General features: G+C 40.6%; 1 protein-coding gene across 1 annotated transcript; it reads left to right on the top strand.

Moving 5' to 3' along the window:
* Nucleotides 1-39374: 39374 nt before the first annotated feature.
* Nucleotides 39375-67415, top strand: LOC124788171 (probable E3 ubiquitin-protein ligase HERC3). The gene is made up of 7 exons (XM_047255325.1): nucleotides 39375-39707; nucleotides 39813-39901; nucleotides 47352-47631; nucleotides 48058-48184; nucleotides 57678-57964; nucleotides 66576-66845; nucleotides 67010-67415. Exons 1-7 carry the CDS (start codon nucleotides 39542-39544, stop codon nucleotides 67216-67218), a joined length of 1428 nt encoding a protein of 475 aa, XP_047111281.1. The 5' UTR covers nucleotides 39375-39541; the 3' UTR covers nucleotides 67219-67415.
* The last annotated feature ends 4674 nt before the right edge of the window (nucleotides 67416-72089 follow it).

Genomic DNA, 72089 nt, shown 5'->3' with positions numbered 1-72089 from the left:
TTTTTTTTGCGATGTACAATCCGGAGGCAAAGTAGCAAGAGCATATTGCTTTTTTGTGACGCCGTGACTCTTCGCTATCGGTGGTTTTTTTTGTCAGAATAATGGTAAATAAATCATGTATTGTGACGCCGACGTGACGTTAGAGAAAAACGAAAAATTGTAGGAGTATGTATGCCAGTGCCTCGGATGGTGTAATAAAACTCAAGTGGGGCGACTTAGCGTAATTTATTACTAACAAATAGCCGCAATCTGATCCTTTCCCTATGTCGTCCTGCTCCAGGGTGTCCTTTAACCCTAGCATTACCAACGGGGGGGCCTCGTAGGCCCACTGACTCAGTTTTTCTATGTTGTATCCACACCCTTTGATATATGAACTTGAAAGCAAAGGTAACTGTTCGTTATTGAATGTACTATTGAGTCATTACAGAATTTCGGAATAAAAATGTAATTAAAATTCATTTACTTGATTTAATTCTCTGTGGGCCTCAGAAGCCCACCCGTTGGTAATAGCAAGGAAAGATTTACGAGGTTGAGTCTCTCGTTTCAAATTCTTACCATGAAACGAATTTTGGCATTGTTGCCTTCAGATATATTATTATGAAGCGGAGCATTGTTATTTTCAGTGTTTCTGCTGCTGTTGAACCAGCAACATGAGTAGACATCGTTTACGTGATAGTTCCATTGAAAGAGTGCTAGAAGAAGTTTTGAACGAATCAGATTTAGAGGAAAGTGAAGTGGATGATGATGTGGAAGAAATTAGAACTGATTCATCGTCTGAGAATGAAGATGAGGTTGAAGCCAATCCACCAGATGATAATGATACGGAATGTGATAAATTCATTGCAAAAAGTGGACGAGAGTATATTACGAAGCCATCTCGACAATATCGGCGTTCTGTACAAAATATAGTGCGAGAAAGAATGGGGCTAGGACAACAAGGAAGAATTGCGTCTCCGAAAGAGGCTATAGAGCTCTTTTTTACACCTCAAATTATGAATCTAATAAAACTACACTCAAATGAAGAGGCTTCTCGACTAGGTATTCAGCACACAGATGAAGATGAGTTATTTTGTTATATAGGACTCTTGCTAATCATGGGTTCAAATCATGACAATAAGATACCTGTCCAAGATTTATGGTCTTTGCTTCAGGGCCGACAAGTGTACTATGGATCAATGAGTCGGACCCGATTTTTCGAATTGACTAAAATATTGAGGTTTGATGATAAGAACACAAGAGAAATTCGTCGCCAGACTGACAAGTTTGCTCCAATGAGGGAAATTTTTGAAAGCTTCAATTCTTCACTTCCATTGTATTTCATTCCTGGTCTACATACAACAGTGGATGAGATGTTGTCTTTGTTCCGTGGTCGCTGTCCATTCAAGGTGTTTCTAAAAGAAAAACCTGGAAAATACGGCATTCTAATTCGAATGCTGTCTGATTCTGAGACTAGATATGTGATCAGCATGGACATCTATACAGGCAAGTCAGGAAATACACAGCATTCAAATGGACCGATGGAAATTGTAAAGAGACTAATAAAACCTATTGAAAAATCAGGCCGTAATGTTGCCACAGATCGGTACTATACTTCAGTGGAGCTTGCTGAGACTCTATGGAATGATTTTCGCCTCACACTTGTTGGCACCCTACAGTCTAACAGACGACACATACCTGAAGAGCTGAAGACTACAACTGGCCGCAGTTTACACTCTTCCATCTTTGCTTATACTGACCCTCAGACACAGAGGCCACCAGTTACTCTTGCATCAACGCTAGTCCGCGAGAAGCCAAAACGACTGCTGTTGATGCTTTCAACTTATCACTCAGAAGGGGTGTTGAATGAAGACTCAAAAAAGACTAACATAAATCTTTTTTATAATTCTACAAAGGGAGGCGTGGACACCATAGACCAGATGGCAAGACACTACAGCACAAAGAGAGGAACAAGAAGATGGCCTTTGTCCCTCTTCTACACACTCATTGACATAGCAGCAATAAATGCATATTCGCTCTTCCTCCTCAACTTTCCGAATTGGAAAAAGAATTTGCTAAACCGCAGAAGAGTTTTTATCACTAACTTAGGTCTCGAACTAATAAGATCTCAAGTAGATAAACGGGCACAAAATTTGTATGGACTTCAGAAGCCAGTAATAATGGCAATGGAAAGCATCACACAACGGAAGCTCAGCTGCTCTGTAGAACCATCATCCTCAACAGCAGAACCAGGAACACGTGGACGGTGCCACCTATGCTGCCAAGAAGCTGCATCTAAAAAGATCAAGTACAACAAGCTGGGAAAGTCAACTGTTACCTACTCTCAGTGCCACAAACACGTCTGTGGGAAACACTGCAGGAAGACAGTGTTGTGTGAAAAATGCGTTGCAGAATGAGACAGTAAATTTTGTTTGCTTCATGTAGTGTATCGAATTAAAAAAGTCGTTTTTATAAGAAAACACTATTTTGAAACATTATTCCAAAAAATATATAAACTGAATCTCGTGATTTGTTCATTTTATTCCTATTATAATAACATCTTTTATTATCCAGTATACAAAAACAATGTCTAAGCATTTTGAATTGTTATTAGAGGTATCAGAAGTAAATAAACTTGATTTATGATAAAATAAATTGTGGTATTCTTTATGGGCCTTTGAGGCCCCCCCGTTGGTATTACATGTAACAAAAAATACGTTGGTAATGCTAGGGTTAAGGTAGAGTGTAACAGCCAGTAATTAATGGCTGCTGCCACAGTAATGTCTGCCTCCACTGACATAACAGACCGCAAGTGATATGACTTTGGCGTAGCCGTCTTTGCTCGGCTATCTTACCGATGGAAAACACGGATAAATATGGAAAATATTGTTGGGAGTTCTTACGTATCTGCCAGTGCCTCGAATGACGTAATAGAAATCAAGTGACGTAATTTGTTATTGACAGATAGACACTACTCGACCTCTCTCTCTCTCTCTCTCTCCGCCTGTGCTGGACACACTACAACCTTCTTTAGCTACAGTGTGGCTACTGCCAGCACAGATTGTCGAACAGACTGTCTGCAATGGAGAGAACTAAATAAAAATGTTGCATTCGTATTACGGTCTTAATCCAGCGCACATATAATTATTTTTTCGGTCCACACCATTGTGTGTGTACTGACATTGTTGCTGAAGACAAGTAATGAAAATTAACCAATTTCATTGCCAGTACGTGCTGGCGGACCTCACCTGGCATAGACCATGTGATCAAAAGATCCGGACACCTGGCTGAAAATGACTCACAAGTTCGTGGCGCCCTCCATCGGTAATGCTGGAACTCAATATGGTGTTGGCCCGCCCTTAGTCTTGATGACAGCTTCCACTCTCGCAATCAGGTGCTGGAAGGCTTCTTGGGGAATGGCAGCCCATTCTTCACGGAATGCTGCACCGAGGGAAGGTATCGATGTCGGTCGGTGAGGCCTGGCACGAAGTCGGCGTTCCAAAACGTATCGAAAGTGTTCTATAGGATTCAGGTCAGGAAATGGAAATGTCGTGTGGCTAGGGCCTCCCGTCGGGTAGACCGTTCGCCTGGTGCAGGTCTTTCGATTTGACGCCACTTCGGCGACCTGCGCGTCGATAGGACTCTGTACAGGCCAGTCCATTACAGGGATGTTATTGCCGTGTAACCACTCCGACGCAGGCCGTTCATTATGAATAGGTGCTCGATGGTATTGAGAGATGCAATCGCCACCCCCGAAATGCTATTCAACATTCTGAAGCAAGAAGGTGCTTAAAACGTTAATGTAGGCCTGTGTTGTGATAGTGCCGCGCAAAACAGCAAGAGGTGCAGGCCCCCACCGTGAAAAACACGACCACACCATAACACCATCGCCTCCGAATTTTACTGCTGGCACTACACGCGCTGGCAGATGTTCACCGCGCATTCGCCATACCCACACCCTGCCATCGGATCGCCACATTGTGTACCGTGATTCGTCACTCCACACAACGTTTTTCCACTGTTCAGTTGTCCGATGTTTACGCTCCTTGCACCAAGCGAGTCATCGTTTGGCATTTACCGGCGTGATGTGTGGCTTATGAGCAGCCGTTCGAGCATGAAATACAAGTTTTCTCACCTTCCAACTAACTGTCATAGTACTTGCAGTGGATCCTAATACAACTTGGAATTCCTTTGTGATGGGCTGAATAGATGTCTGCCTATTACATATTATGACTCTCTTCAACTGTCGGCGGTCTCTGTCAGTCAACAGCCGAGGTCGGCCTGTAGGCATTTGTGCTGTACGTGTCCCTACGCATTACCACTTCACTATCACATCGGAAGCAGTGGACCTAGGGATGTTTACGAAGGTGCAAATCCCGCGTACATACGTATGACACAAGTGACACCCAATCACCTGACCACGTTCGAAGTACGTGAGTTCCACGGAGCGTCCCATTCTGCTCTCTCCTGATATCTAATGACAACTGAGGTTGCTGGCAGTAGGTGGCAAAATAATGCACATAATATGAAAAATGTATGTTTTTTGGGGTGTCCGGATACTTTTGATCACATAGTGTATGCTGGATCGGCTATATTGCCACTGTCCTATGTCCGAGCGAGGTGACGCAATGGTTAGTACACTGGATTCGCATTTGGGAGGACAACGGTTCAAAAACCCGCATCCGGCCATCCAGATTTAGGTTTTCCCTGATTTCCCTAAACAGCTCCAGACAGATGCCGAGATGGTTCCTTTCAAAGGGCATGGCCGATTACCTTCCTCATCCGTCGACGAGATGTTAAACCCAATCTTCCTTCTTTGCTTTCATTGCCCCATGTTCATAATGAAGTGTTGCTGCTGCTGGAAGCAACACTGGGACACAGTGTCCTTTTTAGCTAGAGTGTGTAGCAGTCATTCCCGCTGCTATTTCACGGATACTGTGTTGTCGAACAGACGATGTGCAGAGGAGAGCACCAAATAGTAATGTTGCACTTGCATTGCATTATTAATCCAGCGCACTCATAATTATGTTTTTGGCCTACGCAGCTTTGTATTGAAGGAGGAGAGGAGGAGATTAGTGTTTAACGTCCCGTCGACAACGAGGTCATTAGAGACGGAGCGCAAGCTCGGGTGAGGAAAGGATGGGGAAGGAAATCGGCCGTGCCCTTTCAAAGGAACCATCCCGGCATTTGCCTGAAGCGATTTAGGGAAATCACGGAAAACCTAAATCAGGATGGCCGGAGACGGGATTGAACCGTCGTCCTCCCGAATGCGAGTCCAGTGTGCTAACCACTGCGCCACCTCGCTCGGTGCTTTGTATTGAAGTTGCTCCTTACGACAGGTAGGGGATATTAATTAACTGTTTCAACTACCTACCCACACTGCTGCTGCCACATCACTGCGTGCTGGCGCAGAAGTTTTTGTTACTGGCTCAACTACATTGCCGACTGGGAGCTGAAAAACAGTTATTATAGGATTTTGCTATGGATAAATGCATGTAATAAATTTCAGTTGATGTAATTTGTTATAGACACAGCCTGATCCTTTCTCTATGTCATCCGGTTCCAGAGTATCTCTTTTTTTTTTAGCTAGAGAGTGTGTAGTAGTTATTGTTGCTAGTATTCCAGGCTGCTGCTATTGCCACCACAGAATTGTTGAACAGACAGAACCACACAATTGTTGTGGAGAACACCTGATAACAATAATAACAAATGGTCCAAATGGCTCTGAGCACTATGGGACTTAACTTCTGAGGTCATCAGTCCCCTAGAACTTAGAACTACTTAAACCTAACTAATCTAAGGACATCACACACACTCATGCCCGAGGCAGGATTCGAACCTACACACTCATGCCCGAGGCAGGATTCGAACCTGCGACCGTAGCGGTCGCACGCTTCCAGACTGTAGCGCCTAGGACCGCTCGGCCACCCCGGCCTCTAATAATAATAATAGTAATAATAATAATAATGCACACACTAACACTCAATTATACAGGGTGTTTCAAAAAGGACTTTACAACTGTGGAAATTCATATAAATTAATTAATAGTACCTACAGAGGTGATTGCAGTGTCAATTTGTAGGGAAATACATCGCTTAGTTCGCTAATGCCGAATCGCACCGTAAGCAGCGCTAGCGGCAGTTGCGTTACAGGTGGCTGCCTTCGCGGGACGGTTTTTTCTGTGAGAGAACCATCAATTGGTTAGAGTACCTGGATATGTTACAACAATTTTTGATACCACAGATCGATGAGGATGACCAATAATGAAATGTTTATTTCATGCAAGATTGTGCACCACCCCACTACTTGCCTGATATCCGGCATTTTCTCAGTGACCGCTTTCCAGGTCAATAGATTGGCCGTGGTGCGCCAATTGCGTGGCCCCCACGTTCCCCAGCCCTGACATCATCAAGGATTCATCAAGGATATCGTGTTTGTATCTCCTGTGCCAGCTTCACTACCTTAACTTAGAGCAAGAATTTACGCCACCACTGAGCAAGTTAGACCTGCAATGCTGCAGCGAGTTTGGGAAGAAATTGACTTCCGATGTATGTGTGCAGTATAGCCAGTGGAAGTCACATCGAACATTTTAAATCTAAGGTACTGTATTGTATTGCATATTAACCAGGGACCTAGAAACAACGGAGAGGCTCTGTACCCGCCGCAGCTGCAGTGGTCCACAACCCCACGATGACTACCGCAGTCCACTTCACCCCTCTGCCGCCCCACACCGAACCCAGCGTTATTGTGTGGTTCGGCCCCCGGCGGCCCCCCCCCCCCCCCCCCGGGAATGTCTCACACCAGACGAGTGTAGCCCCTATGTTTACGTGGTAGAGTAATTGTGGTGTACGCGTATGTGGAGAACTTGTTTGCGCAGCAATCGCCGACATAGTGTAACTGAGGCGGAATAAGGGAAACAGCCCGCATTCACTGAGGCAGATGGAAAACCGCCTAAAAACCATCCATAGACTGGCCAGTTCACCGGATCCCGACACAAATCCTCCGGGTGGATTCGTGCCGGGGACCAGGCGCTCCTTCCTGCCCGGAAAGCTGTGCGTTAGACTGCACGGCCAACCGGGCGGGCCAATCTAAGGTAAATAACCTTGATGTGTTTCCTTACAAAATAACACTAAACACAGCTCTATATCGCCTTTCAATAAATTTGAATGAATTTTTAAAGTTGTAAAGTCCTTTTTAAAACACCCTACACATGTATGTTTTTCGATCTACACTACAGCTTACAGGGATTACTGCTCACGACAGATACAATATATATTAACTTTTTCAACTATCTGGCCACATCACACCACTGTTGCATTACGATAGATAGGGAAAAGTATTAATTAAGCAGCTGCTGGAAGCAATAGTGCTGAAATAAACAGTTATAACAGCAATAATATCACTAATATGTTTGACAAATACTTACTAGTTACCTGCTGCTGCTCAAGCTGCCTCTTCTGTTGTATTGTGAATTTATGTGGCTACTGTTGTTGCTGCTGCCATGAGAAGTCTGACACTAGTGATGCTTGGGCATTTGACAGTATTTAGTGTAACTTCACACAGAGTCCCTAGGCTCAGAATACCAATGGCCAAAAGGTGCTGATACTCAAACGCTACTGGACGCTCCAAAACACTGGGCCAAGGGGGAAGGGAAAGGAGAGGGAGAGGGGGATGAGAGGGCTGACACAGAGAGCGCTATTAGGTAGGAGGTCAATTAGAAACCAATTAATTAAGCTGTTATCCTATGGGAAAAGGGGTCCAGACTGTAAATTAGATCAAATGTACCAGAACATGCATTGTCACCCTGCTAACCCTGCCATACTGAAGGCTCTGGCTTGTGTAGAGTAGGTTAGGATACTAAAGCAGCAACAATTTCTTTGCACTGTTGTAGTAGCAGTACTAATTTATTCCCTCAAGGATTATTTTACAATGATATACGATCTGCCCACATGTACATTTATACTCAGCAAGCCACCTTACAGTGCAAGAACTGAAGCCATGTGATCATGATGAGGGCCAAGCATTTGCTGATCGGGTGTTTGTGAAACAAAGAGTGGCCACAATTTTTTCAAGCAAACTGTGTTCACTGATGGGAGTAAGAGGACAAAGCATGCATCACCAACTCTACTTTGTTGCCAATTCATTCAAGATGGAATGGCGCTATTATCCCACCTGTATGGTTACCAAACTTATAATCCTCCTTAACCTATTGTTCTGTTCCATGTTATCCCCTTCCCCTTACCCATTGTTCAGTTCTCATCCCACTCTACTTGGTTACCAAATTTATAATGCTCCTTAACCTATTGTTCTGTTAAGTGGTTTTAAATGTCACCCCTCTTCATCTGGGAAATCCCCAGCCTTCCTCCATACTGGAGATCCTGCACCACTTCTGATCAGTTTCATTAATTAGTCAATTAATTTGATATGGATGGTGGTGCAGGCTTTCTAGGAGGGAGGAAGGCTGGAGGTGTCCTAGAGGGGGAGGGGGTGGTGCCATGGAAAACCACTTAACAGAACAACATGTTAAGGAGGATTATAAATTTGCTAACAAAGTAAGGTGTGGCGAGAAATGAACAATAGGTTAAGGGGAGTGGGAGGGGGTGACATGGAACAGAACAATATGTTAAGGGGGCAATTTGGCAACCATAAAGAGTGGAGTGATACTGCCACTCCATCTTGAATAAATATGGCAAGAATGCGGTGTGGGGAGATGCCCACTTTGCCCTACTGCTGATGAGGTGCACTTTCTGTTGAGTGGCATCGTGAACAAGCAAAACTGCAGGATTTTGGGACACAGAAAACCCTCGAGTAGTTGTGGAGAAGATATGGGCAGCTGGTTATAATTATACTCAGTTTAGTTTGTCCTTTAGTTACATAAGTTGAAATGTTTCATAGTCTTGCGTTTTATAAGGACCTGAAAGATCATAGTCTTCAGTCCACAGGCCCACAATTCAGTCCGCTGGAACTGAAATAAGATGTTGTAACTCGCGAATAACACATGGGAGTCAGGAACCATGTTGATAAATGAAAGTCTGCTGCCACTTAACTGCGCAGTATGTTCTTACGGAAGTTCATACACACAGGTAATAAGTATGAAAATCATTAAAACTTGTTGTATCACACTCAGCAGTTGCCACAGTTCAGAGATTAATTCATTGTTTCTAATTAGGTAAAGTAAACTGCTCTCCTTAAAAGTGGGGAACAATCTCAGACACTTCCCATGCGGTTTTTTATTATATAGTGGGCGACACACAGAAAAGATCATCTAAAACGGAACAAGGGCTTTCCAGTTAAATTGTTAATCCAGGTAAGTTCACTTTTACACAGTATCACAAGTGATATCTAATTCAATCAAAACAACAATCATGTCAGTCGTCATTAACGCCACCCGAGGCTTAAGCGGACATGGAATCACGGGACATGCTGAAATGGAGCATAACGCATTCCCATATGACTGACAATGATCGAAAACTCCTGTTGCAGATACCTTGGTCTTTATAATGTAATCTAGGTGTGGACTACGAAACGGAATGCCTGCTTTAGAACCCTTCCAGTGTCAGCAACAGTGCTCACCAAGCACCTTTTTTGCATACGAAATTATTTATATCGTTAGTAGATGAAGGCTCAATTTTTCTTTGACTACATCTCTGTTCTGTTTATGTTGTATAATCTTCTCAGCTCGACAACTCTAAAACTTAGACTTTCAGAATTTTTCAAACGGAACTGAGGGTAGATAGTGGCCTCTGAACTCTCCCTTTCTAAAATTCTGCACCTTTATCAAATTACAATGTCATCAGAAAATTTCGTATGGTATCATTATTACTTGCATCAAATGCAGTGCTGTCGTTTTAGCTTTGTATTCAATAGGACATTAGGGGTACAAATATAGATGTTTTCATTGGTCGTTGAGGATGGTGTACTTAACAACATTACATCAGTATTCACTTGATTTTCGGACTAGTTGGAAATAGTATGTTTTTAGGTTGGTTAGTTCCGCCAGGTACATGTGGCAAGAGCAAGTCATCAATGCTTATTTTCCTCTGAGCAACACATCAGACGCAAAAATGTGGACATGTGGATACAAAGTGGTAAGTCTATACTGACAGGTGTAGTCCACATGGTGGCGTAGTTACAACTATGCAGAAAACCTCACATAGTAAATTATGTGAAGTGTCTACAGGAAGACTGTTAAATAGAGAGAAAAAACAACTAACACATTGAAGTGGACCCATATTAAGGTACCAATGATCACAATATCTGCACTTATACCCCTAACTCAATGTATACTATGGTAAGTTAATTCAACACGTTTTTGTAATTTTTATCACAAAATTCGGTTTTTATTAAATAATACAGACTAAAGTAAGTAGCTTCATGAAAACTTCTACCACATGTTTTTATGATAAAATGAACATAATTCCAAAGGTATAACTCTCTAACTTCAATAGTACATATTTTTATAATTCAAAAAGAGTGGAATAATTCAAAAAGTAAAAGAGGTAGCTTCATGAAAACCTCTAAAGACAGTTTTTATAGCCAACTGAACCTGATTCTAAAAGAACAACGGTCTACATTTAAACTTAGATACTTTTTAAAATTTCATTAAAACTGGATTTTTGAAGAAACTAATTGTCAGATCATGCTGAGATAAACTCTTGTCATTGGTTTACTTTTACATAATATGCCCAACTTTTGTAATAACATTTAAACATTTAGTTCCACATAAGATTATTATGCAATCTCTTTGTTCCCTCTGGTCACTGTTTACTTCAGGCCCTGCAGTCTTTACTTTGGCTGAACGACAGATAAAAATCAATAACTCACTAGTCACTAGAGGTACCGACAAGTGCTTGCTTTCCCACAAAATCATTACATCCACAACGAGTGAGTGGGTTTTTATCTGGTATTAATATGTATGCAGTCGCACTTGACACACAGCGTTACCTAAGAGAGTTCTACCACACAGGCAGGCGCTCTCCACATCAGGCGCCACTCAATTCCGAACTGTCACCACAAAGATGGCGCTCATAACCGAGAACTCATTCATGTTTCTGCCACAATACCTTCCACAGGTCTGCTCTATTTGCCTACAGAGTTATGTCAGCCGCCACAGAGAGCACTGACACCAGGAACTATACTATGCCTCCATCAGAAAATCGCTGATAGACATCCTTTCGCCCCTTGCGAATAAATGATACACAACCAAACTCGACCAGGTGCCAGCAGTTCCCGTCACAGTTCAACCCCACTAACAGTTCTGCAGAGCATTTCGACGCTAATAATCAGCCGCTGCCGTTATAGACAGCTGCCGTTAATGAGTGATCATAGGAACAATGAAGACTCAGCATGTAAATGATATCCAACATTCAAAGCCTGAACATTAACTGTTAGTTACAACAGTCCAGACTGAATTTCTATAAATTAGGTATTCTCTTACACTGTATTAGGTCAGAGAAGCATGTAGGACTTGGACTTTAACTACAGCACCATGCAGCGTCCGTCGCTCAAAGCTGAGTACTTTATTGCATCAGCAGGTTGTCTGTGCCAATATGAGATACATCAGGTGTAAGCTCAAAGCTACTGATAAGATTATGGGAAGGGGGTGTCAGGTTTCAAGCTTGGGTGACATATATTGAAGGTTATCCCCACTCCCCAGAGCCCAGGGAACCCCCAGCAGTTGATCAAGGTCATCCAGTGGGATCCCATCTCCTCTTCACCCCGTTCCCTTCCTCCCCTCCCATCCCTCCTGGACCGATGGATTCAAGCACCCATCTCCATATTTATCATTTTTGTAACTGAGGCACTTAAGTAGGTGGAGTTCACTCTGGAGCTGGGCAATATAGCGAGATGATCTGGCTGTGTCTATTTGTTAGTAACAAATTATTGTAATTACATTAAGCAATATCACTTGAGGCCTATTTGTGAATAACAATTTAATACTTCGCCATTTTCGTCTTTCAAAATACCAGCAGATACCATACACAGGCAGATATGTAAACAGCATCATTCTTCCCCAGTTTCACACATTTCCGTATTTTCCTCAGTTTTGTGTATTTTTACATATTTTTTGGTAGTTTTCCCAGCATCTCATCCACTTGCACGAGTTTAATCACACTGCTTCGGACATTGTATCAATATTGAGTCGTGTCATGTCAACATCATGATGCTCTCAGTGAATTAAAATGCACCATGGGCCCGAGTTATTGATCAGTTCAAAGCCACCACTTCATTACTATTATGGTGTATTAAAAAGTAATGATTCCGAACTTTTTCCGTGAAAACACTTATAGCTTTTGAAGAAAAACAATCACACATTTCTCCCAGTGAGAGACTAGTTTGTTGATACCACCACTATAGAATGTTCGACTCTTTTGACAAAACTACAGCTTCATCTATACTTGCACCAATTCATCAAATTAAAACGAAGTCCTCAAAGGTGTTCTCTAAATTTTGGCAACAGATGAAAATCGGATGGGGCCAAGATGGGGACTGTATGGAGGGTGATCAATACAGCGAACTCAAGGCATCAGATCTCGCAGCACTCATGTGTGGTCTGGCATTTTCATGCTCAAGGAGAAGGTGCTTCACGTACGGAATATCTCTTCGAAACTAGATTACAGAATGCTGTTTCTCACACACCACCATAGTTTCGTTACACACCACCATGTCGCACACTGCACTGTGTGGAGCCCTCCAGCGGCAGACAGCTGCAAATTTATGGACATGAAGAATAAAGATGTAGAATGCTGATAACGTTTGCTTTAATTAAAAATATTAAGAGTTCTGAGATAAAAAATTCTGGCTGTAATTTTTCAGCACACCCTCGTAGAGTGTGTGTGTGTGTGTGTGTGTGTGTGTGTGTGTGTGTATATGTGTGTGTGTGTGTGTGACGTCATAGAGTATGTTCCAGAAACGAAGAATTTGATAGAAATGAAGACGTCATGACGTATTATACGAAATGGCTGTCAAGAGTAAAGTAATTTATGGTGTAAAACACTATGCGGATGCATTGTATGGCTAAATCGATGATGTCCCGGCATATTATACAAATTCCGGTAAATATTGGCGTAAGTTATGATCTAAGGCACTCTGACAATGAACTATATGGCTAAATTAATGGTGTCACGATATATTAGCAAAAACGGCGGGAAAATTTGTGTAGTATGGTGGAAGACTCAAACATGTTCATTACAAAGCAAAACATTGTTCCTAAATTTGTTTCTTGCGAGTTATTAGTGTTTTTGCAAGATGTTATTCTGTCCAAATGGTTCAAATGGCTCTGAGCACTATGGGACTCAACTGCTGAGGTCATTAGTCCCCTAGAACTTAGAACTAGTTAAACCTAACTAACCTAAGGACATCACAAACATCCATGCCCGAGGCAGGATTCGAACCTGCGACCGTAGCGGTCTTGCGGTTCCAGACTGCAGCGCCTCTAACGGCACGGCCACTTAGGCCGGCCTTATTCTGTCCACGCATCTAGGCGAATTGTGTGCATGAATCACTAAAATGAGCTTGGGTGGATGGAAACACCTAGCACAAATACCACACCTCGATGTATAAAGTGCTGCAAAGTCATCCCTACAATATTAGTGCGTTTTAAAACGAGTTCGTTCTCATATTGATATAAATAATGTCATGGCATATTCTGGTAAACATTAACAAAATGCGTGACGATAGTGTGTGACATCATTGCGAAACTCTGTACACACCACAGTTTTACTAATTCCCAAGACATTCAACCAAAGACATGCATAAATACAGCCTGACAAGGAAACGTTAGCAGAGACTCATGCGTCTGTGAAGAAGATCTATGGACGAAGCATGCAACTACTACGACTGTTGCACCTTAGCAAAAGATCTGGCACAGAACCCGAGAAAATTCTGGTTTTATGTAAAATCGCTAAACAAGTGTAAGGTTTCCATTCAGTCCCTTGTTGAACAGTCTGGTGTGGAGGTTGAAGTTGGCAGCCCTGCAGCCAGGTAACTAGCGCGAGTTTTGATGTTCTCACAAAGATAAGTGTTTTTAGGTTATAATAACAGTTTACTACTGATTACGTGGTAAATAGGTGTATTAGTGTGCCTTTTAAGCGTACCATTAAAGGTTTCATTTTTCTTTACGTAATATAGCAGAAAACGTGAAAAGATCGTACAGTCAAGTTATAGTCGTATTTTCTGTTTACATTTTGCCACAGCAAATCTATAGAATTTCGTTCACTTGTGCTTTGCTCTCTCCAGCAATTTAACTGTAGCGTACCTCTTCATTATTTAACTCACATTTCTGGAAAGTAGCGTAAAGTTTAAGTTGTTGTTTTAGAAACTTAGCACTGTTGTTTCTGTTTACATGCAGTTGTGTATAGGCCAAATTTGTGGAATCATATTTTCTTGTTTATTTGTAATTTAACTGACTTATTCTTAATAAACTATTACGTTTACCATGAGCGGAAAGTGCTTGACTTGCCATATAATTGTTAGGTCGGGTCTTTGGTGTGACGGGTGCTGTAGTTTTTTCCATGTGGGTGACTGTAGTGGCGTGGGAATAGGGAAGTAAATGAGACTCATCAGTGGTTTTGTAGGATATGTAGTAGAGATAGGAAGATACTAGAACAGGAGGGGAAAATTGCCGCCCTTCATGCTCAGTTAGACAAGGCCAGGGGAAATCTTGACAGGTTAAGGAGGGAGAAGGGTAAAGAGAGGTGGGAAGTGGCAACAGGCAACAGGAGGAACAGGCCTAGAACTCTGACAGCTTCTTGGTGAATGTGGAGAATAGATTTGACCTGTTGCTTCAGTTAGAAGCTAGTGAGCCTCAAGCAGTTGCAGATGTAAACAAAGCACAACAAACTTTTGAGCAGCAAATTGAAAAATAAGAATGTACGAAAATCAGTAAAGAGAAAGAAAGTGTTGTTGTTAGGTAGTTCCCATGGAAGAGGTGTTGGCCAACATTTACAGAGTAAACTAGGATAAGAATACCAAGTCACCAATTTTTTTTAAAACCAGTTCTGGTCTGGAGCAGGTGACAGAGGATTTAGGATCACTTTGCAATGATTTCACTCAGGAAGACACCATGGTTACAGTGGGTGGGCCAGATAATTGTATTGACAGTGATCCTGGATACAGTATAGCATGTGACCTGGCAAAGACTGCATCAGCATTGAAGTATACTAGTGTTGAGTTTGTATCTGTTATGGGGCGCCATGGCTGACCTCATTTGGAGTCTTCTCTCACGAGAGTTAATTTGGAGTTGGAACAACTAACTTATGCCGGGTGCAAGGTCACACATTGGTGTGGTTCATGTTGATTCTCTCAATAGATGGGATTATACTAGGCATGGCCTTCACCTCAACAGGAAAGTGAAGGGTAAACTGGCTGGTAAAATAGCAGGAAAGTTAAAGGGGGGGAGGCACTGTCATGAGTTATAAAATACCAGTGGTTACAGGGTTCAGAAAAGACTCTTTTTTAGGGTACAGAGGACAGAAAGAAACCAGGTTTTAAGAGAGGTTAGGATTGAAACAAACCTTCAGCTTGAGAAAGAAACCAAAAAACATAATTCCAGCTCATTACATCGGCATAAACAGCCATTGGTTAAGAGTTTTAAACAATCAGCAGAAATTTCAACTCTACCCAATTTTATCTCAGTCAGTGTGAAATGTCAGCTATCTTTATTGATCAAAATATTCGAGAACTGAGAAATAAAATTAATGAATTAATTATCTGCATAGATGAATTAGAGTCATCAAACCCAGCTGACGTAATCTGCCTGTCTGAACATAATTTGACCACTGGTATATTACAGAATTTAGGTTAGCATCTCACTTTTGTAGAGCAGAAATGGAGAAAGGAGGAGTTGCCACATTCATCAGGAACTGTCATAAATTGAAAAACATAGACATTCATACATTTTGCCTCGAACAGCATATGGAAGCATGTGCAACAGAAGTAAAATTTCACAAATAATCCTTCGTAATATTAAGTGTAAATCGATCATCTGCACATAACTTTAATCTGTTCATAAACCACCTTGAAGCTGTACTGGCCCATTTAACAACCAAAAACAAAGAAATAGTGGTTGCTGGTGGCTTCAGAGTAGATTTCCTTAAAGACTCTCCCAATAAGAACTTATTTGAGTTAGTAACACTATCATTCAATTTAATGCCCACTGTAAAGTTCCCCACCAGGGTAGCCAATTGCTCAGAAACGGCTGATAATATCTTTATAGAAAAGTCCAATGAACAAAATTATATTACGAAATTGTATTACAAAACCAATAGTCAATGGCCTCTCAGACCATGACATGCAGTTGATTCTGTTAAATGTTAATACTGCACAGGATATAAAATCTGTTAAATATGAGCTCAGGATGGTAATCAATAAGCGAGAAATTGATTATTTTAGGACACTCCTCAGAGACATTAACTGGACTGATGTTTACAGTGCTCATGGCATGAATGAAAAATATAAAACTTTTGCTAATAAAGCACTTACCTTATTTGAACACTCTTTTCCCCCAGAACTAACCAAGGTTAGAGCAAAATCTACAAAGAAGCTATGGATTGCTCAAGGAATAGAGGTATCTTGTAAAACAAAAAGAAAACTGTATCTGTCAAACCGAAACAGTTCTGATGTTGATGCTATAGCACATTACAAGAAATACTGAAAAATATTAAACACTGTAATACAGACATCAAAGCAAATATATTACAAGGAAAATATAGTCATATCAGATAACAAAATAAAGACAATATGGGATATAATGGAGGAGACTGGTAGAACCAGACATGAAGAGGGAGAAATAGCATTAAGAGTAAATTGTACATTGGTGACGGATGTGTATAGTGTTGCAGACCCTTTTAAGAAACATTTTATAGCTGTTACTGAAAAGATGGAGTTGTCATGTTCTGTAGATGTTGCTGTGCAATACCTCAGATCAGACATTTCAAGTAACTTCCATAATATGAATTTGACCGTGACTACATCAGAAGAAGTAATGTCCATCATATAATCTTTAAAATCAAAAATATCTAGTGGGTATCATGAAATATCAACAAAGTTAATCAAAGAATGTGATTCTGAGTTAAGTAACATGTTAAGCTATCTGTGTAACCAATCGTTTATCAGTGGAATGTTTCCTGAATGGTTGAAATATGCTGAAGTTAAGCCACTGTTTAAGAAGGGAGATAAAGAATTAGCATCAAATTTCCATCCAGTTTCACTTTTGCCGGCATTCTCAAAACTTCAGCTTTATAACTGTCTTCACAAATAACATACTGTCAAAGTTGCAGTTCGGATTTCTAAAGGGTTCTGATATTCAGAATGCTATCTGCACTTGCAGAGAAAATGTACTTAATTCATTAGACAATAATTGCAGGCAACTGGTATATTTTGTGATCTGTCAAGGGCATTTGACTGTGTAAATCACAATATCCTTTTAAGTAAATTAGAATATTATGGTGAAACAGGAAATGCTGCAAAATGGTTCAAATCTTATATCTATGGCAGGAAACAAAGGGTGTTATTAGGAAAGAGACATGTATTAAGCTATCAGGCATCATCCAACTGAGAACTAATTACATGTGGGCTCCCACAAGGTTCCATCTTAGGGCCCTTACTTTTTATTGCATATGTTAATGACCTTTCATCAGTAACATTACCAGATGCCAAGTTTGCTTTGTTTGCTGATGATACAAACATTGCAATAAATAGCAAATCAAGTGTATTCTTAGAAAGATCGGCTAATAAAATATTTGTGGCCATTAATCACTGGTTCCTAGCCAATTCTTTGTCACTAAACTTTGAAAAAAGAAAAACACTACATGCGGTTCAGAACTTGCAAGGGGTGTCCCACGAGTATATGCCTAACATACAATGACAAGCACATAGAAGAAATGGACAATGTTAAATTCTTAGGATTACAGCTTGATGATAAATTCAACTGGGAGGAGCACATCACAGAACTGCTGAAGCATCTTAATAGATCCCCATTTGCAATGCGAATTGTGTCAGACATAGGGGATATAAAAACGAAAAAGCTGGCATACTATGCTTACTTCCATTCCATAGTGTCATATGGGATTATTTTTTGGGGTAATTCATCAAGCCAAGCTAAGGTTTTCTGGGCAGAAAAACGTGCAATAAGAGTTATATGTGGTGCGAACTCATGAACATCCTGCAGAAGCCCGTTTAGGGAACTAGGAATACTAACTACAGCATGTGTGTGTGTGTGTGTGTGTGTGTGTGTGTGTGTGTGTGTGTGTGTGTGTGTGTGTGTGTGTGTGTGTGTTTGTGTGTGTGTGTGTGTGTGTGTGTGTGTGTGTGTGTGTGTGTGTGTGTACAATCTAACTTTTGCACCATTTCAGTGCAGTAATGTGATCATTGTAAATAAGTATTGTAGTAGTTCTGTTATATGTTTATTACCTTATAAATAAAAAAAAACATTTTTTTTTTTAAATTTTAAATTCAGTGCATTAATGTGATCTTAGTAAATGAGTGTTAGTAAAATAATTCTTTCACATAGTGTTCATTAAAAAAAATGACTATCATTCCACTTGAGACCTGTGAAAGGTACATTAGCTTATCTGTTTCAGTTGTAAATATTTGTCATGTGTTATTGTTTTTCTGACATGCTCTACATCCTGGAGGGCCTCCTCACAATGGATCAATTGGAATGAAAGTAAATCTAATCTGATCTGATTTCATTTTCAAGAAATCGTACAAACATGCAGTCATTTCACCATTGGTCATACTCCCCTATGGATGTAGTGGTAAGGATACCTGGCATAGAGAAACAACTGAAGGACTTGAAAGCAAATAAATCACCGGTTCAGGATGAAATCCCAGATCAATTCTACAGATAGGCCTTTAAAGCATTGGCCCCTTACCTACCTTGCAGTATTGGGACAAAGGCTTTCTACCCTACTCTCCATGTTGCCAGATGTAACCAAGATGGCGGCGATGATGTCATCCAAGATGGCGGCATGTGGACTTGGCAACAGTGCATGAAATCATCCAAGATGGGGACCATGACGTCATTCAAAATGGCGGCCTTTGGCGGAAGTTTTGAATTTTGGTGGGAAGATATGTCAATTGTTCTAGTCCACTAACCTAACCCCCTCCCCCAGAAAATGGAAGGAAGTTTAAATTCCATCAGGATAATGCAGCCTCTACTAACGTATGAAAATGGCGAGAAAGAAAGGGCAGTTGGGCTACCTCCACTGACCCAAGTCATCCAACTGCCATCTCTTCCTAGGGATTAGCGTGAACTTTGAGTATTGGTGGTAAAGAAAGCTCACTTGGGCTATCCCAACTAACCTAAGAGAATGGCGGGAAAGTAAGTGCCGTTGGGCAACCTCCACTAACATAAGTCACCCAACCGCCACCTTGTCCTAGGAAATGGCGGGTAGAAGATGCAGCCTGTGCTGGATATAAGTCTTTATTATTTTGTATACAGTCTTTATTTAAACAATTTGAGGCAGTACAGCCATCCAGTGTGTTCACCACGAGCTCTGGACTCCAATTGGCCTAGTACACAGTACTGCCACCAGAGTGCGCTGTCGTCCATTCTGCAACGTAATCCAAGATGGCGGTCTGGTGGTGGAGAGGAAGGGTCTCATAACAGTTTGTGGGAGTTGGATTTCTCTTGCTCATCATCCTCTGATGTTTATAAACATGTAGGTCTTGTAAGAAGTAATTATATGGAGCAAACATGTTGCATAACCTAATGTTCAGCACTGTACTCTGTTCATCGTAACCTAATGTTCGGTCCTTTGTCGCCACTTAACCTATTGTTCCGTTAAGTGGTTTTTCATATCACCCCCATTTCCTTAAGCAGAATGATTATAATATTGTATAATGAGAAAAGAAAACATTTAAAGCTAATGTGGTTTGCTGTATTTGTAATTACTTAGTATGTTTATTGTTACAACAGTGCTTATGGTTTAGATTTTCTGTAAGGTTTTTGTAATGAAGTTATATAGTTCTGTCTTTCACTGCAGTGATAAATGTTGAAGAGACATTTTGTGAATCAGTTCATGTGTGAGAGGTGCGGAAATCTACATTCACTTAATGAAGTTCAGTAACAACTTAAAGTGTAGGTTCAGTCTTTGTCGGTGAGATTAGTATCCCATTTTTCATTTAGATGTATGCTTTTATATGACTGCACACTCACCTTGCACTGCATGAGTTGTGTGCTGAGAAACATTAATGAGTATTGATGAAATGTCCTCTCGTATTGCACATCGCAAGTACTATAAAAAAAAGATTGCAGAGCAGACGAGCAGTAATTTGCACATAGGCAAGCCACAAATTTCATTATCATTGTAGTTCATAGTCAGAGTCAACGCAGTGATTTTCAGAGAGCATTTATGAGAATAATATCAACAGAAGTTTAGAAGTTTAATGTGAGTGAAATATTTTATGAAAGTTTGCACTTTGATTTCAGACAGTTTAACAGATAAAGTCAGATGTGTTGAATTCACTGATCATTTGTTGTGTAATTACTGTAATAATTGTGGTACAGCAATTGTTTTCTAAAATAACAAAGATTCGCAACAATTTAGTGCCAATGTTTAACACAGTCATTTTGTCACGGAGTCAGATGGCATGTGTAAATTTCAGTGAGAACAGATTTCTTTCTCGCTGTCGTACTGTCTGGTTGACTGGTTACTCTGGATTTCACATCGTGTAGTGTGGGCTTTCCATATTTCTGTCTCAAATAAGCTTCAGATGTTTTCAGTCAACATTTCTCAATTACTCCATCTTTGCATATCTTACCGTCAGACTTCACAACTACATGAGTGCTAAAACATTTTGAAGTGTGCTTTGAAGATCTCATTGGCTCTTGTGATTGCTGAATACGTTTAATTTCAACAAGATGGCCGGGACTGGCACATATTGAATGCAACAATAGACTTGTTGTGAGAGAGGTTCTGTGTATGGCTGATTTCTCTCATTGGTGATGTGAAATGGCCACCCAGATCTTATGATTTTACTGTGGAGTATTTGAAATATTGTGTGTGCATCAACAAATCACGATCTATTCCATCCTGAAGGCTGAGATCCAGTGTTTAATATCAGAACTAGAGATGTAAGTATGCCAAAAAGTTTTTGGAAAATTTAAATGAAAGAACTAGAGTGAGTTTGCAGAGTCATGGTTGACATTTGATTGATTTCATATTTCAAACATTATCACAGGTCATATACACTGCAGTAATAGGTAAATTACTTAATTTCATCAATAAATTTATGTCATTATATGCTCAAAGGAGCGATCAATATGGCACAATCCTTATTTGCGAGCTCACCATACACAGTCCTTGTAGCATCACACGAATGTCCTGTCGATTTTAAAATAATTAGACTAGTGAGTGAGTGTTGTTCATGTGTGTACATCTTGCAGACATTTGTTCAGGCTTATAGGCAATGTTAATAATTTATTCACTGATGAAAATTTTTCTCACCAGTCCATTGCATTTTGAAAGAAATAGAGATTTTCACAAATAAGTTATCATCAACTTATTTTTAGAAAAAACTGACGTACTATTAGATGTATTTAGAAAAACTAGATGGAAATATTATGATAGTGGAGATCTGAATCTTGATTTTGATGTAACAACATATAAACAAGTGTCACTGAACAGAAAAATCTGCTAAGATACTACAGTTATCACTCTGTTAATAAAGGCTGACTCGCATTTGATGGAACCGAACATCACGACAGTTCTAAACATTACACAGTGCATTTCTGTTACTGCATTCACACTGGCCGTCATTTGCACAGAATGTCGTGTCACATCCCCGTTAAGGTTTCTTGGGAAGAACGTTTTGAGGTTGGAGTGTGGGTAGGGGAACTGCGTCTTTGTCTGCTAACAACAGAAGTTAAACAATCTTAGCCCAGCTTAGTCATTTTATAGTAGTGTATTTGTGCTTTTCCTTCCTCTATATCTTTATTTTGTTATTTTGCTTTGTTTTCATAACAAATGTTAAATGTTCCATGAAGACATGGCTATTTCTCCATTGAGTGCTCTTGCATATGTGAGTCTATGTGTCTAAAAGCGAAAAATGGTTTAGATTTTACAATAACAGAACAGAGCTGATGCCTACACACCTAAACAAGGACATAAATTGATGAAGAAATTTTCATTAAATAAGTTTTTATAATTAAGTGAAAAGTAAACTCTATTGAAGGAGAAAAATACAGTTGTTTATGATATTATTTCAAAGTATCAAAAAACGTAACGGATAAGTTAACCAGTCTCTAAATAGTCCATTACAAATACCGTTTGATCTGTTTGTATGGTTATGTTTCCCTAGCAAACAAATTTCAATGTTTTGAAATACTGTTTCACTTCTCAGCAGTTTAACATACGAAATTCATCAAGAGCATCCGTCATTCAGTTTGATGGTACATTGTGTAATGTGTCAGTCCATTCAGTTCTATTGACCCTTACTGCGAATGGGCTTTGATAGACTCATAAAAAATCAAGCACGTCTTGACAGTACTTGTGTCACTTTTTAAGCAACAGAAGAATCATGTGATGTGCAGTGTTTCCATTATCTGATCATTAATCTATATCTTTAAATTATACTGTAGGCATATAACTATGCCTGTCCAGAGAGTTGTTATCATCTGAACTGCCACTGAGGATAAAAGTAAAATATTTCATATGTCCTTCACTGACAGATTCTGGTTTTGTGAGTATTATGGTAACATATGTCATAATTTAAAAAATTATTTGCCAGCTAAGATAATATTTAATATGTTTTTAACGCATTTTAACACAATTTAATGACAGAATTCCTGTAAGAAATGCAAAGTAAGTGCTAGTTTAGTCTGTGTTAAATGTGGGAATGAGCATAAAAAAGCCATTGCAGAACCCAAAAAAACACAATCTCAGTAATATTAAGAGTCCCATCAATAAACTTCATAGAACATAATAAATAATGTTGCTAAATATGCAACAAATAACAAAATTAATATCTCTCCTCAAAAAATCTAGTTTTTTATATTATATCAGTTGAAGAATTAGAAAGTGTCCATATCAAACTTGGTTCATCAGAATTACATTCAACAAATGCATGTATCTCATCAATAAATACAAGTGTGCTTATTTCCTCTGTGATCTTGCCTGGGTTTGTTCCAAGAATAGTAAAGCTGTTCAAATCATTAGACAGTGTAAGATATGTATGTAACATCTTGCAAGAAATTGAAGAAAATAATAGAGTTACTGTACATCATTTAATGTACTATATAAAAGAGTGTATAACTGATAGATATTTTTCTGATGAACCTTAAGTATCTCAAGTAGTTCCAGCATATAAAAAGATAGATATAGACTCTCCTTCAAGTTGAAAAACAATTTCTATAGTACCAGCTTTTCTAAAGAATTGGAATGTATAACTTACCAATTGTTATCTAGGAATAATTAGTACATCACAACATGATTTCAAGAAAAACTTGTCCTGTGTTGATGATATAGCCTCTGTACTCAAATACCTACCTCAAGTATTTGAGAGTAAGTACTCTGCTCAAGTCACTTTTGTGACATAAGGAAAGCCTTTGCCTGTGTAGAGCATACACTACTTCTAGAAAGAATAGACTACTATGACATTAGGGATAACAGCCTTAAACTATTAAAAACAGATCTATCGAATTTCAAGAAAGTTGTCTGTGTTGGCAAAGAAATGTCCAGTTCAGACCAAGTTGAGGTAGGTGTTTCACAGGGAACTATACTGGGCCTTTTCTTGTTCCCAATAACGATTTAACTATTTATTGGCTATTTCCTTTTAGTCCGTTACCTATAAGCAAGAATAGACCAAATGTTGTATATTAACTTTCATGAACAGCACATAATATTCTAACACTATTTCAAATATGTTAGTATAACTAAGCATTATGATATTTAAGTGGAGGATCTACATAAAATGTCTACATAAAAAGAAAATAATAATAATGAAAGTCTATGTACTACCATTTGGCCATCTGGTGCACAGATGTATGTTCTTCCACAAACCAGAAGGCATGTGCCACTAGTCTACTACAGTATGCAGCACTGGTGTATCAATAATTTTGGAGTTTGTAATTCTGGACTATGCTACTATAAACACTACATTACACAATACTACACTGCTGTACTTGACATCAGAACCAAGCTAGTTACCTCATTTGTCCAGATGGGTAGGCCCTGGTGGACTGAAGTACAATTCAGCATTCACAGGAGTTGTGCTACTGTGCATCCAGATCCTCCCCGAGTCTAATCTCCTCACTGCTTCCAGAAGGTTGTTACAGGTGTATGTTCTGCTGTGGTGCATCTCATTGTTGTGATGTATACTCTCTTCCTGGTTGTCTCTCAGTCATGTAGGCTTGCAGTTCATAAGCTGATATATTAGCTATCATTCCAATTCTGCTTGTGCCACAGTTCCACATTTCTTATTATGTTATAGGCTGTTGTTTGTTTTCTAGACAAAATAGTTACCTAATGTCACAAGAAATAGCCTACTACACTCCTGGAAATGGAAAAAAGAACACATTGACACCGGTGTGTCAGACCCACCATACTTCCTCCGGACACTGCGAGAGGGCTGTACAAGCAATGATCACACGCACGGCACAGCGGACACACCAGGAACCGCGGTGTTGGCCGTCGAATGGCGCTAGCTGCGCAGCATTTGTGCACCGCCGCCGTCAGTGTCAGCCAGTTTGCCGTGGCATACGGAGCTCCATCGCAGTCTTTAACACTGGTAGCATGCCGCGACAGTGTGGACGTGAACCGTATGTGCAGTTGACGGACTTTGAGCGAGGGCGTATAGTGGGCATGCGGGAGGCCGGGTGGACGTACCGCCGAATTGCTCAACACGTGGGGCGTGAGGTCTCCACAGTACATCGATGTTGTCGCCAGTGGTCGGCGGAAGGTGCACGTGCCCGTCGACCTGGGACCGGACCGCAGCGACGCACGGATGCACGCCAAGACCGTAGGATCCTACGCAGTGCCGTAGGGGACCGCACCGCCACTTCCCAGCAAATTATGGACACTGTTGCTCCTGGGGTATCGGCGAGGACCATTCGCAACCGTCTCCATGAAGCTGGGCTACGGTCCCGCACACCGTTAGGCCGTCTTCCGCTCACGCCCCAACATCGTGCAGCCCGCCTCCAGTGGTGTCGCGACAGGCGTGAATGGAGGGACGAATGGAGACGTGTCGTCTTCAGCGATGAGAGTCGCTTCTGCCTTGGTGCCAATGATGGTCGTATGCGTGTTTGGCGCCGTGCAGGTGAGCGCCACAATCAGGACTGCATACGACCGAGGCACACAGGGCCAACACCCGGCATCATGGTGTGGGGAGCGATCTCCTACACTGGCCGTACACCACTGGTGATCGTCGAGGGGACACTGAATAGTTCACGGTACATCCAAACCGTCATCGAACCCATCGTTCTACCATTCCTAGACCAGCAAGGGAACTTGCTGTTCCAACAGGACAAGGCACGTCCGCATGTATCCCGTGCCACCCAACGTGCTCTAGAAGGTGTAAGTCAACTACCCTGGCCAGCAAGATCTCCGGATCTGTCCCCCATTGAGCATGTTTGGGACTGGATGAAGCGTCGTCTCACGCGGTCTGCACGTCCAGCACGAACGCTGGTCCAACTGAGGCGCCAGGTGGAAATGGCATGGCAAGCCGTTCCACAGGACTACATCCAGCATCTCTACGATCGTCTCCATGGGAGAATAGCAGCCTGCATTGCTGCGAAAGGTGGATATACACTGTACTAGTGCCGACATTGTGCATGCTCTGTTGCCTGTGTCTACGTGCCTGTGGTTCTGTCAGTGTGATCATGTGATGTATCTGACCCCAGGAATGTGTCAATAAAGTTTCCCCTTCCTGGGACAATGAATTCACGGTGTTCTTATTTCAATTTCCAGGAGTGTATTTTAATATAATTTACCCCTTATGTTGGCAGATACTACACTTATCAAATCATCTTCATAGGCAATGCACCATGTAGTGTTTGTTATACTCAAGTTCGTTCAGTAATGGTTCTGTGCCAACATCCCAGAACTCTGGACGACAAACAGAGCCCTGTCGGCCACCTGTGGTGATGTTTTCTTTTGTGGCGGCGTTCGTAGCGACAAACAATTCGCTGTAGAAACGGCTTACGAAGTCACCGCCACACTTTTAATAGCGGGCCGACCGGTCCGCTGGAACAGTGAACAGAAAGATGAAAACCCAAACACTCTGATTAAAAAGAAGTCGGTACTTATCTTTATTAACGAAGATACAGAAACACAGTAGTGAACTCCATGTCTACAGAAATCAGTCTAGTTCAAGTCGGAGCGGCTAGGTCAGCGTCGGCTGACGACAAACAACAACTGACTAGCAAGTACACAATTCGGTGGCGAGTATACAACTGAGCGGCGAATACAGAACTGTCCTAGCGCTCGCGACTCCAGCGCTTAAGAAACCAGAAGCCAGCGGTGGCGCGCGCAGACTTGCGGCGATTTCCTGTCTCGCTGGCGCTGCTTATGCGGACGGCGTCCGGACTTTGATGCTGCCAACCTTTTGGCAGCGGGCTCGGGTGGCATTACTGGCTAGGATATAACACTCCTCCCCCCCAAATCGCCGCACCGTCGTTGAATAATGACGTGGCGAGCGTCGACGGCGGGGGAGGGGTCTGGCCGCAGGCGTAGCGGACGAGACCGGGGCGGAGACTGTTGTCGGTGGCAGTCCCCGGTCCGCACCCCTGCAGTGGCTGCGCGGGGCCTCGGGAAACACCGACTGAAAACCGAGGTCAGGGTGCACGCCTGTGACCACGGGCGCAGCTTCTGGTACTGGACGCGACGGGGCGTCGGGACCCACGAAGAGAGGCAGCGTCTCCTGACGCTGTGTCGACGGCTGCTGAGTGGGCGCCGGACAAGGCGCTGCGGTGTCAGACTCCTTGGGGGTGCCCAAGGAAAGCGGCTGCAGGACAAGCTGCACAGCCACCGCTTGGGAAGGCGGCCCGACTGAGGGGTCGACGTCCATCAGCTCCGAAGGCAGTGGCGACTGAAGAGGGACCGCAGGCGCCGGAGCGACCACCTGGGGCGCTCCCGGATGAAGCTGCGTGGGAGGCATCAATGGGATGGGCTGTCGGCGTGGTAGCGGCGACGGCTGCTGCTGCTGCCCTGGGGACGGCAGCGAAGTCGGAAGGCGTGGCTGGAACCCGCCGCGGACCAAATCTGTGGACAAAGAACGAGCGGCAGAATCCGGGCGGCCAGCGCGGCGCAACTGGTTCTGATGCCTCCTGTGCACCCCAGTAGCACCTTGAACAGTATAAAAACCGCGACCCTGGACACTTATCACGGTACCACGCTCCCAACGACGGCGACCGTGATAAACTCTGAAAAAAACGGCGTCGTTGCGCTGAAAACGCGTGCGATGCTCAGAAGCGGCGGGTCGATCCGGGGGGGTGCAACAACCGTGCGATGACGACGGCCGTGGAGAAGCTCCGCAGGCGAAGGGCCGTCGCGTGGCGTGGTCCGGTACGACGACAGGAACGTGATGAGGGCCTGCTGACGAGAGTGCGTAACACGAAGGCGGTCCATATGATTCTTGAATGTGCGTACAAAACTTTCCGCTGCACCATTCGATTGAGGGTGGAACGGCGGAGTAAGAACATGGCGAATGCCATTGGCAGAACAAAAACTTTCAAATTCAGCAGAGGTAAATTGTGGACCATTGTCAGACACTAAAACTTCTGGAAGACCCTCAATACAAAAAATTGAAGTCAATGCCTGTATCGTTTGTGCAGACGTTGTAGACTGCATGGGCACAACAAACGGAAAATTACTAAATGCATCTATCACGATGAGCCAACGAGAATTCCAATATGGACCAGCGAAATCAATATGTACTCGCTGCCAGGGACCGGCAGGGTGTGCCCACTCAAAATAGCGTTGAGGCGGAGCAGCTTGGTGTTCAGCACACGTCGAACAATCTGTAGACATCTGCGTAATCTGCTTATCAATGCCGATCCATGTACAATGACGGCGGGCAAGCTGCTTGGTGCGGACCACTCCCCAATGACCTTGATGCAACAAGTCGAGGACCTTGGATTGGAGCACTTGGGGAACCACTACACGAAGCTGGTCATTCTCGGTGCGTAACAGCAAAACTCCGTGCGAAACAGACAACAGATGACGTTGCGGATAATAGCGACGAACCACAGGATCCGATATGTCCTTTGCCTTGGACGGCCAACCACGTTGAACAAAACGTAATAGTAAACTCAGATGAGGATCCGTAGCTGTCTCACGTGCCACCTGACGATAATCAATCGGAAAATCCCGGAGGGATTGATGCTCATCGGCGTCAATCTGATGGCAAGAGTCGTCAGAGGAATCGAAGACATCATCCGCAGCAATCGGCAATCTAGAAAGCGCGTCAGCGTTTGCATGCTGAGCTGTAGGGCGATACAGTATCTCATACTGGTATTGTGATAACAAAAGAGCCCAACGTTGTAGTCTCTGAGCTGTCCGCTGAGGAACTGGTTTAGACGGATGAAACAGTGACGTCAGGGGCTTGTGATCTGTTACTAAATAGAATGGTCTACCATAGAGGTAGTGATGAAATTTTGTGACACCGAACACAATAGCCAACGCTTCCTTGTCCAATTGGCTATAATTACACCGAGCTTTGTTTAGCAATTTAGATGCGAACGCAATAGGACGTTCGGTGTTACCGACTCGGTGAGACAACACAGCACCGAGGCCGAAAGAAGAGGCATCACAAGCTAACACCAGAGGCTTGTTAGGGTCGTAATGGACCAGACAACGATCAGTCAATAAAGCCTCTTTAAGCTGCTGAAAGGCTGATTGGCAATCAGCTGACCACACAAACGGAACACTCTTACGGCGGAGACGATGCAACGGTGCAGCAATCTGTGATGCATTAGGTATAAACCTAATATAATATGTCAATTTGCCAAGAACTGCTTGCAATTCATGCAGATTGCGAGGGGCGGGCAAATCACGAATAGCTGCTAAATGTGACTGGGAGGGATGAATGCCTTGAGCAATAATAACATGTCCCAGATACTCCATCTCCGTAAGGAAAAATGAACATTTATCGATGTTGCAACGTAGGCCTGCCTGAGACAACACTGTAAACAAACACTCCAAATTACGGAAATGTTCAGCAGGCGTCCGACCGGACACAACAATATCGTCTAAATAGTTGCAACACGATGGCACATTAGCCAGAAGTTGTGACAAAAAACGCTGAAAAACAGCTGGAGCTGACGCACAACCAAAAGGCAAACGCAGAAAACGGAACAACCCCAACGACGTGTTTACGACAAAATACTGTTGTGATTGCTCGTCGAGGGGCAATTGCAAATATGCTTCACGGAGATCAATTTTGGAAAAGAAACGAGCTTCCCCTAACTTATCCATCAGCTCGTCCGGTCTAGGCAAAGGAAAAGAATCAATGACAGTCTGAGGATTAACTGTCTACTTAAAATCAGCACACAAACGTAACTTGCCAGACGGTTTCTTTATAATAACTAAGGGAGAAGCCCACTGGCTCGCTCAAACGGGTTGAATAACACCGTTGTTTTGCCAACGACGAAGTTCATCTGCTACAGGTGCCCGGAGGGCGTGGGGCACTGGACGAGCATGAAAAAATCGAGGCTGAGCATTATCTTTTAACGTAATATGAGCGGCAAAGTTCGCAGCACAACCTAGTTCGTCTTTAAATATGTCACTGTATTGTTTACACAAATCGGTTATGCTGTCTTGAGGAACATCAACAGAATTAATTTGCAACACATTGTCATGGATAGACAGGCCAAACAAGTCAAAACAGTCTAATCCGAAAATGTTTACACTGTCTGTAGCGCGGAGCACTGTGAATGAAACTGTTTTTGTATTGCCACGGAATGTGGCTGGCACGCTACATACACCTAACACAGGAATTTGTTCGCCACTATAAGTAGCCAAAGAATGTTTTGCCGCTGTAAGTTTAGGGCGGCCGATAGCCGCATACGTAGCACTATTTATGAGAGTCACAGACGCACCAGTGTCTAATTGAAAATTGAAGGTCTTATCCTGGATGCGTAGCTTCACAAATAGTTTATTACACTGTCTCTGGATCGGTGCAGTGGAGGCGGAAGACACAAAATCAGCGCGTGTAGCGCGTGTTCGCTGCTTACGACAACTCGTGGGTTGGGCGGGTGGAACAACAACTCCCGCTTCACTTGCAGTCTGTACATTACTTTTTACAGCGTTTGAATTACGCTTGGGTCGCATAGCAGAGGGCTGGGTGGGTGGCTTATTGCGAACAAGTTTATTACCCACACGAACCGTGGAAGAGTCTTTAAACGCGACCTTCTGGGCGGGCTGGCTTTGAAGAACATGAATATCCATGGGCTGGGCAGCACTAGAATTGTTCTTGCGTTTACGCAAACAAACAGTCTGGATGTGTCCTTTCCTTTGACAAAAGTGACAAACCGCGTTTCTTAACGGGCAACGTTCACGAAGATGAGCAAGAACACACTTAGGGCAAGACTTAACGCTATCATTTTGCACACGCGGCTGACGAATGTGTTTAACATGACGTGGCCGGCTAGTGTTTACAGTCTGACTCTGGCGGTGGGGCCGCGGGCGTGACATAACTTGCTTAGCACAGGCAATTTGAGAAATACATGGCTGATCTAACTCACACTCAGCATAGTCAAAAGTATCTTGGGCTTCAATGATGTTCATCACAGTCTCTAATGACGGGTCAGGCAACTTTAAGATAGCAGCACGAATACGAGAATCTGCAATGTTTTGAGTAATAGCGTCTCGTAACATGACATCACTGTAGGAAGCTCCACACACACAATTAAATCGGCACTGACGGGTGAGGCCCCGTAAATCTGTTAACCACTGTTTATTGGATTGATGTGGCAGTTTCTTTAATCTGAAGAACTTGAATCTGGCTGCTGCCACATGAACTCGCGACTCTAAATACTCAGCAAGCTTGTTAACAACAACGTCATAGTCTAAAGCTTCTGGCTTGGATTCCGGGAACAACTTACAAAGTAGTCGATAGACTTCCACGCCTGCAGTGGAAATTAAATAAAGCTGCCGCTCAGTACCCGTGATTTTGTAGACTGTCATGTGCGCCTGCAACTGCGCGAAATATTCTCGCCATTCTTCTCTTGATGCATCAAAAGCACGGAAAGGTGGTGGTGCCTGTGCTTGTTCCTGTTGTGTTGGAGGATTAGCCGCTTGTTTGGCGATTGCTTCCACCAGACTTTGTATTTGCTGACTCAGTAACAAGATCAACTGTTGTAATTCGGCAGACATAGTGAACACAAATTAAACCAGCCCCCAAAATTTTATCGCTATAATTAGTATAACCAGAAACAAGTTGAACCAGCCCTGCACACGAGTTCGGAAGCCCTCGTCGGCAGTTTTGTGGCGGCGTTCGTAGCGACAAACAATTCGCTGTAGAAACGGCTTACGAAGTCACCGCCACACTTTTAATAGCGGGCCGACCGGTCCGCTGGAACAGTGAACAGAAAGATGAAAACCCAAACACTCTGATTAAATAGAAGTCGGTACTTATCTTTATTAACGAAGATACAGAAACACAGTAGTGAACTCCGTGTCTACAGAAATCTGTCTAGTTCGAGTCGGAGCGGCTAGGTCAGCGTCGGCTGACGACAAAACGACAAACAACAACTCTGCTGCGATGAACACACAACTGACTAGCAAGTACACAATTCGGTGGCGAGTATATAACTGAGCGGCGAATACAGAACTGTCCTAGCGCTCGCGACTCCAGCGCTTAAGAAACCAGAAGCCAGCGGTGGCGCGCGCAGACTTGCGGCGATTTCCTGTCTCGCTGGCGCTGCTTATGCGGACGGCGTCCGGACTTTGATGCTGCCAACCTTTTGGCAGCGGGCTCGGGTGGCATTACTGGCTAGGATATAACATTTTCCACAAATGTCTTTCCAGGACATTCTAATACCACCTGCCTGTCTGTACAATAATCTCTTTCGCTGTCTCGGTTTTTAGAACAAGGCAGGCCACAATAAATTATCAGACATCCTAGCTATATCAATCATCATGTCTACAACATACTTGTTTTATGAGATATTCACAATATTCATTGCATGACTCATGACATCGTCAGTGGATTTTCGTTTCCTGAAACTTCACTACAGGGGGCTCATGCCTACTAACTCTGTGTGGTTCCTCAGTCAGTGGCATGGAACCTCACGATCATCATAATAAAATAAGGGAAATTAGAGCTCGCGTAGAAAGGTATAGGTGTTCATTGTTTCCACGCACTGTTTGAGAGAGAAATAACAGAGAATTATCGTGAAGGTGGTTCGATGAACTGTCTGCCAGGCACTCCAGTGAGATTTACAGAATATCCACGTAGATGTAAATGTACATCATTATCCCATAGGATCTTCTCAGGGTTGATAATATACAGGGCTATTACAAATGATTGAAGCGATTTCACAGCTCTACAATAACTTTATTATTTGAGATATTTTCACAATGCTTTGCACACACATACAAAAACTCAAAAAGTTTTTTTAGGCATTCACAAATGTTCGCTATGTGCCCCTTCAGTGATTCGGCAGACATCAAGCTGATAATCAAGTTCCTCCCACACTCGGCGCAGCATGTCCCCATCAATGAGTTCCAAAGCATTGTTGATGCGAGCTCGCAGTTCTGGCACGTTTCTTGCTAGAGGAGGTTTAAACACTGAATCTTTCACATCACTATGCGTGAAACTTGTCTGCACGCGTTGAACCGTTTCTTCGCTCACTGCAGGCCGACCCGTTGATTACCCCTTACAGAGGCGTCCAGAAGCTTTAAACTGCACATACCATTGCCGAATGGAGTTAGCAGTTGGTAGATCTTTGTTGAACTTCGTCCTGAAGTGTCGTTGCACTGTTATGACTGACTGATGTGAGTGTATTTCAAGCACGACATACGCTTTGTCGGCTCCTGTCGCCATTTTGTCTCACTGCGCTCTCGAGCGCTCTGGCAGCAGAAACCTGAAGTGCGGCTTCAGCCGAACAAAACTTTATGAGTTTTTCTACGTATCTGTAGTGTGTCGTGACCATATGTCAATGAATGGAACTACAGTGAATTTATGAAATCGCTTCAATCATTTGTAATAGCCCTGTAGTAGGTGATACAACTTTATTTGTCGCAAATTTGTACAGAAAACCCCAGACATCTGTTACCACTTGGTTCTTAATGTACGCCTCCCACTCTTATACTCTTGTTTGGGATAGAAGTTCCTTATATCGTTGTTTGACTTTTCCATAGAAACTCAGCCTTCTTTGTCATTCCGCTAAGGATCTCGGGCAGTATCTTCTTGCCTGCCTTGTTCTATGTCTTAAGGACTGTAGGCCAAGATTCCAGGGAATGTTAAATCCTTTTGACTTCCTACCAATGCTGAGACTACCTTGTCTTCTGCCATCTGCAGTGCTCACACCGATTCATCGACATTGTCGTTAACATCAAATCTGCTTGCTTGCAGTGGTTGTATCTTGAATTCTGCCTTTAAAAGTTCCAAATTCACTTTGCATAGATTATATAGTCGCTTGGCCTGTATGTTACCGTCTAAGTCATTATCTGCAGTGTGAAGTAAATGAGATTATGGTCATCTGTTCTAAGTCCATCACAGACCTTCCAGTTTGCAGTGAGGTCACTGACTTTCGAATCTGAATGGTGGTATCTCTATTTTTTGCCACACATGTGCGATTTTCGAAAGTAAGTGGGTTGAGAGGCCTCTTCATGACAGTAAGGTCAGGCTCTTGCATGTCATCCTGTAAGCAGAGTCCTCTTTAATCAGGTACTGTGCTATGCCACATTGTTGATTCTGCATTTGTGTCCTTCATGTTGACCCAGTATTGCTGCTGTTTTTGAGTTTTCTATATTTGGTTGTATCTCGTGACTGTATAGAAAATATTGTTTCATTGTCGTAGAGATGAGAGTTGGTGATTAATGACCTACAATCATTTATTAAATTCAGTGCAGTACCATATGGAAATGATACCACTCTGCCTTACATTAGTAATGATTACAGTAGCCTTATCACTTGTGTTGCAAAGACTATTGCTCAACAATCCTTTAGGTTCAATACAAACAGATTCTTACTGAATAAAAACAAAATGCAACAGATGGTTTTCAGTCTGAAAGACAAGATTCTGTCAGACGATCCAGGTTATGTTAAGTTTTTATGGTATATTTAGATGATAAATTATCTTGGGATAATATGTATGATGTGTTAGTGGTATAGTGTATAGAGTAATTTATTTGTTAAGCTGGTTTATGGTTTGTGTATTTTAAAAGTATGTTAGAACATCCTATTTTTTCTTGTTTCCAAAACTTAATGTCATATGCTATTACTGAGATGTAACAAGGTAGTAGTAGGCAAAACACAACAGGGAATAACAATATTAATGTGGTAATATTAAACTGCAGGAGCGTCTATAGAAAGGTCCCAGAACTGCTCTAATTAATAAATGGTCAGGAGGCCCACATAGTACTAGGGACAGAAAGTTGTCTGAAACCAGATATAAACAGTAATGAAATCCTAAACTCATATTGGAATGTATACCACAGACACAGGCTGGATAGTGAAGGGGGAGGCGTGTTTATAGAGATAAAAAGTGCAATAGTATCGATGGAAATTGACGGAGATCCGAAATGTGAAATAATTTGGGTTAAGGTCACAGTTAAAGCAGGCTCATACATGAAAAATATTTCGAGTAGATTTCCCGACCATTTTATAGTTCTGGGTGGAAATTTTAATTTGCCGGATATAGACTGGGGACTCAAATGTTTATAACGGGCGGCAGGGACAAAGAATCCAGTGAAATTCTTTTTTTTTAAATGCATTATTTGAAAACTACGTTGGGCAGTTAAACAGAGAACTGACTCGTGGCAATAACATATTAGACCTTCTGGTAACAAACAGACTCGAACTATTTGAAACAGTTAAAGTAGAACATGGAACCAGCGATCATAAAGCGGTTACCGTATCGATGATTTCAGCCTTAAATAGAAATGTTAAAAAAGGTAGGAAGATTTCAGAGTACTTGACGGATCAACACAAAAGTTTTGTCTCAAGTACAGATAGTGCTGAGGATCAGTGCACAAAGTTCAACACCATCATATAATATGCATTAGATGGGTATATGCCAAGCAAGATCGTAAGAGCCGGCCGAAGTGGCCATGCAGTTCTAGGTGCTGCAGTCTGGAACCGCAAGACCGCTACGGTCACAGGTTCGAATCCTACCTTGGGCATGGATGTGTGTGCTTTCCTTAGGTTAGTTAGGTTTAAGTAGTTCTAAGTTCTAGGGGACTGATGACCTCAGATGTTAAGTCCCATAGTGCTCAGAGCCATTTGAACCAAGATCGTAAGAGATGGAAAGAGCCACTGTGGTACAACAACCGAGTTAGAAAACTGCCACAGAAGCAAAGGGGAACTTCACAGCAAAAACATAAACATAACCAAAGCCTTACAGACAAACAAAAATTACGCGAAACGAAATGTAGTGTGAGGAGGGCTATGTGAGAGGCGTTCAATGAATTCGAAAGTAAAGTTCTATCTACTGACTTGGCAGAAAATCCTGAGAAATTTTGGTCTTATGTCAAAGCGGTGGGTGGATCAAAACAAAATGTCCAGACACTCTGTGACCAAAATGGTACTGAAACAGAGGATGACAGACTAAAAGCCGAAATACTACATGTCTTTTTGCAAAGCTGTTTCACAGAGGAAGACTGCACTGTAGTTCCTTCTGTAGATTGTCGCACAGATGACAAAACGGTAGACTTCGAAATAGATGACAGAGGGATAGATAAACAGTTCCATTTTACAAAAAGTACGCGAAGGAACTTGCCCCCTTCTTGCAGCGGTGTAGCATGGGTCTCTAGAAGAGCTTAGCATTCCAAAGGATGGGAAAAGGGCACAGGTCATCCCCGTTTTCAAGAAGGGACGTCGAACAGATGTGTAGAACTATAGACCTATATCTCTAACGTCGATCTGTTGTAGAAATTTGGGACATGTATTATGTTCGAGTATAATGACTTTTCTGGAGACTAGAAATCTACCCTGTAGGTATCAGCATGGTTACGTTTGATGTCAACAACTACTGCCCAATGTCTCTTCTGACTGTGTTATCCAAAATTCTTGAAAAAGTATGCATTGTAGAGTAGTTTCACACCTTTGTACAAATAAAGTTTTAACAAAATGTCAGTTTGGTTTCCAGAAGGGTTTTTCAACGGAAAATGCTATATATGCTTTCACTAGTGAAATATTAAATGCTCTGAGTAACCAGAAGTCACCCATTGGGATTTTTTGTGATCTATCAAAGGCTTTTGATTGTGTAAATCATGGAATACTTCTAGATAAGCTCAAGTAGCTCAAGTACTGTGCTATGAATGGGACAGTGCTCAAGTGGTTTAAATCATACCTAACTGGAAGAGTGCAGAAAGTTGAAATAAACAGTTTACATAATATGCAAAAAACTGGTGATTTCTCAAACTGGGGAACAATCAAGAATGGGGTGGCCCAAGGTTCGGTCTATGGTCATCTGCTGTTCTTAATATATATTAATGACTTGCCATTCTTTATTCACGAAGATGCAAAGCTGGTGCTTTTTGCCGATGATACAAGTATAGCTATCACACCCAACAGACAAGAATTAACTGGTGAAATTGTAAATGATGTTTTTCAGAAAATCGTTCAGTGGTTCTCTGCAAATGGGCTCTCATTGAACTTCGACAAAACACAGTATATACAGTTCCACACAGTAAATGGAATTACCCCATTAATAAATATAGTCTTTGATCAGAAATAGGTAGCTAAAGTAGAAAATTCAAAACTTCTAGGTACATGCATAGATGAGGTTTTGAACTGGATAAAACACACTGAGGATCTGCTGAAACGTTTGAGTTCAGATACTTATGCTATTAGGGTCATTGCAAATTTTGGCGATATATATCTGAGTAAATTAGATTACCACACCTATTTTCAGTCTCTGCTTTCGTATGGCATCATATTCTGGGGTAACTCATCATTGAGTAAAAGGGTGTTCATTGCACAAAAGTGTGTAGTCAGAATAATTGCTAGAGCTCATCCAAGATCATCCTGCAGACACTTATTTAAAGAGCTGGATATCTTCACTGTAGCCTCACAATATATGTATTCACTTATGAAATTTGCTATTAACAATCTGAATGAATTCAAAAGTAATAGCAGTGTACACGGCTACAACAGTAGGAGAAAGGATGATCTTCTCTACTCAAGGTTAAATATAACTTTGGCTCAGAATGGGGTAAATTATGCTGCCACAAAAGTCTTTGGTCACTTACCTAATAGCATCAAAAGTCTGACAGATAGCCATATAGCACTTAAAAGGAAATTAAAATAATTTCTTAATGGCAACTCCTCCTACTCATTGGATGAATTTTTGGATATAGTAAGTGGGTAATTCCCCAACCCCCACAAAAAAAATTAAAAATATTGAGTGTCATGTAATATTTTGTCTAATGTAATACCTTGTATAGACACCATTTATTAACCTGACACATTCCACATCATTACGAAGTGTCGTATTCATGATCTATGGAACAAGTACTAATCTAATCTAATCTCATTACTGTATAGTTACACTATTGATGACAAACCATTGGAAACAGTATCCGGCGTAAAATATCTAGGATCCACTATCCAGAGTGAACTTAACTGGAATGACCGCATAAAACATATAGTGGGAAAAGCAGATGCCAGATTCAGATTCATTGGAACACTCTTAATGAAATGTAACTCATCCACGAAGGAAGTGGCTTATAAAGCACTTTTTCGACCCATTCTTGAGTATTTTTCATCTGTTTGGGTTCCCTACCTGATAGGACTGATAGAAGAGATAGATAAGATCCAATGAAGAGCTGCGCATTTCGTTTCTGGATCGTTTAGTTGGTGCGAGATCGTTACGGAGATGCTGAACAAACTCCATTGGCAGCCGTTACAAGAGAGGCATTGTGCATCACTGAGAGCTTTACTATTGAAATTTTGAGAGATCACTTTCCAGGAAGAGTTGGACAACGTATTACTCCCCCTTCCCCCTCCCTCCCACCGCCCACATACGTCTCATGTAATGCCCATGAGGAGAAAATTCGAGAATTTAGAGCTAATACAGAAACTGACCGACAATCATTCCTCCCACGCGCTATTCGCGAGTGGAACAGTGTTAGAGGGCTCAGTTAGTAGTACAAAAAGTACCCTCTGCCACACACCATTAGGTGGCATGGAGTATGATGTAGATGTAGACTGTCACAATCAGTTAACAGTTAGAACTCATGGTGCACAAATTATTTAATAAGTTTTCACAAACTGTACAAGATTTATCAGAACAAACGTTCAAACGAACACTGCATGATTGGTTATAGTTGAGTCTGGTAAGAAGGTCCGCTACAGTCGTAACTGGCTGGACGCAGCTGCTTCGAGCGCCTACCTCAGCCAACGATTTTGTGTAACATCTCTATGGAAACGCCTCAGTGTTATCTCCGCTCTATAGACGGTTATTGTTTCCGCCTGTAGCCGATTGTGCTTCGCAACTGACAACGGGCAACAGCGCTACCACCTGTCAGGAATCTACTCATCTATTCCTGCAATACAATGAAATTTATCAACATTGCTGTATAATACTGTAAATTTGATAAGTGCCCCATTGTTCTTTTAAATTATCAGTTGTATTGTATTGTTTGTGTGCCATTGTCTATTGTTGTAATGGCCTAAGAAAAATAAAATTATTAATATTTTTACAATACCAAAAGGAAAAATGTCCTCCACTTTGCTACAGAGAATCTAACTTTGGCACAGAAAAATGTGAAATACTCATCTATCAAACTTGATAATCTGATCTTGTTAATAAAAATGTCTGATAAAAGAGCACTGGTAAGTAGATTAAAAACTTCTTCTTTAACAAGGGGCAGAAGGAGTAGGAATTAGAAGTCAGTTACAAATATGTTTATGAACAGATACTCCCACATAAATATATCCTCAGGTTTTTTAACTGATTCTGTAATCTCTTGGTCAACTGATACGTTTCACACCGTAAAGTTTCTCAAGAATATGATTTACGGAGTATGAAACAAAGTAACACAAAATATTATTCCGGTCCTTCACGCTGACGTACACCGAAGGAATGTAAGTCAACTGCGTTCACATTTTAATGTCACCCTCTTTTTGAAATTATGGTGGAGGATACTAAAATGTACGTTTCTCTTCTATTATCGACGCTCCGCGCGAGGCAGGCGGATAAATATAGTTCATCTCGCCCGCACAGTCTGAGGCGGAGATTCACATGCGAAAATTGAGATATCTTCGTTTGATGTTCACGGGTTTATGGCAGACAAGTGACATTTGCGTTCCGGCGCTGGTAAATTAGTTTGGGTTAGGGAAGAGGAGTGCTTATGGTTGGACGAACGTAACCTTTATTTTGCATTGTGTGACGAGAATATGCCTTCATCTCTGTGAGTGTCATAATGAAAATATAGCTTTAATAATTCTTGTTATGAAATGTGAATCGTGCAAAAGTATGAGATTGTATTGCTGCGGATTTAATGGTTTCGGACAAGTGTCACCATCGAAGCAAATTGATACAACAGGGTATACATTGTTTCCGCTCAAGAACGTAACGGATGTTTCGTTTTCGTGGAATTACATGGTGGTCCTTACAGGTATTCATAGTTACCTCTTTCTGAAGACTAATACGTCTTTCTTAATAGGCAATAGTTATGATCAATATTGGTTTTCTAGCATCTTAAGGGAATGACATGTTGCAGGTACAGATGTTTACGTGTCTGGGTTTGTGGAAGATGAATCGAATATTAGAAAGAAACTTATTTTGGGCGATGAAGAGAGAGCGATACAGGTAAGTCAGAAAAGGCATTCACCTAACTAAACCTTCCTGTAATTTCCTTCCTGAGACACTCCACCAAACTAAGTTTTTTAAATAATACGGTTCTGGCCACTCGAAATTATCGTGCAGCAGACAGTTTTTACAGTTTCTTTTGGGGTATTTTTCGTCGTTTGTGGAGGAATCTGCTATTCTCTGTGCAAGTATTCTAATTGGAATCGAACGTCTGATATTCAAATACCACAGTAACAGAATTTAAAATGCGCAGCATTACGTATTGCCATTGGAGAGATCAGTTTCGCCCGTAGACGTAAGCAGAGGGAGGGAAAAATAAATAAACTGAAAAGCGTTTAGTTGCGGGCTTGTTGGTTGTCTCCTATTCTGTGAACTCAAGTACCACTGTATTACATAGTTGACTGCAAAGGACAATGTCTTGTTACCAGAATTATTTATTTCATCATTTAGTCGCAAGTCCGATACAGACACTATTGGGATTGGTAATTCTCGAAACTCACTCGTCAGTGTATGAGTAGTGAAGTCCTACCTGATTTTGGTGCGGATGGCCTAAAGTTTTAATATCAGCGTTAAAGTAAATGGTGAGTTCTGTCATTCGTATTTACAGTTCGTCAAAGAATTGAACTCCTCACTATATTACCTGTAACATTTCTTTTTTCCGTTTAGGCTATATATCTAATGTGGCGTTGCCAAATAGGGACAACACAACTAAGTGATAATTACCAGTACAGTTACGAAAGTGATGCTTTGTGTGTTGTTAAAACTGTTTTTATTTTTTATCCCTTTAATCCTGCATTTTCTATAACTTTCTACCCTAAAGTGCACTACACTGTGACAATTCACCAGATGTCTGTTGTTGTTGTTTATATAGAATTGGAGATCAGCAAAATTGTCAGCATTTTGACTGCTGCTTAACTAGACTTCACTGAAGCGTAAAATTCGTATGTGTCCTTGTGAATTCTGGCGAGTAGAACTTTTCCTGGCTCTTCCATTATTTTTCCTTCAGTTCTATGTTGCTATATTAGTCAACAGAGACAAATGGACCCATGTAGCATTACAGCTGCCACACAAAAATGGACCCATGTAGGAGGCAGGTCTTTAGAGTATAAATGGAAAGATCTTTAATGTAAATTTTGTGAGTTATTGTAGCTTAAGGACTTGGTGTTAAAAGAATACAGAATTATGTGTGCAGCACTATAATCACACTTGCAGCATCTTCATACACCTTGTCCCTTTCAAACATTTTCTTATTCTCAGGCAAGAATGCCGAAGAAACAATGACCTTGTATTGTGTGGAGGAAGTTCTTTTCCCTGCCATGCAGTGGGAATGTATGAACAGTTAACATTTTCATAAACTATTTTATAATGTATTTCACATATCTTTCACGGAGTTAGGAAATGTTTCCTCGAATTGTATTTCCTTCAAACTAGGGTACTTATGTCTCCTATTCAGTTTTCATATAAGCAATTAGAGTGGAAAGTTATTTGTATGCAAGCTGAGATACTGAGATTTAGGCACCCAACTACATAGTAAATTTCTAAAGCTTTTGTATTTACCAGTAATCAAAGAATCACATTGATCCAATATTTGCAATGCGCTGACCTGTTTGTGAGAAATATATGAAATTGCAGTACATGCCTTTTTTTTTTACCCAAATCAAGTAAACATTGATTAAATACAGAGCTCTGTAAGTTTAGCACTTTACTGTATTTAATTACAGTGTAATTAAATGAATCACTTCAGAGCATCATATTTTATAATATGAAAACAAGTGTTGGTCTTGTCAGAGGTACTGCTATTGTTTGCTAATTGATCTGGTATTGAAGTAAAAACACAGAGCTGTTGGTTTCTTCTTTCCGAATGAAGGATTGCAGTGGTGAAATTTGGTACTTTTTAGTCAGTCTCCCAACTTCGTTGCTGCCTGTGCCTCAGAGCATAAATTTGACTATGTTAATTTATCTATGTGTAGCTTTGGAATAATTCAAAGAAAATGAATTATTACTACACCTGGTGTTCAGTGATCTGTCATATTACATATACCTAAATTGCATCAGTGCAGCCCTTTTACTTTAACTGTTAATTTTTGTGCCCATATAAATTGCCTCAGCAATATATCAGTGTATCCCTCTTGTGTCACTATATCTTCCAAGTGATCTCAAAGAAAGCTTAGGCTACAGGTTATATGAGGTCTTATTTCGGTCGTCAGATATGAGTGCCAACTGGTTGGTGATAGGGGAAATTATTTTTCTCAGTACCTCCACTTTTGTTGTAGTCAGAGGTTTCTTTATTATAGATGTCATATGTTTGTATTCTTATATCATGAAACATTTCAATTAATTTCACTGCATATGCTTTCTGACTTACAAACTAGGACATAAGTATATACCCTTTTATAAGCAGGTGTTTTATCTCTCTTTGGCTATCCATTGGTCACAGAGACTAACACTTCCAAACATTAATTTGCCAGACCATTTTTAAAATGTATACCAAAGCTCTCACCAGCTCTTCTTGCATTACTTCTTGAGAATTTGCCCATGCACTTGAATATTGGTGAGTTCTTGCCATTTGAATTATTATATGCATTTCATACTTGCTGCTGCTATTCAGTTTATTAGTAACAATCTGTCACTCTTGTTATTAATTCATGGATAGTATTTTCTGATATCTTTGTTGCCAAATGTCACTATTTCCACTGGGTTTTTTGTTTATTGTATGTCCCAAAGTTTGACTGTTGAACATGCTCCAATATGGCTTTGACTAAAGAGTTTTTTAAGACAGCAGTAAAGGAATTTTGTGTGACTATGTGTAGGTCCTAAATACAATATCCTTGTTATGGAAGGTCACATTGAAAGCTCTCTACCAGTGTCAACTGACATCAGTTTCCTTGGTTTGGTTGTTCTTTATTAATATCCAGATGGTGGTCTATGTGATTCCCAAAATAAATATCTCGCAGTTCATTTTTACAGAAACTTGTACAACCAGTTCCCTTTCAAGTTTCTCCTGAATATGGTGCTTCTTTTGATGTCACAATCCCTCATAACATAGCTGTATAGTAATTATGCATCATGAATGTCATTTATTTCTGCTGCAGAATTGGTTTGGAATTTGCTTTTTAAAATGTTCCACATACTTCACGTGTGCCATGTTGTACTATCTCCTTGTTGATTCTGTCAGTACTCTGTTCGTGTGTGTATTATGATATTTTGATTATTTTCTCTATTTACTTGTAGTCTGATATGGACTGATTACAAGTTCTTACCTTGTGACCCATTTGCTTTCAGTAATTAAAAATATCCCCTTTCTTAAATCTTTCAAAGATCTTGTATTTTGGTACACTGTTGCCTGTGTAAATTTACTGCTAAAACCTCTCATGCAGTGTCAAGTTTTATGTTCTTAAGAAGTTTAACAGTTAATTCATCTAATGTCTTGCCTTCATTTGTAGTTAATAAGATGCAAATAGCGTAAGGTCTATCAACGTATTTTCATTCCTAGCTGCAGTGCCATTAATTTAACATATGCCATTAACTTTAGAGTCTTGCTGTGAGAGTTGGTACAACTTCACCTGTTACTAAGCCAAGGACTGTAGCTCCTTCAGTTGGTGGTTCTGGTTTTACCAACCTGTTATATAACATTTCTAATGCACCTATTTTTTTACTCTACAGTTTCGTGTTGGGTCATACTTTAAATACGTGTGTAGGAAGTTAACAATTCTGTGGAAGTTGCTATAATTGTGCTTAGTGGTAGACAACAAGATAAACATGTTCCCAGTTCTTTTCTATTGCAATAGTAGGGCCTTATGAAACTTGTTGCGCCGGCCGGTGTGGCCGAGCGGTTCTAGGCGCTTCAGTCCGGAACTGCACGACTGCTACGGTCGCAGGTTCGAATCCTGCCTCGGGCATGAATGTGTGTGATGTCTTTAGGCTAGTTAGGTTTAAGTAGTTCTAAGTTCTAGGGAACTGATAACCAGAGATGTTAAGTCCCATAGTGCTCAGAGCCATTTGAAACTTGATGCATTTCTTCCCAAGTCATGCCATAATGAGTTATCAGCTCATCAAATTAACTGTTACGTACTGTTGTATTTTTATGCTGTTCATGTTTGTGGCACATGTCACGTCTTCACAACACACATTACAGTGTGAACACAGGTATACACTGCAAGCTCTCTGTTGACAGACATGTAAGTCAGTTAATTGTGTGGCACTTACACTCACTAACATATTTGTGCCTAGATTTGATTACAACCAGAGACATATGTGAGAGTATATAAATGTAAGGCATATGAAAACATTGTTGAACTGGTTCCTCTTTTTCTCAATAATTCTTAATTCACATTTCAGGAATCATTGTATTTTTTCTGTAGGCAAAAATACACATCAAACAAGTTATTATTGCCTTAGGTGAGACACACACTTCTTCAAATATTGTGCTGTTCCAAGTTTACCACTGTGATAATTTGATAGTTGATATCTAATTACTTTACATGTGCACTGCCTAAGGTGTGAATCACTTTTAATTAAGTGTTAAAATTACATTGAAAAACAATATGTACAATCTGGTTACAGAAAAATTAAGTAAACTAAAAAGCTTTAAAATAATGCAGTAACAACAAAAGCAGTAAATGTAAAGTACTTTGATTTACACACTTCATATTTAAATGAAAATTTTCTACAAACACTGTCTTATGATGGGCATTTCAGATGTTAGTTTTAAAAGGCCACATTCAGCAATGTTTATAACTTCCAAATATAATTCGTAAATAGCTGTAAAGAAAAGAGCATTAAAGGATGTTTAGTTTATGACATCATTAGAGATGGGAGCAAGTGCAGATTGGGTAGGAATGGATCAAAACATTGTATGTTGTCCTTTCAAAGCAACAATCCTGGCTTTTGCCTTGGGTCATTTATGAAAACCTTGGAAAATGCAAATTTGGCTATTCAGGTTGGGATTTGGATCCAGCTCCATCTAAACAAGTCCACTACCATAAAAAGCACACAACTTTGGCTTGGGAAACAGTTTCAAAGACCACTAGTTTCCATAGTGTAAGGCAGATTATAGGGTCTCATTTTCAAGAACAAGATTTTCTATCTAAATTTGTTTTTCTTTTTGTAACCCATACAGTCTAGCTTATTCAGCTTGTTAGACAGGCCACGTAGTTCCTTGTTGCTTCATTGGGAACAGTGGTTTACATGAAAAGAAATGGCAGAATTTCTAAATGATTATTTTAAAGCCAGTATTTCATGTATTCTCAGCATGTGGTGACTATTCTGATCCCTTAAAACAGTTGTTGTATGTCTACGCCTCGGGATTACGTATGTGGGAGGGAGCCAGCTAGTGGATACAGGAAATTATAACCGAGTCTACCTTTAGTGGCAATTGCAGTTCTAAAGATTGAATTGCCAACAGTGTCACAGATTTGGACCATGAGCTTCACATCAGTATTTGCCAGTGGGTACTGAACATGTAAGCAGCGTGAAGAAACAAAATACATCTGCAATTCCTAGAAAACTTCATCGACCTGTTTCCGATCTGTTTCTACCTCATTTTAATGCTTTTTAAGCTCCTCTTCATTTCTTGTGGTTCATGTATTACTATTTTCCAATTGTGTTTTAAGGTCCTTCAGATTATTGTTTGTTTCAGCAATTTGACCATTGTGTGAAACAGCTAATAACCTTGACAATAATTTTACAATTCCATTGTTTGAGCCTATAAATTCAGTTTCATCAAAACCAAGAAACAGTGAACAAGCATTCACGTAAACAGTTCCTACTGACTCATTATTGTGAATCCGGTTCTGTGCTACCTCACTGTTAACTTAGATTTTACTTTCATTATCTTTAATGCTATTGTTTAAACTTGCAACATTGTCTACTACCTGAAACCTGTTTTGATTACTTTTAATCATCAGATTGATAAACAAACACAGTACTAAGTACTTCGAATTAAAATTTCAGTCTTCTCACTAAAATTCTTGTCTTCACACAAAATTTCTGCCACACAGAAAAGAGATTGTCCGTGGTGTTAAAGTTTCATACCACAAACATTTTTGTCCCACTTGTTAGTTATCACCTCTTTATTTGCTTTATTGCTCACACGTGTATGTGCATGCCTATATCACAGGATCCTCCACCACAAATTAAATGCTACAGGGTGTAACAATTAATAGCAAATACTCATCTTCATTTCTCAGCACTCTTCTTTGCTGCAGTGGCTGTAAAAGAATTTGCGAATATCTGCTCCACCAAAATTTGCTGCAACTTGCTGAGTTCTTGACAGTGCAGCTAATGTTTTGGTAGTTCCAAGAGAAATTTCAAGAAATTAGAGTTATGTGTCTCTTCTATAATTACATGTTTAATGTATAATATGGTTACTCTGACTGCTAATTTGCCACCCTTCATACATTATTGTAATAATTAGTGGTTACATAATCCTTTATTAGAAACAGAAAATTTTTGTATTACAATCAAAAACTTGTTGGTGTATACAGGCAGACATCATGGAATTACATATTAGTTTACTTCTCTCATACTGCAACATGAAGTTTTACACAGCTTTTAGTATAGAAATTCGTAAAATAGGTTCAGTAACAATGCTTTTTGCAGAGCTGCTTACATCATGAAGGTTCTATGTTCATAACATATGCACATGTTCATTCCACTAATACTAATGAAATGCTGGTTTCACTTCTTCTGAAAGGTATTCTGGAATTACACAATGAGAATTGTTTGTTTTATGCCTAAGTACCTGTTAGTAAAAGTGCAAAGGTGTATATGTGCTTGTTAAAGTCAAAACAAAATTGACAGAATTTGAGTCAGTGTAATACGTTGAGTTCTAAAAGGATCAGAGTAATGAAATGATTGTAACAAAATTTATATAAACCTGTAAGTGTGGCAGCCTGACACTTGATGTCAACATTTTGTCGTATGTATCCTAACAATCATATATTGATACATTTCAGTCTGCCGCTTACTCCCTCTCCCCCCCCCCCCCCCCCCCTTCCCAACCCAACAAGGAAGGAACTAATAGTTATGAAAGCTAGAAAGATCTCTCTCATAAATGTGCCTGTTGACATTACTGAAATATTCCCTTCTGGAGACTGGCTGGCCATTGTCTCGTAATTTTAGTTTCCTTAGGTGAATTCTACCTTTGATAAAAATGGAATTTCTTAAGAGATTTGTTCCTTGATATTATATGTGGTCTGTGTGTTACTTTCCAAAACTGACAGATTTTCTCTCCTCCACTCCCCCATTCTTAAAGGTCCTATATCTTTCAGGTTAGCAGACATAGATAATATAGTTGGAATATTGATGATAATCCACTTTCTATTCAAGTTACCATTGGTTTTACAGATTGGAGATTGTGCAGTGGGGAAAAAGTTAGAACAACACTGATGTGCAGTATCATAAAAATTTGGGCAGAATTAGTGATCTTACAGAAGCTTTTATTTTTCAGGCTGCTTGCTCCTCTTCACGGGCATTGATACTTACAGATAGCGGTGAGTGTTGGCAGTACATTTCGTCCACAGGAGCCTTAAAAAAGCTGCCAAATTTTGTGAATGTTGAGACTGAGATGTCTACATCTGATGATGAGAAGGAAACCGTAAATAAACAGTGTAGACATGGGAAGAGGATTCAGGATGGAGCACTTCCAAATTCGAGTAGTGGAGAATCCCACCAAAAAATTGTTAAAATATGCTGTGGTGAAGCTATTCATGTGGCAGTAACTGCGGCTGGTAAGGATCTTTGCACTATAGTTTGTGTTGTCATAAAACTGTAAGGAGGTATTAATTTAAATTTAAGTTCACACTGATAAATATACACATCAAAACCAAACAAAATTCGTAGTCCATACAAGAATATCACCACCATTCAAAATAAATGTTTTGATACAAACTGTCTATAATCAAAAATGTCAAAGTGTGTATTCTTGATTGATCATCACAATTTTGGTATTTTATCTTTTTAAATTACTTCAAGTTAGTGACAGAAAAATTCTGTACCAACTGTCTCGACATGCTGAAACAGTTCTTTGACTTCGTGAAGCATACCTCTCTGATGGGATGCATAAAATCAGTTTTTTGTTAATGATCAGAACATATATTTTCATTGTCAAACAAAAATATATATCATAAGTATTGACTTCCTTTGTTGCAAAATAGGTTGTGCCTTCAGTATTCCATCTCCATTGCCTCTCACGAAACATCGTGTGACTGCTGTTGCTTGTGGTATAGAACATTGCCTCCTACTGACAGATGCTGGAACTGTTTACTCTTGGGGAACTGGCACGTAAGTAATATGGCACTCTTGCATTTGATTCCATTACAAGACTTTAATATGAGGAAGCTTTACATCTTATGTGATTTACACGCGTTAACCAGTGACAAATTTTGCCTAAGACAATGCTGAAGTCACAGGAATGAAATAACGCCACTTCCTTCAAAGATAATCATTAGTAAAGAGTTTGTATGACTAGTTTTGCATAGTTCGTAAGTTATCTGGCATATAACTTGAAGTGATGCAATTGTTTATTTAAACATCAGAAAATTAGAATATTACCAAAGATGAAAAGGCTGAGGGAGAGGTGAAGTTACTTCTGGTTTTATGAGTTCATGCGAATCAGAAAAGACTTTAGAATATAGAAAGAAAAATTCGAACCTTTATGTGATGGTTGCCTGTAAGCTAACAACGATAATTGATCTCTAATAAACTAGAAGTGTGTAACAGACTGTTTGGTGCAAATGTGTGTTACGGTATACTCATTGAATGTTCACAAATTAAACTAATTTCTTACTTCATTATACTTTCAAACATTCAACCTGAAAGACGATTGAGGTACACAGGAATCATAAAATGTAGTTGGTTTATTTTGTGGTTGGTTAATGATTGAGATGATGGCAGAAATGACTATCTCCCAGGGGCATACAATTCTTTTGTGAGTACATGCTTGGCTATCATGAGCCCCCCAGCCTTTGTGGGAGTGTTACTCTCTCTGTGATGCAAGCCTATACTTCCACTATCCCTTTCCCTCCTCTGCTTTTCCATCATATGGTCTCTCTGGTGCAGACTCCACTTGGGCCTGGACCCGGTCCATTTCACTTCCAGTGCACTCTACATCGTTTCTTTAATAAATACATGGTCCTCATTGTTGAATTTGACATGCTATAACATTTCCAAAATTTTCAGAAGTGCGGGATAACACAGAGGTCACCCAGTGTGATATCTCTTTTACTTTTGTGCCTTTCCACCTTAGCTCCCTTGCACCCTTGCTTTCCAGCATAGTAGCCATCCCATTGTGGGAGAGGGGAGGTGGCCTTTGTCAAGTACCTGCAAGGTGGTAGCCCCTGACCATGCAGGGATCACACTGTTGGTGCCTGAGCTGAAACATCCCCCTCTATGCCAAGGAGTATGCGCCCATCATGATTGGAGCATGGGCACTCTAAGCAGCAGATTACTGGCCAGTTAACCGTTGCTGAGGTTGGATTGTGCCCATGGTGAGAACCCCTGTTGGAGTGAGTAGCTTCATCTGCCATGATGCAATCTCCTGCTGGTTTTCATAAGGCTGTCTCTTCAGAAGGAAGGAACTCATTCAATGCAGAGAGACGTGACACCCAATTGTTTCCTTCCCTGGCTACGCTGTGGGAGGAACGTCGGGTTAACAGACAAGTAGGGAAATACTCCCCACCAATACCTGGTTTGTACAAGGACGGATGGGGATTCTTTTCTGGCCACAAAGCCTAGGACAAGTTTTGGGGAAGTCGCAGCCATCTCCAAAATGAAGAGTGGGTCAGTTTTCATTGAAACAGCGTTCCCTGTCCAGTCAGAAGTGTTGCTTGCTTGTGACAAGGGGGTAATATTCCAGTGACAGTCACTCCCTATAGTAGTCTAAACATGGTTCAAGGCATCATTTTCCATTGTGACCACCTCTTGCAGTCTGATGATGAGCTGTGCCAACTTGGGGGGGGGGGGGGGGGATGTAAACTTCGTCCGTCGTGTCTATAGGGGTCCAAAGGAGAGTAGAGTTGCTACTGGGGCCTTCATCTTGGCCTTTGGAGGTAATTCATTGCCTGAAAAGGTCAAGGCGATGGTATACCAATACTACGCGAAACTCTGTGTTCTGCCCTCTACATTGTGCTTCAAATGTGTGAAATTCTGGCACGTCTTCGCGTTGTAATGCAAGGATTGTGGATGGCTGTGGCATGTGAATGTTCCTTGTGCTCCTTCCGTTGTCTAAATAACCTGTGGAGAGCACCATTCTCTGTGCTCAGTAGTCTACACTGTCTTCCAGAGAGAGAAAAGTACGGGAATGTTATACTCTGGAGAGACTGACATACCAACAGGCGAAGAAAATGTACGACCATCCACATCCTGCTTGCATGACAGTATTGTAGGCTACAGCTATGACAAGGTCACTACCTTGAATGATGGTACTCTTCCCCTATTCTGCATCCTACAATGAGCCCTCAGAGCCATTCGACCATGCCTGCCCCCTGCTGGTTGGGGGCTTTCCTGCTGCTGCTGCCTCCACACCCACATTGGTACAACCACTGGGGATGCTGATCCCCATCGCCAGCTGGACACACATCACTTTCGTCTGGCTTCTCATGCCAGGAAGGGGTTGCTCGGGACACTTCCCTCAAAGGTCTCTGCCAGTCTGCAGCAGTATACCAATCAATGGCTGAAGGAGCCACAAACTGCTGGCTTCATGTTCTTCAGTCCCTGAAACTAATTCGGGGAGGCTCTCCCAGTCGTCCAAAGCCCCTAAGGAAAAGGACAAAAAGAAGTCGTTGAAGATGAAGGAAATTCCAGATGAAGCTACTCACTCCAACAGGGGTTCTCACCATGGGCACAACCCAACCTCAGCAACGATCCCAGTGGCCCCTGAGGCTCCACATCGCAACACACAACATTTCTTAGATCCTGTATGTGTTAACATCACCTTTCAACCAGTGCCAACAGGTGAGCGTGGGACACAACCTGCCTCCTTGGTCCCATCAAGCCCTCACAGTATACAGACAGCACAATTCTCCAGTGGAATTGTAGCAGTTTTTTTCCACCGCCTGAGCTGTGACATCTCTTAAGCTCCTAGCCTGCTTTTTGCATTGCCCTTCAGGAAACTTGGTTTCCACCAATGAAGACCCCTGCCCTCTGTGGCTACCGGGGTTATTTTAAGAATCGCCCGATTATAATAGTGTGTCTGGTGGAGTTTCCACACATTCTCTGGACTTGGTATACATCAAACATGTTGCTCTTGATTCAACTTTGGAGACTGTGACTGTTCAGGTAAGGGCATTTCAGGATTTTACCCTCCCAATGGTGTGGTGCCTCAATACATAACTGTCTGCATTGGTTTCTCAGCTCCCCTCACTTTGCCTAATCATGGGCGACATCAATGTCCATAACCTTTTGTGGGGTGGACCCATGATCATTAAAGACATTGAAAACTTACTGGCAAATCTTGACATAAGTCTCTCCAATACTGGTGCCTCCAAACTCTTCATTGTGGCACATGAAACTAACTCAGCCATTGATCTGTTTGCAGCCATGGTCTTCTCCCATTCATCCACTGGAGGGTCCACAATGACCTGTGGTAGCAACCACTTTCCAATCTTCCTGTCCCTCTCTGTGTCACTCGCATGGGCACCCATCCAGATGGGCTCTCCAGAGTGCCGACTGGCACACTTTCACCTCCACTGTTATTCTGAGCTCCCCGCTACATGGAGGCATTGATGCAGTTGTCGAGGGTGCAACAGAAGCCGTTCTATTGGCAGCTGGCATAGCGATCCCCTATTTTTTGGGATCCCTCCATTGGAAGAGAGTACCTTGTTGGACCTCGGAAATCACGGAGACCATTAGAGATTGCAGGCAGGCTGTCCAACATCATAAGTGGCATCCATCGATAGAGCACCTCATTATCTTTAAACGGCTATGTGCCCAGGTCTGCCACTTAACAAAATGGCGGAAGCAAGAATGCTGGGGATAGTAAGTTTCAACCATCGAACCACATGTGCCTCATTCTTAAGTTTGGGAGATCAGAACCCCTGTGGATACCAGACCTTTGCAAATGTACTTGTTATTTCCTTGAGTGGTGCTGTTTTCAGTGACGCAGACACCGTATCCGAACATTTTGCTCTGCATTATGCTAAAACCTCTACATCTTAGAACTACCAACCTGCCTTTTGTGTCATTTAACAATGGATTGAGCAATTGCTGTTATCTTTCACTAAATGTCACCTTATAGCCCTATAGTGCTCCATTCAGGGAATGGGAATTTTTCAGTGCCCTTTGCGTTGACACAGCCCCAGAGCCAGACTGCGTCCACACCCAGATGCTCAGATACCTATCAGTGGATTGTCAGTATCATCTCTTACTGAGCGAGGTGGCGCAGTGGTTAGCACACTGGACTCACATTCGGGAGGACGACGGTTCAATCCCGTCTCCGGCCATCCTGATTTAGGTTTTCCGTGATTTCCCTAAATCGTTTCAGGCAAATGCCAGGATGGTTCCTTTGAAAGGGCACGGCCGATTTCCTTCCCAAACCTTCTCTAACCCGAGCTTGCGCTCCGTCTCTAATGACCTCGTTGTCGACGGGACGTTAAACACTAACCACCACCACCACCATCAGTATCATCTCCTAACCATCTTCACTCGTATCTGGAGCAAAAGTGGGTTCCCATCTCAATGGTGAGAAAGCACCATCGTCCCAGTACTGAAACTGGGTAAGTACCACCTAGAGTTGGACAGATATCGCACAACTGGTCTCACCAATGTTTGCTGTAAGTTGCTCAAATGTAAGATGAAGCAGCTTCTTTGTTGGCTCCTCAAGTCTTAGGGCCTTCAGGCTCTGTTCCAGGGCAGTTTTTGTCAATGCCATTCCACTGTTAATTTGGTGTGCCTGGAATCTACCATCTAGACAGACTTGATGTCTGTACCTTATTACTGCTTTCTTAGATATCCAAAAGGCTTATGACATCACACGGTGACACCACAACCTCGCCACCGCTTCTGATTTTTATCCAGAACTTCTTGTCGCACTGAACTTCCTGCATCCGAGTTGGTGCTTCCCACAGCACTTCCATATTGCTTGAGGTCCCACAGGTTTCTGTATTAAGTGTTCTTCTCTTTCTAATGGCCATCAATGGTCTAACAGCAGTTGTGGGGTCTTCAGTATCACCTTCCTGTATACCGACAATTTCTGCTTGTACTATTGCTCCTCTAGTGTGGGTGTTATTGAACACAGACTGCAAGACACCCTTCGAAAGCTGCAGTCATGGGCTGTCACCCATGGCTTTCTTTATTGCTGTCAAGACTCACGTAGTGCAGTTCTGTTGACATTGTACTGTTTATCCACAACCAGAATTTTACCTGGACAACCAATTACTCAACATAGTGGAGACTTATCACTTTTTGGGATTGGTCTTCAGAGCTCGACTGATGTGGCTTCCCCATCTTCAACTACTTTAAGGTGCAGTCTACACCTCAGTATACTTTGCTGCCTCAGTAACATCAGCTGGGGTGCACACTGCACTACCCTCTGTGGTTTTACAAAGCCCTGATCCTGTCCAATCTCGGTTAAGGGTGCCTGGTATATGGTTCGGTATCGCTCTGCTGTCACTGGACCAGATCCACCAGTATGGGGTCAAACTTGCAGCAGGAGTCCTTTGAACTAGCCCTGTGAACAGCCTACTCACTGTTGTTGGCGCTGGTGCCCCTCCATGGCAATCAGGGGCCAACAACAGCTATTCAGTTGTGCTTTACATTTTCACGGCTCCCCTAAGCATCCAAATTACCATGCCCTTTTTAGTCATAGGATATCCATCTCTCACAGCAGAGACCCAGAACTGGGGTCACAATTGTAGTTCAGCTACAGTGCCTCTGCTCTGAACTCACTTTACCCACTGTTGCCTCTTGCGAAAGAGCAATCATGTGCACCCCCAGCGTGTGTCCCCTGAACTAGGATTTGTCTCGATTTATCCTTTGGACTGAAAGATTCAGTTGACCCCACGGTGTTTTGCCACCTGTTCCTCACTGTCTTCGATTTCTGGATTCAAAACAAGGTGCAGTGAATTACATTCTCTGCCAAATGGATGGAGTGTCTTCCCTGCTGGATTGGTGGCCCTCAAACAAGCCCTCAGCCACGCTCATTCTTGTGCTGGTAAGGTGCGTCCAATCTGCAGCAGTTGCCTGAGTAGTCTTCAGGCTATAGACCAGTGCTACCCTTCTCTTCCCAAGACCTTCTTTATGACCTCCCTCAAGCTGGATGGCCAGTCATCCTTGTTAGAATCTGCGGACATCTTGGTATCTCGGGAATGAACATGCCTACTATGTGGCAAAGTTGGCTACTAGGTTGCTGATTATCGAAATGGGGCTACCAAAACTGGACCTTCGATCAACTCTGTGCCATCAATTGTTGAGTTCTGGAACTCGGAATGGTCTGCCCTGAACTCCCCAAACAAACTGGTGGCAGTAATGGAGACCACAATCACGTGGCAGTCTTCCCTTTGCACTTCTCGCAGGGAATCTGCTACACCTTACCTACACTTGGCTGACCCATGGCCCTAATCCCTGACATTAGGACCCACCTTACTGCTAATGAGGTGATCAGTTTACAGTTACCTACATTGTACCATACCGCCCAAATTTGGCTGCTGTACGGTGATACCTTAACCTTCCTGACACTACCTCTGATGCTAGTGGATGACACCAAAGCAACCAACCTGATTTTACGTTTCATCGTTGTAGGTGGTGTCTACTCATCTTTGTGAGGTGGGGCACTTTGGTATCATTGAGCGTCTGAGGTGTTTGAGGGGTATCTAACTGCTCTGGCCCAGTGGGCACATGGTGGTCCTAGCACAGTGGTCTGGCATGGCCTCTATCCATCCCACCTTTTATTTTCTCTTTCTCTCTCTTTCTCTCTCTTACCACTTTTAATGTTTTCTTTCCTAAAATTTTGTCTTCTGTGCGCTACTCATTCTTATGCAGTAATGGTTGGTGAGGTGGTGCTGGCTTGTTGCAGAGGGTGCGTCTCCCACTGCAAATCGTGCTCCAGTGACCTGCAACTGCATTCTGGGCAGAGCGGCCTGCGCACCCTACGCCCTCTGTCCCCTCCTACTTTTCCTTGATTTGTCTGTCTTATTGTATCTTGCTTACAATCAGGCTTCCCAGAATTTTTGTTTTGTATCCTTCTTCTGAGAATTATTCGTGGATTGGATCTTGATGACCTCGCAGTTTCGTCCCTGTAAACCCAACAACCAACCAACCAAAAATGACAAGCCCATGTGTTGTAATTTTGGAGCTATATTGCAATTTGCTGTTAATATAACCACTATGTGATTTGACTTTTCATTGCTCAGCTCCCAAGGAAGTAAAGGCGAAAGGATTATTAAATATGACACACTGATAAAAAGTAAAGATCAAAAACATATTGAAGTGCGGTGTATAATGGAAAATAACCTTCCATTCCCATTCTGTTTTCAGTTAGTTGCCAGTAAGTCAGTCATTTGTCACCCTTTTCAAGCAGTCGTTTGTTCCCATTTTTATTAATCACTTGCCAATCATATTAAATATCTTTAGAAATTGACAAGCCTTTGATGCTTGGTAACAGTGTATAAGCAGTCCACAGATCAGAGAAGCAAGAGTGTGGTCATTTGTTTCCAAATCCTTACCATTATTGGCAGCACATGATGTCTTTCTTTAGTAATGTGGGTGAACAGAATGCCTAGAGAAAGTATGTAAAAGTGTTAAGCACTATTGTATTGGTTTGCTGATTGCACCACCAGCATCACAAATAAACGAAAAAAATTGCACAACTGGACTGTAATATCTATAGTAAGATATTTCTTCTGTGTATGTCTAATTGAAAAGAGTTGGAAAAATTTTAGGCTATCATTTGGCAGGAACTGAGGTGAGAGACAAAAAGAAGATAATTTGTCTGCTGAAAGAAATTTAAATTCCTTAGTAATGGATAGTCTCAATCTACATTAAGAAAAATAGTTTGTTTGCCCAAGGAACTTCTAGTAGTTGAATTCAGGAGAAAAAAGAACACTAGCGAGATATCAGTCTCAAAAGTCCATCCCGCCTGAAAATTTGGGCCATAATTCAGATTGTACACAGTTATGACCTCTTTGAATGTACAGCTTGTAAACTTTCCTGCATGCACATTGTCATTTGCCCCACCCCACTGCAGCTGCCTAATGCCATAGAGTGAAGTACAGTACAGTGGCATGACAAGAAGAACCCTACTATTCACAGAATATTTTAACAGTATTCTTGTATTTCTATTTTGCAGCAATATATATGCCTCAAAATCCAAAAGAATACACTTAAGCAACTGAAGTCTGAAATGAAGTCAACTGTTTTTTATTTAAAATTCAGTCATGCCAGTGAAGTTGAAGAAAAGCACATCTGCTGTGAATGTTCTTCACTTTAAGAATACCAGCTTTAAAATCCAAAGAAACAATGCACAACATCAGTGTTAATTATTAAATAGTGCTAAACTACTTCTTTACTAATGTACTCATTTGTTTCATTCATTTACACTGCATTTGTGGATTAAAACATAAAAATGTTCAAAGCAAACAGATCTTGAGCACTAGCTACAGGTTATAAACCACACACTTTGACGCAATGAACAAAGGACATTACTGCTATCAAAACAATATTTCAGAAACCTCTTATGCACACCATTTCACAGCACTTTGCACTCGGGCATTTAGTGGCTGCAGTGGGGCAAAATGAGTGACAACCAGTGCACACAAAAGTTTAAAAGCTGTACATTCAGGTCATAGCTGTGTACTATCAGAATATGCCCCAAATTTTCACACAGAATTGCACTTGTGCTTTTTTTCCCCCTTAAAATATGAGGGTAAGATGTTGATCTCGTGTTAGTGTGTAATGAATGCAGTAAGGTAAATATAGTAGTAATATACTGCTGCACAGAGTGATGTGGTGCAATAGTTCGTACATTGGCCATGTGTTCGTGAGGATGATGGTTCAAACTTGCATCTGGACATTCAAATTGAGGTTTTCCATGGTTTCCCTAAATCAGTTCAGGCAATGGCAGGATGATTCCTTTGAAAAGGCACGGTAGATTTCCTTTGCGATCATTGACACAATTCAAGCTTGTGCTTAGTTTCTAATGACCTCGATGTGGATTGGTCTTTAAACCCCATCTTCCTTCCTTCCTTCCTTCCTTCAGTGAGTCAGTCTGTCTCTGTCAGTTTACAGCCTCATAATATTTTGGACCCTTAGGTATTGTTAGTGAAGAAAATTATGTGGAAATGTAGTGGATGTTACTTGTGTTATTATTGTATTACTATTTGCTGGTTTTATGGGTTGTTGTAAAGGATGTTTTGGTAATGGTTTCCTGATTATTACACTTCAGAAGAGAATATATACTGACATACTTTTCATATGAAGGTTTGTGTTTTACATGCATTTACCAGGAGCTTCTATATAATAAATGGAAGTTATTGTCCAAAAATTCTTGTAGCTACTCATTTAAATAGTGATAATGAAAGTAAAGTGTATAGAACCAATCAAAAATTAACCGGTGTCAGTTCCAAGATACTTCCCATATATAATAAGCTAGAATACTTCGCAGTTTTTTTAATTAAGTCTTGTCATAGTTTTCTACACCAAATTTTCTTAACAATAGAAATGATCTGTAGTAAATATTTTTATTTAATTTTGTGTTTTACTGTCAAGCAATAGGATACTTGCAGGTATATTATAAATTTGTATGTTAATACTAGATTAATTTAACATTCTAATTTTTGAATAGGCGTGGTCAGCTTGGACTGGGCACATTTGAAAACGAAGAGAAACCTTGTGAAGTGGAGGTTTTGAGTGGACTGCATGTAACATTTGTGGCAGCTGGTGGATGGCATTCTGCAGCTGTCACATTATCCGGTGATTTGTACATGTGGGGATGGAATAATTCAGGTCAGTTAGGCCGACCGGCTTTTCGTAGAAGAAAAAGTGCCAATGGCAGGCTTGATGACTCATCAAGCACAGCTCTTGAAAGGAAGCTATCTGAGAAAGGGACAGCTAGGTCACCTGCTGACAAAGGTAAGCCACACAGGAAAATGCTGTGTCACCTGACAACTTTCAGTTGGTTATGGACTCTGAAAACACCAATACATGTCATGATAGGCCATGGAAAGCAGTTTAAATGATTGCCACTGAATGATCATGGAATTCTGAAGGGACTATAGGTATGGCTTTGTTGTTGCTACAGCAGGATGATATGCTAATGTAGTTCCACTTTGAGTCTGAATATACCACAAGTGACACAAACTCAGGAGGGAAAGGAGTTGTGGAACATTATTCAGTGTGGATCAAAGTACCTTATAAGGGGATTGTGGCATTTTTTGGTGACAAATTTGGTAGAAATTCTATTGGTTTTTGAGAATATCGGCATAGAAGTTCCTCTGGTACCGAAATATTAATAATGATAACCATGTAGCAAGCTGATCCAGTGGGCAAATGCTTAGGTGTCTCATTCAATATTTAGTCTTGGATTCACGTTCACCTCAACATTTTAAGAAAAAAATCTTATGTAAATTGTTTATCAAAGTAAATATTTCAGTAATAAAATTAGTTACATCCTTAATGTGGATAAAGATAGCTAATATTTATTCCATTTCATAATCATATATTATAATGTCCTTCCATTTATCATAGCTAGCTTAGACTACATTGTTTTGTAGTGTTACTATAATGTTAATTTGTGTCTTCTGCACTACACAAGTATTGGTGTGGAACTTGTAGAAGAGTCATGCCATGCCAAGTGGTGTAGAGATTCACACATGACGATAAAGGATTTTGATGAAATTTTATATGAACAGTTGCACATGTTCCCAGTGAACATTGGTAAAGTTTTATGATCATTAATTCAATATTTCCAGAGATATGGTCATTTGACACCACAGTGCAGCTATCAATAGTGCACCATTGAGTTTTTGATAATTTCGTGACATAATATAGCTGGTAACGTTTTCATGAAACAAACAAAACTAGGTCATCTTGTACTCTTAAGTGAAATAATAAGAAAGAACTTTCCCAAGCAATTTGTGTATGGATAATTTGGAGCAGTCAACCGAAAAAATAGACTTTTTAAAAAAACGTTAAGTTCAGCATTTTGTATCTCTGGAAGTATTTGTGGGGATAAATCTGAAATTTTGCACATAACTACTTACCAATAAAAGGACTTAGAATCTAAAATTTAACTGTCGTGTTGTTTACAAATAGTTTACAAGTTTAGGCCAAAGTTGACCATTTTTCAAAAAATGGCTATATATTGCCCACTTTTGTAAAAGTCTTCTGCAAACTCTTTCAAGCTGTTCCCACTAGAAAGACCATGTTATAAACCACCAGCTGTGCGGGGTAACCATGCAGTCTGAGGAGTCTTGTCACGGTTCGTGCGGCTCTTGCTGTCAGAGGTTCAAGTCTTCCCTCGGGCATGGGTGTGTGTGTTGTCCTTAGTGTAAGTTAGTTTAATTAGTGTGTAAGCCTAGGCACCGATGACCTCAGCAGTTTGGTCCCAGAGTCCTTACCACAAATTTCCAATTTCGGAGACCCGTATTAAAGTCCCGTATACAGATAGATAGTCATTTGAAATACCTTTGAACACTTATATTGAGCAGCCCACTCACAATGGAAATATCTTCAACCTTGTAGCTACAAATAGGCCAGACCTTATTGACAGTGTCAGTATAGAAACAGGGATTAGTGATCAGGATGTCATTATAGAAACTACGATTGCAAAAGTTATCAAATCAGTCAAGAAGGCTAGGAGAGTGTTTCTACTAGATAGAGCAGATAATCAGTTATTAACATCTCACTTAGTGAGTTGGCATCACTTAGTTCCAGTAAGGCAGTAAGATGGATGTGGATGAATTATGGGCAAAGTTCAAGGAGACTGTAAATCGTGGTCTGGAGAGTTATATGCCTAATAAGTGGATAAAGGGCGAAAAGATCCACCATGGTTCAAGGAGGAAATTTGGAGGATGGTGAAGAAGTAGAGGCTGTTGCAACCTTGATTCAAAACAGAATGCATTAATGATGACAATGAAGGTTAGTAGAGATTAGAACATCTGTGAAAAGATCTATGCATGAAGCATACAACTACTTCCACTGTCACACCTTAGCAAAAGATCTGGCAGAGAACACAAGAATATTCTGATCACATGTAAAATCACAAAGCGATTCTAAGGCTTCCATTCAGTCTGGTGTGGCAGTTGAAGACAAAAAAACAAAAGATGAAGTTTTAAATGTCATGTTAAAGAAATTGTTCACAGAGGAGAATTGTACATACATATAGTCATATTTGACCATTGGACAGACTCCTGTGTGGACAACGTAGTAATAAGCATGTCTAGCATAGAGAAACAACTGAAGGATTTGAAAGCAAATAAATCACCAGGTCAAGATGGAATTCCGGTTCGATTTTTCAAAGAGTACTCTACAGCATTGGCCTCTTAACTGGCTTGCAACCATGAATCTATCACCAAGCACAAAGTCGTAAGTGAGTGGAAAAAAGCACAGATTACTCCAGTATGTAAGAATGGTAAATGAATGGACCTGCAAAATTACAGACCAATATCCCTAACTTCGGTTTGCTGCAGAATCCTTGAGCATATTCTCAGTTTGAATATAATAAACTTCCTTGAGGCTAAGAAGCTTATGTGCACGAATCATGATGGTTTTAGAAAGCATCACTCGTGCAAAACTCTGCTTTCAGTTTTCTCACATGGTATACTGAGAACTGGATGAACAGCAACAGACAGTTTCCACATTTGTATATTTCTGGAAAGCATTTCACATGATGCCACATTGCAGGCTGTTAACGAAGGTACGAGCATATGGAATAAGTTCATAGATAGGAGTGTGGCTCGAAGACTTCTTAAGTAATAGAACCCAGTAAGTTGTTCTCGGCTGCAAGTGTTCATCAGAGACAAAGGTATTGTCAGAGTTGCCCCAGGGAAGTGTGATAGGACTGTCACTGTTCTCTATATGCACAGATGATTTGGCCTACAGGGTGTGCAGCAATCTGCGATTGTTTGCTGATGGTGCTGTGGTGTCGAAATTGAGTGACTACAGGAAGGTAAAAGACAACTTAGACAAAATTTCCAGTTGGTGTGACAAGTGGCAGTTAGCCTTAAATATGGAAAAATGTAAGCTAATGTTGATGAGTATGAAGATCAAACCTGTAATGTTCGGATACAGTATTATTAGTGTTTTGCTTGAGAGCAAGCCGTTCAAATATCAGGGCATAACATTGCAAAGTGATATGAGGTGGAATGAGTACATGAGAACTGTGGTATGGAAAGTGAATGGTAGACTTCAGTTTATTGGGAGAATTTTAGGAAAGAGGGGTTCACCTGTAAAGGACACTGCATGTAGGACTCTGGTGTAACCTATTCTTGAGTACTGCTAGAGTGTTTAGGAGCCATATCAGGTCGGATTGAAAGACGTCAAAGAAATTCAGAGGTGGGCTGCTAGATGTGTTACTGGTAGGTTCAGACAACACGTGAGTGTTAAGGAGATGCTTCAGGAACTCAGATTGGAATCCCTGGACGGAAGGTTATGTTCTTTTCTAGAAATTCTATTTAGAAAATTTAGAGCACTGACATTTGAAGCTGACTGCCGAACAATTCTACTGCTGCCAACATACATTTCATGTAAGGACCTCAAAGATAAGATATATGAAATTAGGGCTTAAACGGAGGCATACAGACAGATGTTTTTTTTTCCCTCACTCTGTTTGCAAGTGTAACAGGAAAGGAAATGACAAGTAGTTCTACATGGCAGCGAAGAGTGTGCACCAGAATATGCTTCGTAGGTACAATGTCTGTAACAGCATTGGTCGCCACATCAAGTCCCTGTTGTAATGCATCAGTACTGTTCTGTACATACGGTATACTGGGCTCTTTTTTGTTTTGGAATAATGTAAACGCAGAATATTTAAGTGTTGATACTAATGTACTTAGGTAAAAAATGGATGTTTTGTGATGTTCCCTTTTGAATTGTTGCCTAATAATTGTACTGCATCATGCCTCATTCAGCTCCTCAGTCAGGAGTGGGTGAGTTAAATACCTGAACCGAAACTGTTGTAGAGTGGAAACAGTATGTTTCAGGACATTAGTTCCAATTCAAAATATTATGTACCCCCTCCCCTGTACAACTCCTAGATGTTTATAATGGAAATTTCCGAACACCCTGTATAAGGCCAGAAAAAAGGGCAGGGAGGAGATGCATTGAAAAAGGGCCCAAATTCCACAGGTATCTTCTGTTATGTTATACACTGTTTAGTATTCTCCAGGGAAGGCAATATCAAAACTCTTGATGACTAGGAAGTGAGATAAAATCCAAATAACTTGAAAATTTCCAAAACTTGGGTCTTTTGTCATGACTCGTAGTGACATATTCCAGTCTATTTTTCTGCTATAACTACAGACTCAAACTAGTTGTAGACTTCACAATTTAACTGTGCAATACCAAAGCAGTGGAGATAATGGTAGCAAAAATTGTTGCATAACAGCGGCAGCACACAGCGTATAAATATCATGCTGATTTTACACAATCGTCACATTGTGTAAATTTAAGTGAAGTCCACAGCAGTCTTCCTGACATATTTTTGGAATAGATTCATGTTACAGCCAGTTATTAGTGTGTCTTTTTCTTGTATAATGCTGTTGATGTGCTAGTTTAATTCTGGAGTAAGGTATAGTGTACTTTCTGTTAGCATAGTTTGCTGTCAGTGTGGACCTCTGATATACACATGGAAAATTGTATGAATGTGTTAGTATGTTCTAGTGGCTTAATCATTGCAGGTTCCTTTTAAAGTGAGAAAACCAGAATCCCTGTTGCCATAGGGGTCCCAGCCGATAGCTGTGCAACACCAGCAATGGGTGGGTTTCTTTATCACAGGTTCTCAAACTCGATAAGTGTTGGAGGCCAAAGTCAGAAGAGTCTCTTTCACGATCATAAGCTTCTGTTTAATTCAAGCTACTTCAATCTTTTAAAGGTTTCATTAATGTTGTGAGGAAAACTATACTGCTGGCCAGCTTATTTCACTGACGGGATTGTTTGGGAAGAAATTTTGGTAACACAGAACCAAAAAACCTTATTTTCCAAATGTGATAGTCTCAAATTGTTAGAGCTGCATAAACAAGAAAACTAGTCTTTCTATTTGATTCCTTGATCAATTTCATTTTTTATGAAAAAATTTTTGTAGAGCTGAGTGTGTTGAGAAGCAGAAAGAGAGACTGCTTACCCGCAGTTCTTGTGACTCAACCTCATTTCTTAATCATTGGGACTTTTGATATTGTCTTCTACAGAGAGAAATAACCAGTTGCATAGCATAATAAAGGATGTCAGATTTAATTTGAGTGCCAGTGGAACATGGGCCCATTATCAGTACAACTCCACTCTTTATTTTTTTTTTTTTTTTTTTAGAGCATCATATGCTTGCATTGAAAAGCCAAATAGTTTAGGTGACTTAAAACATGATCTTTCTAACAAAAATATTTGAGTTTGTGGAAGACTTCTTTTTAATTGTGGGGGCAAAAATAGCCATTTTTGGCATTTTTAGAAAACTCAACAACTTTGCTTTCAATTTGTAAATCAATAGGAGAACACAATTTTGTATTCTATGGCCTTGTGGAAAGTATGAGGTGTGTACCACAATTACTTCCGGAGATACAAAAAGCTAAACTTCACATTTTTGAAGTTTCTATTTTTTTGGCCAAATTTGCTTAGTGTTATCTATATGTGAATTGCTCAGGAAATGTTTTTATTATTGTGCTTAAGAGAGTGCAAAAACTTGTACAAGTTAGTCAAGTTTCGTTTATTTCAAGAAAATATTGCTGGGGATATTATGTCTCAGATTTGCAGAAAACTCTCATGTCTACTGTTGATAGCTGCAATATGGGGTCAAATAAATGACCCTATCTCTGCAAGTATTAAATTTGCAAAAGTAAAACTTCGCTAGAAAAAATAAAACTTGGGTGAAAAGCCTGGTATGAGTGTGCGTAGGACACATTATTTTGGCAATCTACCACGTTGCCATCATCAGGTGCGCTGATGTACTGACCAGCGGTGACCCAGTGCCAGGTATATATAGGACAATCCCCCTCTTGCTCCTCTGTGATGTTTGAAATTACTAAGAGACAGAGAAACAAACAAAATGGGGTGGGGCATTTTGCAAAACTAATGGATGATACATGGAGTGAGTTCTTTACTGGATTGCAAAGGGAGGAAAACAAACAAATGGAAGGCAGATAGATGCCATTAGGAAAAAAAAAATGCTGATGTGATGTGAAGAGATTACAATACACAATCCAGTGAACTGTCTGAACGAAGTTCTTGAATGCTATCCAAGAATTATCCTTCCTGACAATTCTTCAAAATCTTGTTAGTAGTCTGTACAGTGCCACAGTCACAAAGGTTCTTCTCCAAAAAATGCCATTTGCCTTGACTTAATTAAACTGGCCCTGAAAACTAACAAAAACAGTTTCATTGGACACACAATTTCCAGAGTCCTTAATTACCAGAGGCACCAGCTGGTTGAGTTTGTACTATTTGATTGTTATGGGAGTTTGTCGGAACAAGGCAGCACAGTAGTAAGACCGGAATCACATTCAGGATGTCAGGGCTCAAATCCATGACCATAAAGATTTAGGTTTTCTGTTCTTTCCTTAGATGGTTTGAGGCAAATGCTGTGATAGTTTGTTTGAAAAGGACACTTACATCCCCTAGTCATTCTCCAGCTACTGCTCCTTGTTCATATTGTAATCGACGGGAGATTAGATTACAATCTTCGCTCCTTCCTGTTATGGGGTTGTGCCTCTTACCTTTCTCTTTGTCAATTAATCTTCTGCTGAAACTATTTACACGGAGTGAGATAAGTTGTTGAAATAGTATTGTGGGTTTCTAGTGCCCATCTCCAGTAAAAAAGTTCCAATTGGAGCTCATATTTATTTAAATGATATCAGAAAAGTATTACTGATAAGATGAGAATTACACGCACTTCATAATGGAAGGTAACTCTGAAGATACAATATTTGATTAGGTTGTTACACTTAGGTATGATGGAAAGGCAATAAATTTGTCTGACAATCAGTTGCTTCTAGCATGTGTTGGTATGTCAGTGTCATACACAGGTAGTGTGTAATGTCACATTTCCAATAGGAAAGTTCTGCCATTTTTGCTAGGATATTTTGGCATAATCAGTAATTTGTTAGTATTACTGCTTCATGGATATTTTAAATTGAAGACTATTCAACAATTACATGCAGAAATATTGTATTACTCACATATCATTGACCATTTTCAAATTGTTAGCTACATAGAAAACCATTACAGAACCACAAAATGTTGCGTCCATATGTCATTTGAAATCCTAACAACATATGTCACTCCCATTTACTGATATTTATCATGTTTAATTATTTGAGTGTTTTTTAGCTTGTTCAAATGATTACTCCGTGGCATGTAATATGAGTTATTTTCCTTACATTTTATGACAGTTTCATGAAAATGCAAAGTAGATGACAGATGATCAATGAAGATCAATGGTACAAATGATGGTTTTTGCCAGATTTTGTTTCTTTGTATTAGACTGACCTGGAGGAGGAATGGTACTTTGGGCTTGAAAATCTCTCCAAAGTAATTGTTACTGTTCACATAGCCCTCACTACATAATTGAAATCTTATGTTGTACTCATCAGGTGCCCAAACTACCACATTGACAGGTGTTTGCATATTTCCACTTCGAAGCCCATTCACTGCACAAGCTAGGCTTAACAAGTTTTCTTCTTGCATAATAGAGGGTGGTGCATAGCCTAAGTCTATGTGATCTCTTCACTATTTTAGTTTGCTTTTGTGGCATACTATTCTGAAAATTTGCAGAGAATACGTTCATCTCAACCATCGAGTCTGTGTGTTGCAATTTGTACAAACAGAAGTGTGTTTTGTTTTGGAACAACCCCTTCTCTCATTTGCCAAGTGTGTGGCAGTTACCACTGTAATTATTGCCATTGCTGTTGTGGTCTGGTATCCTGTCAATGGAGAGATTCTTAAAAGTTTAGCATAGCCCAGTTGGACAAGAACTAGCTAAGAAATAGGAGATCTGAAGCATCTGCCCAAACTCCCATCTGACACTTTCCAACTACATAGTCTTCCTCTCCCTTCTCCTCTCTCGCCTCAAATATCAATACTTACATGGGAATTGGATGCTTGAGTATACTGCAGTATGTGTTATACAAACACATAACAAAAACTTGGGGCGCACAATCCCCCGTGCCCCTCAGTACTAGTCATCAGTGATTTGATTTTCTTACTTGCAGTCATCGCATAACTTGCAACAGATCTTGTGATGTGGCATGACAGGACTTTTTTCTTATGGTGGCTCCAACCTTGCACAAAATTGTTGAAGGATTTTTTTAAATTTTGTGTCAGTGCTGTATTTGTATATTTCTTCTATACAGGATCTGCTGTGCTTCCTTCTTTTGATAAATAACATATCTCCTTCTCAGGGTTTGTGTAGTATTTTTTGTAATATAGTAAGAGGATCGCTAACTACTCATTTGCAGATTAATTATGGTTGGCACATAAGTCAACTTAGCCTGTTTCATGTATTTGTTCTGTGTTTTGTCTAATTATTTCTATCCCATAGGTGGTGATGTTGATGACAGCGGTTTCTCTCAGATTGGGTGTAGAAAGTATGATGAAAGCTCAGGGATACATAGTGATGAAAACAAGGCAAAAAAGCGGAAAGCTGGTGCTGATGAAGATGATGCATTTAAGACTGATGAAAAAGACAGCTCCTTTGAAAAAGATCCGTCAACTTTAATTGGAGTGCCAATGCCTGTAGACTTCCCATCTGGTATCTATGCCAATGTGAAGGAGGTGGGGTGTGGAAGCCGTCACACAATAGTACTTTTAGGTCAGTAGTATAGTGTTTCAATAAGAATCAATAGCAAGTAGGTTTATATTCACATGAAAATGGGCCTGGCTTTTTCATTTGGTCACTGCAGGGGCATTTTAGTTTCTCATTGTGTACAATTATCAGTGACAGATTATTTGTTACATTTATGCATATTATTTCAGATGATGGTTCAGTGTGGGGCTGTGGTTGGAATGCATATGGACAGCTAGGCAAGCGACCAAGTGTACTCCTTAATGTTGATGAAATGACAAGGCTAACACTACCATCTGCCAGCAGTAATGGAGAGACCGGCAGTCTGAAAGTTGTAGGTGTAAGATGTGGAGCATGGAACTCTGGTTTGTTAGTGGAAGATGACTTGTCTGCGTGCTGACTTTTTGTTGCTCAAAGTATTGTACAAGATTGTGCCATATTTATTTCTGTGATCTTATGAGTGATATACTTTACAGCTTATAATATTTTAAAGCAAGTCCTAAGCACAAAATAAATTTTTCTTTTATTCCTAAGTTTTATTAGGTCTGTATGTACAAATATGTTGCTGAATAAAATATCAATTAAGTTTTTTATACATATGCAGTCTTTTATTTTTTATATAGTGCAAATATATGTATATATAAATAACTTATGTGTTTATTAAGAAATATCTTGTGTAATTGACTGAGTAATGTGAATGTGTCATTTTGCTTGACTGTTATATTAGCAAATGGTAATGTGTGGATCTAAACTTCAGATTTTTTGTAAGGATTAGGTATTCAGGCCTTGACATAAACATTATCTCTGTACATTCATCTAATAATCTTCATAGGCTGGCAAGCTGTATGGTATTATAAGTACTTAACAGATTGTTAAAAAGACATTTCCTCTGTTTCCGAGTGTTCCATCAGTATAAAACATGCAATCATAAATGTCCTTAACATGACCTTCACAACAGAAGTATCTTCGGGTTAATTGATAAAAGTACTGGAGGGAAATACTAGTTTTCTCTCTGCTGTTTATCAGTAATTTATTTTATTAAGAACAAAGTAACAAGACCTGAAAAGCTTTTCCTTTCTCAAATTGTTCGCTCATTATTTGAAATTGTGCTAATAATCAGAAACATCAAAGATAGTTAAACTTGCTTTTAAATTTTGCTATTGTGAAGTTCTTAAAATTTTTGTCCTAAGCCTGTCATCAACTTTAGTACTTCCATTTAAGTACTTACACATTGTCATAATTATTGAATTAAATTTTTCAATACCTGCTAATACCTAACTATAATTTTTGAAGCCTGCTAAGACATGAATATGAGTGTTGCCTTTTTATTGTGAGAAATTGCCATTCTGTTGTTCTCAAAAGAAAATAGCTTTTTGTAAAATAAAACTTTTTAACTGTGTGCTTATTGTGTTTTGACTACTCATGCTACTAATCTGTCCAACAATACTGAAACAATCTAAACATTCAGAACTAAAGTTAAATATACATTTGCCCTTGACCAGTTTGGTGGTCATAGTGGTCTGTGAAAAAAGAAACAAATGATTTATTCCAAAATAGCATTGAAAATAAGCCATGTAATTCTGCTTGCTGCACAGAGAATTTTCACTGGTTGTGAGCAATCAGATGAGCCAGTGGCACGTGGCATGACGAGCGTTTTGATCTGCCTGCCAGATCTTACATGATAGCCAACTTCATACTCTTAGCTGCTATGATGTAGCTTCATGCTACTAGAGGGAAATGGAAAATTATGGAACTAAATGAAAACTGTTTTAAAGGAAATTGAATTCGTTAATGGGGCTTCTGATATTAAACATTTTCTGCTCAAAACAAGTGCGGAAATATCAGCTGTCAAAGTGCTCAAATGTTAGAGCAGAGAATTCCTTTCATTGTTGCCTCCTGAAGAAATGATTATTCGTTGTTTTTTTATTCATTTCATTCCTGAGAACACCTGCACATGATTTCTGCAATATTTTTGTATAGCTTGGGAAATTGTTTTTTGCTGTAATGAATCGTACCACCATGACAAATTTAGCATGGGTTGTACCTGTGTTTCCACAAAGTTGGACTTTGCAACTCTTTAACTTCTAACTGTAGCGATGATAATTTATTGGGGGAAGCAGAAATGAGTGCTGAACAATTTCACTAAACTTCCACAGTTGTGAGCCCTCAGAATCTTGTTTCAAAAGATGTGATGAGCTGCTTTATCTTAGCTGGAAAAATGTCAAACTCGTATTTTGGGATGGTTTTAAAGAAACCAGGTGACTGAAAAATCTTAAATTCTGTTATGGTACTGTGCTCATTTGCCTCCTCAAACACACTGTAACTTTTCTATGAACACTCTGATTTGATTTTGCATGTCAACTCTTAACTGCTCTTTGCCCTACAATGATAAGTTTAAATTGAAATGTAAATTTGTCAGCTAGGACCACTAGGTCTGATTCCATTTTCAATCTTTCAGACAATGTATGTCTTTCCCCTTCATTTCAAGAGAGAGAGAGAGAGAGAGAGATTCCCTCACTAGTTGCAAAGAAAATATCAATTACTTTTGCTCAACTTAGCCAATGAACTGTGCAGTGGTAAGGTATGTCCTCATACTGCACTTCCATTAAATTGGCAACGATTTACACCTTGACACCAATCAAAATGAATACACTTGACTGCAAATTTCATTGTTACCCAGTTCCACTGCTTCAGCATTACCCCTTTGTGAGTGAAACAAATAGTCAAAAGATATTTGCTGAATACTCTTCTGAGTTATTTTTAAATGAGAAGTGAAACCTTGATGGTGCCCAGTCATTTGTGGTGCATTTTCTGTGACTACAGTATGGAGTTTATCTCACTTCAAATTCGCATTCTCCACTGATTCAAAAACATCAAGACCTGTCACAGTGAAATTGAGTAGTAATATATCAGAACGTTATTATGTTATTTACAGCTCCATACTGACATGTACAAATACTGAAAGCTGAGCACAGCCAGTAACATCACTGCTTTCATCAAGCACAAGCAAAACTGCAAGAAAGCTCTGTTTGTTTCATGAGCTGTTTCTAAATGCTGCCATGTCCAGAATTTGATGATAGAATGTTTGCTTCAAAAGGCAAACCCTTTCAGTTGTTTGCAGCTTTCTTGGAAACAAACATTCTGCATCTGCTACCACCCCTGATTTTATGAGAGATCCTACTGAAAACAGCTCGCCACTAATCGTTATGATGTGAGTGACTTTTTAGCTTTCTCAAATTGCTCCTTCAGTTGTTTTCTTCCCTGTCATTCACCTGACACACACAAATGCATTACAGTATATCAACCATTCTGCAAATTTCTGTAGTCTCCTAGTATATCATTTTTAAGCCTGGCTACTATCTCTCTGTGATTTGCTTTCCACCTGCTAATAATGTGTGGGTAATGAAGGCATGCATAATGGTGCTGTACTGCTTAACGGAATTATACTTTATGACTTACCCTGGGGTGACAAGTCATGTGATACCTCCAAATATCATGTTAGACCTTCGCAGCTGCATAGTGTAATTGCTCGATATGGTCAACAACTTGTTGGAGGTCCCCTGCAGAAATACTGAGCCGTGCTGCCTGTATAACCATCCATAACTGTGAAAGTTTTGCCAGTGCATGATTCTGTGCACGAACTGACCATAAATGTTTGGGGATTCATTTTGGGCAGTCTGGGTGGCCAAATCATTTGATAGACTTGTCCAGAATGTTCTTCAAATCAATTGTGAACAATTGTGGCCTGATGACATGGTGTGCTGCCATCCATAAAAATCCCATTGTTGTTCGGGAACATGAAGTCCATGAGTGTCTGCAAATGGTCTCCAGGTACCTGAACATTATCATTTCCAGTCAATAGTCGGTTCATTTGGAGTAGTGGACCCAGTCCATTCCATGTAAGCACAGTCTGCACCATCATCTTGCACAATGCCTGGTTGAAAACCTGGATTCATGGCTTTGTGGCATCTGTGCAACTGTCAAACCCTACCTTCAGCTTTTACCAACTGAAATTGGGACTAGTCTGGCCAGGCCATGGTTTTCCAGTCATCCAGGGTCGAACTGATAATGGTCAGGAAACCGTAAGAGGCAATGTTGTTCCATTAGCAAAGGCTCTCGCAGAAGTCATCTGCTGCCATAGCCCATTAACGTCAAATTTTGCTGCATTGTCTTAAAGGATATGTTCGCCATATGTCCCACATTGATTTCTGGAATTACTTCACACAGCGTTCCTTGTCTGTTAGCACCGACAACTGTATGCAAATGCCACTGCTCTTGGTCATTAACACTTTCGCTGTGGCATCAGTGCAGGCACACAACTCCCCAGTGCAGCCCGGCAAAGTGCGGGTGCGGGCCGGTAGCACTCTGAAACGGCAGATACCGCTTGGAGCTGACGCTCCTAAGCACACCTGAGCTACAGGCTGACATCAAGACCTTGTAAGATCTGTAGGATCATGTTCTATACTTACTTAATGATGACGCATTAGATGCATTACTTCAAATAAGCTTCAACTGTGCTTTGGTCGTGTTAAAGTCTGTTTGCTGTCTGACACATATAGGGGTCACAGGCGTCATTCAAATGTTCGTGATATGTTGATAATGTAACAAAAAATACAATTCAAACAAGCAATAAATCCACTGCATTCAGGAAAAATTTGGATTCAAAACGTAAATTCTTAAGAAGGAAAAAAAAAGGAAACTAGATTCATTTGAAATTATATTTACTTCAAATGCGCATTTTTAAGATTGACTCTGACAGAGGTCGTCAATTTAGTAGCACGTTTGCTCATGGTATGAGAGATTTAGCCGTCTACATTTATCATAGATGCCCGGATGTGTAGAAATTAGTAAGCGGAACACACCGTACGTGGAGGCTTCCGTCATGTCCCCCATCACTTCAATTGCGATGCTATTAAAACAAATTTAGCCCATTAAATTCTTTTGCAAAAACTGTAGGGAATGCTTTTACAACGCAATAAGAAATAAGTTGACTTAACACAACAGAAAACCTCATTTTCTGAATACTCGTGAAAAAAAGTTCTAACCTTTCACATCATAAAAAGAAACCGTGCAATGTCAAAAGAAATAAAAGAAGTTGTCTTTGATAATCGGTATTTCCCCGATATTATCGCGTTATTGCTACTTATGGGAAATTATGCAGCAGTTCAAGCAGTATCCAGGTTTGTCTGGGCAGGTTGTACACTCGTATGGTGTATCAATGCACTTGCTTTGTTCCGCGCTCTTCTTTCACCACTTCCTCATAAGTTGCTT

The sequence above is a fragment of the Schistocerca piceifrons genome, chromosome 3, assembly GCF_021461385.2.
Source record: "Schistocerca piceifrons isolate TAMUIC-IGC-003096 chromosome 3, iqSchPice1.1, whole genome shotgun sequence".
Classification (NCBI taxonomy): Eukaryota; Metazoa; Arthropoda; class Insecta; order Orthoptera; family Acrididae; genus Schistocerca; species Schistocerca piceifrons.
The sequence above is the reverse complement of the archived record's forward strand: the minus strand, read 5'-3'. Positions and strand labels throughout refer to the sequence as shown.

Excerpts from the sequence above, each read along its gene's own strand:
- LOC124788171 (XM_047255325.1), top strand. The coding sequence starts at position 39,542 with ATGAAATGTGAATCGTGCAAAAGTATGAGATTGTATTGCTGCGGATTT. Across the intron at positions 39,708-39,812 it reads TTACATGGTGGTCCTTACAG|GTACAGATGTTTACGTGTCT; the intron begins GTATTCATAGTT and ends GACATGTTGCAG. Across the intron at positions 47,632-48,057 it reads TGTGGCAGTAACTGCGGCTG|GTTGTGCCTTCAGTATTCCA; the intron begins GTAAGGATCTTT and ends GTTGCAAAATAG.